The sequence below is a fragment of the Mesocricetus auratus genome, unplaced genomic scaffold (assembly GCF_017639785.1).
Source record: "Mesocricetus auratus isolate SY011 unplaced genomic scaffold, BCM_Maur_2.0 Super-Scaffold_6730, whole genome shotgun sequence".
NCBI lineage: Eukaryota > Metazoa > Chordata > Mammalia > Rodentia > Cricetidae > Mesocricetus > Mesocricetus auratus.
The window spans coordinates 86,113,120-86,185,208 of record NW_024429184.1 but is presented as its reverse complement, the minus strand read 5'-3'; the positions used below and the strand labels follow the sequence as shown (position 1 = coordinate 86,185,208).

Below are 72,089 nucleotides of genomic sequence, written 5' to 3'. Positions count from 1 at the left end.
TCTCAACAGCAGAGAGAGAGAAAAAAATGGGCCAGAGCTATGCATGGCCTGGACAACAGCTGACAACAAATCAGTGAGAGCAAACCAAAGAATAATTGTGGAAACACATTTGTAGGAAGCCATTGCTTGAGAGAACAACCCTATTTGTCCTTCTGCTCAACATCAGACTGCAGTCTATCATAGCTGGAGAGCTTTTCAGTTAGAACAGCACAAAATTGTTGATTACTACAAAAAGAATTCAAACCGTTTTCGTGCAGGTTCTCCACCAGTATGGGATGAGACTCCTCTGATGTCACCACGTGATTCACAAGGATGCTGATGTTGAGATTGGAACAGCTGTGTAAAATATTAAAGTCACCTTAGACATGCCTTCTACCTGAGAAAAGTAATTCGAATGCAAAGAACCAGAGCAACTGAATCCTACAAGCCTATCTCCCAAGGAGGTTCCTCTTAGATAGACAGGGCCTGCCCCAAGTGCTTCAGTGAAACTTAATTTCCTGCTAGCTGGGGAAAGAATGACAAACACCTCCTAATTTGATTAGGTGGGATTGGGAGCTGTTGGATCTCCTGCCAGTGTGGTACCTGATAAGATTTCAACCTAATAACGGCAGTCAGGGAATGGTCCCTGCTTGCATCCAGTGATGCTTTTGTGTTAGTATTCCCAGACTCTTGAAATCCTTCTCATTTGATCTGAATTAGAAGTACTTTGTTTGTTTGTTTGTTTTATCCCAGTACCATTCGCTTGGGATAGCCCTGTAGTCAATGAGTCTGATGTTTGCCCACTGAAAGCACCTCCAAATAGCCATTCTCCCCATCCACCCAATACTGAGAATATAATACCCACTATCAGAGTAGTAGACTCCATGTGTGCTGTCCTGACAGGCATTCTGCAAGGCTGTTTGGTATTTTGCCAAATGTTAAATTAAAATTGACTGACTCTATTAATACATATGAGTACAATACACATCATATTAATCAAATATTAACTCCACTTGCCTTGCATCCCTGAGTGTTTGCCAGGCTATGAAGGAGGAACTATAGGTGAGCCCTTCATTCAAGGGGTTGAGAAACTGCTAAGAATTTTGTTCTCATAAACTTTTGTTACTATATATTGTAATGTTTTTCTTGTGACAGTTTCACACAAGTATCTAAAGTACTTCTCATACTTTCCCCCAACCATCATCCCTACCTTTTCTCCAGGTGTTTTATTTTTTTCTTCAATTTTAACTGAAGATGAAATAACGTCAGATAGAAAAATTCACTGGAAAGAAGTAATATTAAATAATGCAACAGAAATACATTTTTAAGAGATTCTAACTGTGCTTTTTCCCACAACCTCCTTGGCTTCCTACTACCTACTTTCTCTCCCTTGTCATGCTTTAGTTTCATAATGAACTCTGATCTCCCTTCCCACATGCCCTCCGTACTGTGAAGATTTAGTCGCTCATCTCATAGTGTGTCTTCTCCGTTTTATTATTTGTTTTGTGTGCATACATACATGCAGTGTGCAGGACTGAATGTCTTGGGTCACACATGAGTACAGGTGGGTGTGGATGTATGTGTGTTTATGTGGCAACCAGAGTTCTTATGTGTGTCTTCGGGAACATTACTTTTTGAGAAAGGTCTCCTTCTACGACCTGCGTTTATCTTTTAGGATGGATCCTAATTAGGATGGATCCTCTTGTATCCACCACCTCCAGCATTGGAATTACAAGCAAGAACTATAGTGCTCAGCTTTTTATAGGGAGCCCAGGTCACCAGGCATGTGTAGCAAGCACTTTGCTGAGATATCTGAGACTGGGATCTCTCCCCAGCTCCAGTTCTGACTTCTTCTGTTGGCATTATCATCCTTTCTCATCTTCCTTCCCTAATGTCATCTCTTTTCTAGTATTAACCTAAGTGTAAAGTGGAAGCCAGGAGCAAGGTAGCTGTGCTTTACAGGTGTGAACATAAAGTGGCTCTTCTCTGGAATCTGCAGCTAATCTAAAATGAAACGACTAGTTCTTCATTACTGCTTGTCTGCTGCACTTGCCCAAAGCCACCCCCGCTTGTGTTGGAGCCTCACTGTGAACTAGCTGATACAGTCCAACGTTTGTTACACAATCCTTTAAACCTAACGTTCAATGCTTATGGGCATATATACTCCTTATTAAGACCCATCCCAAATGCCATTTTCATCTTGCAAATTGTTACTGTTCATCAGATATTTGTATTATACCTTCTGCATTGAACTGTCAGGTGGCACTTATTTCAGGGTATCTGTTTCTACAGCTGTCTGACACTTATTGCACTTAAATTTAAGCTCCTTGAGGACCCAGGCTAGCCTACTTACTTGGGGTATTTTCTACAATGCTCTGAATGGAGGCTTAAATGTAATCACTCCTTTATAAATATACACTTCTTTGAATATGATGTTACAAAGGGAAAATACAATGTTGTGTCATTTCAATAAAAGAGAGGACAGTTTGCAAGTCATTATGCTTCACAATAGCAGGAACATTCCCAAACAGAATTCAAAGGGAAATAGAATCACTCATTTTAGGTGGAAAATCTTAATGAATGTATATAATTTACTTGATGGAGAAATGAGCTTCTCACCCTTCAGAAATAAAGAGCATCACCATTATCTCCAAACATAAAATTATAGAAATTAAAGAGAGAAGACAACTATTGAGTCATCTTGGTTTGGGCTCTGTCAACTTAACTCAGGATCCTTTAGTTCACTCCACTCTGCACTGTGACCATAAGCAGAAGGCACCTGGGGACCATTTACTTGCCTTTTTACAAAGGGGTTCTAAATTGACTAAGTAATTTTTCTCTGATAGGCTGATTTCATCAAGCGATGGTTCGTTTTTCTTGTGGCTACCACCTTCCCCATGCCTCACAGCTCACTGGACTCAAAATGGAGGTTGCCATATCAATTCTATTCCCGTTGAGTAATTCAGTTATTATTGAGCTCCTGATCTTTTCTTCTAAGTCTGAGAGAATGTAAAATTCACAGGTCTTGTGCTCATCTTCAGAATGAAAAGGTTTATTTGCTTAACATATAAAATGGAGAAACATGTCAATTGTGCTACTGAGTACCCACTGGAATCCATTTCGGCAGTGACTGCTAAGGGCACCAGAGCTTAGCTTCATTGAGAACACTGGTTGGGTGACCATCTTGCTCTGGATTTTCTAGGATTTTCCCCAGTTTTGCTAATAGATGTCCAAAATGCCCATAAACCCATTAATCCTTGCAAACTAGCTTGGTGATTCTTCCCACTATACATCCTTTTGTGCTCAGAATATGGTATTGTACATATGGTATAAATTTTAATGTGTACAATTAAAAAATTGATGGAGAGCCAGGCGGAAGGGCCATACATCTTTTATCCCAGCATTCGGGAGGCAGAGGCAGGCAGATCTCTGTAAGTTGGAGGTCAGCCTGGTCTACAAGCTACACAGAGAAACCCTGTCTCAGAGAGAGAGGGGAGAGAGGAGAGAGAGACAGAGAGAGAGAGAGACAGAGAGAGAGCAAGAGAGAGACAGAGAGAGAGAGAGATGTGTATCACCAGATTCCTTCTTTAAATGTCCAGAAAGAAGACAATACTCTCTGGAGATCCCAGACATTTAGTGACTATGGATAAACCTAGAAGGAGGCTGGACATATACATGGACAGCAGTGTCTTTAGAGGAAGTTATGTGGTATGTACACATGTGTATCTTTACTACTCAATTATTTGTAGCATCTACTACCATAAAAAAGTGAGGCATTTAACTGCAATTTTTAAAAATCCGGTGCAGGAGTGGTACATCCATAGACATTCAGAGGTGAATGGGACCTTGGAGATCAACTCATCCAGTACCATTTGTTTACAAATGTGGAAGCTGCACTGCGCAGCTAGTTAATGGAATGTGTGCTCCATGAACGAATCTACCTCATGGTGCTAAGCTAATTACAGTACGGTTTGTACAGCTTTTATAGAATTGCGATTAAATCCTGTGGGGATATGTGATCATCAGTTGTTATCTATCTTCAATGGCATTAAGGAGTGACTCTTTCCTACCGCTTGATTTGTCAGTCAGAGTAGAGTTGCAAGGAGACATGTTTCCTAGATCTGGTTCTCCCACCAGCTAGCCAAGCTATCATGAGCAAGTCACTCTCTCTAGCCTTCACTGTCCTCATCTAGAAAATGAAAAGCCATCTGTGGCCCCTGTTCTGCATATGAGTTTGTGATCTTATAAACTATTAAAAGAATGCACCGTCACAGTTTATAGAAAATGGGGTCCTACCAAACTAGGCCCTTTGAATGTGGATGACAGTGTGTGGCTTGGGCAGTCTGTGGGACCACCAGCTGTGTTGAACTGGTTCTTTGGAGCCCATTCTCTTTGGAGGGATACCTTGCCCAGCCTAGATATAGGGGAAAGAACCTTGTCTTGCCTCAAAGTGATATGCCAGACTTTGTTGACTCCCCATGTGAATCTTATCCTCTCTGAGGAATGGATGAGAGGTGGTGTGGAGGGAAGGTGCGGGGAGCAGGAGGAGGGGAGGGAGTGGGAACTGGAGTTTGTATGTAAAATGAGAAAAGATTGTTTTTTAAAAATAATTTTTTAAAAAAGAAAGAAAATGGGCTCCTGGAGCTTTAAGGGAAGCCAGGATTACACAGTTAGTCAATGGCAATGTTACAATTGGAACCAAATTCCCTAGACTCCCTGCCTTTTTATCTACTTGATTCTTCCTTGGTATACATAATTAAGTATACAATGACTGTCATTTACCCCCAAGAAAGCATGGAACTATAGACTACACAACTATGGAAAACAAAAATAAAAGGCTATTTTAAAGTTCAAGGTAGGTGTGGGGAATTTCCTATCTTGTTATTTGTGTGTGAACACTGGCCATCATCTTTATTGCTATCATTTTATTAATGAAATATTTGAGAGATCTTAGGGCTGGCAATTAGTATTGTATATGGACTCTTTCTTAGGTCCACAGCTATACGCTGAAGCATTTACTATTACTGTGTCCATGGTGCTTACTATTCCAGTCAGTTATCAGTAATCCACATATGACTGCTTATGTTTCAATAAGCTAAAAAATTGATAGAATTTTAAATTCTGCTTCTTGAACACTCTGGCTACATTTCAAGTACTTGGCAGCCCTGGTATTGTGGCACAGGTCTGAGGCATGCCCACCATAGCAGGAAGTTCTAACAAAAAGTCGTGAATAACCCACAAGCACATGACCAACAATGGCAGAATCACAGTCTTGCTCTTTAGATCCCAAAACTAGTGGCATGGTCTTGGTGCATCTTCTTCTGCATCATTTCCCTTCCCATTCAATTGTTGTGCACTAATGAAAGGTGGGCCATTTAGCATCATCTAAAGGGTTGTGCAATGGGACTACATCATCCTAACTTATAGAATGTGAAGGCTATTTGGTGATAGAGCAGAAAAGTGAAATCTGAGTGTAGAGATGACTCTCAACACTTATCTGTATATTTCACACACATTTCCAAATACTGCCAGTGGCATAGTTCTACTTTTTAAAGACAATCAATGGGAATCCTTGACCAGTCAAAGACAAAAGGAGAACTGTAGTTCACAACACTTGCTAGAGATATACCACTCATGCTTAACATTGCACTTTTCTTAAAAATTGATAGTAACAGAGGCTGGGAAAATTATTTGGTGGGTAAAGGTACCTGCCCCAAAAGCTAACAGCCCAAGTTCAATCCCTGAAACCCTCATGAGACAGAGAGAGAGAGAGAGAGAGAGAGAGAGAGAGAGAGGACTTGCCAAGTTGATCTCTGACATTCACACACACACACACACACATGTGAGCGTGCACTCACACATATATCCTAACACAAATTAAATAAAATTTAGAAAAGAAATAGTAGTAGCATGCAGATAACATGGAGAAATCTGAAGATCACCTTTGGGAGGCACCAAACTGTTTTTTTCATAGTTGTTAGAGAAAAAAATTTCATTCATGCATGGCAAACTATTTAAAACAAAGATAATGCCCATATGTATGAAAGAGTCATAATAAAATCCATTATGTTGCAAGCTAAACTTAAAAAATTAATGAGAAGAAGGAAGTGCTAGTCGTTATCTCTTTCTCTATGCACACTTAATGCAAAACTGGAAGATGACATTACCTGAGTGCCACCAAACAGGCTCTGAAGTCTAGGACATGCCTTTCTTCACTCAGCCTACTTTTGAATAGACCCAAGGTTCCCTAAAACAGCATGGCTTGAGTGTCTGAGCTTCAACGCTGTGTTGAGTCTTAGAATCCTCATGGGCTCATAGTTTTGTGGCCTCAAGGGACTCTACACAGGTCTGTAGACTCAGCCTCTTTCTCATCTGGAAAGCAGATAAAGCAGCTTAAGGGACACCTCAAGGACAGAAGACAAAGCATGGGCAGCACCTATGCTTTCAGAACCCAGTGTCATGGTAGTCATCCCATGAGAACTTTTTCATGAACACACATAGTTAAGGTGACATAAGCTACAAATGCAGTTAGATAACAATGTGACCTGGTAATCTAGAATTTTCTTAGATCAAAGTTTCCACTATTTACAGTTGAATTTTTTTAACTGAAGACATAATAGGAGAGGTTCAATAGAACCTTGGAAAATAAATAATTTGCTAAGGGAAAACTATTATTCCTTCCAAGGACAACACTAGGATGTCATGTAGTTTAGCCACTACTATCATTCAGTTGAAAAAATTAAGGCATTCATAGGTAAATATTTTCACTTGAGAAAATTCTAGATTACCCACCAAACTGTCACCAACTACCATCATCCTCTCAGTTTCATTTAACCGTATTTTTTTGTAATAAGCCTTTCATGAATTGGGTAACAAGATTTTGGATCTCAGAAAGCTTGTTTTTGAATATCAATTATATAAGTAGATGTTTATGGATTTTACCCCAGGGAAAGAAATACAAGTGCTTGTCTTGTACCTATGATGTATAAGAACAGGTTCTATGGTTACTTCAAAATTCATTATTAGCAAAGGTTGTATTTAAGATTCCTGTGTCTACTGCTTAATAACACCCAAATTAGTCTCGATGGAATTAGCTGTAATTAAGGACATTGTGAAATATGGTGGAGCAAACAGAATTACGCTGTATTACTTTATTAATAATATTCTTTAACTACACTGTAAATTGCTATTAGGCCTGCATATTACTGCCTGGATATGGAAATAGTCTTTTGCTATGCTAATCTAACACAATTTTCTTTTAAATGTAAACAAATTATACTCTATTAATATGCTGTTCTACTTGCATAGTTAATTATTGTAACAGTAAGGAATAAAATTGTTCTGCTTTCTCTGTTTCTGATGGAAAAGGGGCTACATAAATAGTTTAATAGGGAACTAATTATGCAAAAAATTTAGATGCCTAAAATGTGTTTGTAATTACATTAAAATGGTCTTCTGTTCAAATATTGGAAAGCCTGCTAATTGGAGGCTAGCTGAAAATTTAAATATTGTGAATCAATGATTTTAATACAGTACATGTTTAGTTGTGTTTCTGTTCATATTTATCTTGAAAATGAAGAGAATATTTAACAGTGTTTAATAAGAGGAGTCTGAGTTTCATACCAATAAAGGTAGTCTGTAGCCGACTGGAATCTTAAGCACGCATTTTAGCGAATTCTTTTTTCATTTACTCAGGGGATATGGGCGAGTTTTGGCTCAGAAGCAAGAAAAACAAAAGTACCCTGCATGGAGAATAAGTTGAAGCAAAAAGAAAATCGGATGTAGACCGAATTAAAGAGTTCCGGAAAATGCCCCATGACAGGAGAACCAGACTTGATACGGTTGTAAATTGCTAAATTGTTTTAGATAAATAAACACATGTAGCAGATCACCTGCCTGTTCTCTGGGGATTGCCAAGTGTATCGTCTTCTCCAGTTGTAATTAAGAGTGTTAAAGATGCAAAGCCTTGTTCTAAACGATTCTTCGTGGCATCCGAGCTTTTATTTTGATGCGGAACCAAGGTTCTTAATCTGAGGAAAATGCAATGCTAAAATAAGCCACTCTTTTCAATTTCAACAACCTGTCCTGAATTTTAAACTATCGTAGAAAAAAAAAAGGTCAAACTGTTCATTATAATTTTTACGACAATACAAATGAGAGTACTGCATATGTAGCTGGGATTAACTGCATGGATAATTGGGAACCCAGAAATAACTTTATAACTTAAAATTCTTGCCTACTTAACAGAGTTGTTGTGAGGACAAGCAATACAATGTTTACTTGAGACCATGTTGAAGCCTCTATAGCTCAAGAGAAAGAAGACCAACAGTCAGGTTATGAAACAATGAGCTGTAATGTGGCCTGTGATGTAATCCCTGTCACTAGTTCCTTCCATTCCAATGTCTATGGTTGTCACTCATACCCTTATGGTGCAAGAGGTAACAGATGAGTGTATGGATATTGGTGTTACCTCTCACGGGTGCTTTATGATTCTCTGTGGGTCTATTTTAGGATTGAATACAGAGAATTGTCACCACCAGTGGGTTCACTGATTTCTTCTAAACAATTTCCACATTCTTAAATGAATATACATCTTTTGCTGATTTGGAAAGAGAAAAAAAATTCAGGTTAAGTTGTAAGTACTTTCAAAGTCATACAATGCGTTTACAGAGCCCACTATCTCAAAGGGGTACTAAAATTCTTCATGCTCTTACTGTGTTCTGCCTTCCTTTTGCATGGTCCGCTTGCTCTGCTGAGAGAAGGGGATCCATTTTTTCTTCCTAAATTCCGTGACTATCCCACAGTTGGGCCATTGCATCTGTCTTTCCCCTTATCTACGTTTCCTCCCTTTTCCTTTAAGATTCCTTGCAAACCTAACTAAAGTTCTCCCTTCTTTAAAGGCAGTCAGTGGCACATAGTTGTTCCCTTCCTTGTCCCTTTCTTTTGATACCCTAACTCATATCTGTGTCTTCCTCTTGACAGTTGGCATGTTATCATGCTTGCTATTCTGCTGGCATACTGTTGTGAGTACTGTAACTAATAGAGGCTAATGTTCCAAATACACCCTTGTCTTAGGGTATGAAGAGACACCATGACCATTGCAACTCTTATAAAGACAACATTTAATTGAGGGGGCTTGCTTAGAGTTTCAGAAGTTCAGTCCATTATGATCATGAAGGGGAGTATGGCAATGTGCAGAGAGATATGGTACTAGATTTGAGAGTCCTGTATCTTGCACGCAACAGGAAGTCAACTGTTATCACAATGAGGGAAGCATGAACAAAAAAGACCTCAAAGCTCACCCCCACAGTGACACACTTCTTCCAACAAGGCCACACCTCCTAATAGTGCCACTCCCCTTGGGGTCCATTTTCTTTCAAACCGTAACCCTTAACCATAGGTAGGCTTTGTATAAATTCTTGCTCTTCTACCAAACAGAAGCACACAGTGGTCAAAAAATCTGTGAGACTCTCCATAAAAAAATGTGTTACACTTATTTATTTATGGTAGCTGCACGTGTCATAGCATCTGTGTTAAGACCAGAGGATAAGTGATGAGAATCAGTTCCCTCCTTCCACCATTCCCCAGAATTGAACTCAAGTCATCAAACTTATTAAGCAGCAAGGACCTTTACTCAGAATCACTTTCCAACCCTGTGGGACCACCTCACAGATCAACCAGTTCACCGTTAACCACCCATTTAAGAAGACAGAAGCATCTAAGCCCACTGACCATCCCTGCTCTGTTACCATGGGATGGGCAGTACTGTTGTCTGAGAAAGAATCCTGGCATGGTTGTGTTATTAAGATATTGAGGAAGTTAGGGTAGTAGAGGGGGTGCTCAACATGACCATATTCCATTACATATATGTAAGAAATTCTCAAGAATAAAGAAAACAAGTTGAAGAAAGAAACTTGAACTATGATAAAACAGCTGAGATCATCTCAAGCAAGCATTTGGTGAAAAAGTGACCTGATTTATTTTGCCATTACCCTACAGCTACACATCCCTCTGCATGCACAGAGAACACACAGCATACTGGAGCCAGACATAAGACCCATGACAGAAAACTTCTCACCTTGTTACTTATTAGTCAAAATTTTTTCTCAAATCTATTTCCAAAATGCAAATTCAAGGTTTCATGATTACTATTTTCTGTAAGTCTTCTCTAAGATGTTTAATATGGCTCCTAGAAGTTCACTAATTACCTCCTTCTCTGATGATGAGGACTACAACAAACTAACTCTTGCCTCCCTTTGGTACATTAACCATCAGTATCATCCTGTCCAAAAAAGCCACGCAGTTTTTCATGACACTGAAAAGTTAAGTAATGACTGATACCCTCATCAATTAAAGGATTTCCTTTTTTCTTCTAACAATTATTAATGATCAATGAAAAGTCAACATGGTAGAAACAGAAGAAGAATGAATATCAGAGACACTGATCATTCAAAACTAAAATGAGCTACTCATGAATAATGGAGAGCTGCACACACACACACACACACACACACACACACACACACACACACACACAGAGCCAGAGAAGAGCTTTCTATTTTACTGTTCTATAATCCTTGGTCCTTGGTCTTCTATATTCTGTTCTAGGGGAGGGGGGTTTCCTAGAGTAGAGGGGACAAAACATGGGCATGGACAGGTGTGAAAGATGGTTAAATTCTCTTTACCATGTGGGATAGCCAACCTAGCAGGATACTTTCCCTAAATTAAAGTCCTCATTACCAAGAGGAGATACAGTCTTGTCCACCCACAACCTTCATTGTTGAGCATCTGCTTTGTTCCTGGCTGCAGAAATCGGGAAGAACACTGCTCAGTGTGTTATTACAGAGAGAACCCTTATCATGGAAGAATGTGGATCATGGGGAGAAACTGAGCTTAGTCATTTCCCTTCCTTTTTAGTTGAAATATATATTGTTCCTCCTTGATCCTTCACACCATGTTTGCACACCACACACACATGCACGCACACACACACACACACACACACACACACAATCACTGAAAAATGTCATTGGCTCTGACAGGTGATTTTCACTGTCTTCTGGTCTGTTAGCAAGTGACATACAGATGGAATATAAAATCCAGGCAGAATTTGTTCACATTGTCCCTGGTAAGTCATGCTAACCAGGTAACACTATATACTCCTGAATGCAGTATGTTCCATGCATAGGCAGGTATCCAGATGAAAAGACTGTCTTTGAAATTCTCATGCTTTGAATTTTAAGAAAAGTGTTTTCTGGAGTATGTCATTACAACCTCTGACCATTGACTCAGTGACTCTCCAGCTTCCTTCTTTCTGGTTTTACAGGAATTGTAAGGAAACTGAGTTATAACAAGTTCTCAGGAAAAAAGAGTGGGTATTTAATGAGAAATCCCAGCGAGGCAAAAACTGTGGACAGCAGTTCACTTGGAAATCATTATAGGTGTAGATGCAAGACCGGCAGAGGTTTTCCAAAGAAGCCTGGGTTTTTATGTCTATTTTCTAATCAAATAACATCCTCCATTGCTTCATGCTAATACATCAACATAAGAAGTAACATAATAGCCATAAAGATAGAGAGAAAGATCTCCAGAGTGATGTTTCCACAGCCTTCTCAATGTTAACAGCTCAGCATGTAGAGGATATGTTAGAGGAGGAGATGAATTCCTAGTTTACAGCCCAACAGAACAACACCCACTTACTCTATGAGAACCAGGTGTAACATGTTAACAAAAGATGAAGTTCCATTCTCATGAGACCATACAATGGTTAATACAGTCTTGATTGATCCAGTATGCAAAGAGTTACTATTCCAAACCTATAGGAAGAGGTCATAAAAGAAGAAGAGTTATAATTGTGAGAAAACATTAAAAAACAAACAAAAACAAAACTTTGATGAGGGCAGAGAAACATGAGTAACATGTTTCTCACACAAGAAGGAGGGTCTGAAGTCAGATCCATATCATCCATATATGTAAAAGCCAAGTGTGGTTCTACACATCAATAACCCCAGTTTGGAGAGACAGGAAGACCCCTGGAGCTCATTGACCAGCCAGTCTAACTGAATTGGTAAGGTCTGTGAGAGACTATTTGTTTATACGTACATATAGCAGAATGCAATTAAAGAAGATACCTGGTGTCAACCTCTAGCCTACACACACACACACACACACACACACACACACACACGCACGCACGCACGCACGCACGCACGCACGCACGCACGCTCGCACGCACTTCTTTGGTCAATATGTTAATAACAGTAGGAATAAAGCGGCATAACTAAAGACTTGAGGCCCTAACTCTAAGAGTAGTTTCTTGGTAAGTCCTGTTAATTGGAGTGTTCATTCAGTGCCAAGGAAAGTAGAGTGTTCCCTCAGTTTCTTCAAGGGACTGTCTACACATGCAGAACAAACTGTGCTTTGTGGACATTCTAGAAGATTCCTAAGAGTAGTTTTATATTGGTCTGTGCTTTCTTGTGAGAAACAAAATGGTTTTGTGCATTACAACAGCCATGCTTTACCAAAACCCTTCCCCCTTCCATCGGTTTTTTTTTTTTATTTAGGTTAGAAACAATCTTGTTTCACATGTCAATCCCAGCTCCCTCTCCCTCCCTTCCTCCCCCACCCTCCCCACCAGGTCCCCTAGTCCCCCACCCAATCTCCACTCTGATCCCCAAGGAGGGTGAGGCACTCCATGGTGGATCTTCAGTAACTGTCATTTTTCCAGGGCAGGGCCTAGACCTTCCCCCAAGAGTCCCGGCAGAGAGAGCCTTCCATATTGTGGCATGGGCACTCAAAGTCTGTTTGTACGCCAGGGATAAATACTATCCAAGGCCCCATAGATTACCTAGGCCTCCTCACTGACACCCACATTCAGGGGGTCTGGGTCAGTCCCATGCTTTCCACACAGCCATCAATGGCTCCCCCCTTGTTCAGGTCAGCTGTTTCTGTGGGTTAAACCAGCCCACTCTTAACTCCTTTGCCCATCAGTTCTCTTTCTGACTTCTTCCTCTTCCCCATATGCTCCCATTATTCCTGAAGTACAAAATACCATCCTCTAGCTTCTCTTCTATCTCCACATTCTCCTCCACGCACCCCAGCTTCTCTCTTCCCTTCTTGTGGTTCATAAACTTTTAAGCTAATATTTCCTCAAGGGATCATAGTTACCAGATCGCAAGTGCCCCAAAAACCTGCCATGCTAACCTTACACAATAACAGGAGTGAGGAAAGTTTGTGCCAGGCCAAGAATTTCCAAAAAGTCAAGTTACCTTAGCTGCAGTAATTCATGAAGCAGCATGTCTGCTAATAGTTTGATTCTATTTAATACCTCCTTTTTCCTTTAACTTTATCTGCTCTAACCTCAAGTATGGTAAGACAACACCTAGTAAATAAATTCATAATAAGAGAGAATATACAAAAAGAAAATAAGACAGATGTCAGAGTCCTAAGTTTGACTTGCTTCATTTCTATACACAGTGTTTTTTATCTCTGGGTTCTTAAATTCAACCTTTTAAAAAACGCATCTCTTTGTTTGTGGTAAGTATGTGAAAAAAGAAAGGCTTGTTTTGACTGACCATCAAAGAATCTGCAGATAATTGTAGTTACAAAAATTAAACAAAAACTGAAATTTGTGCATGACTTCCTTCTTCATGGAGGCTTCTCCTTTGCTCTGCTATATCAACAAACACATACATGCACTCCCTTGCATATGCGTACACACGCGTGCGCACACACACACACACAAATGAGAAGTGTGAATAACTGCAAGAAACAAGGGCCATTTGTTATTTGAGAGGTGAACTTAAACTAGGGTAGGAAATAGGCTATTGTGTAACAAATGCTGAGAGAAATACAAAGATACACCTTAGTATATAATGCAGACGTTTTTAAGATAAAACAAGATTTGTTGAATAGGAAAAGTATGGAGAAATTAATTGTGACTTGCTACTTAATGTAAAATAAGATGTGAGTAAAAGGAGGAAAAATACAAAGTTGCCCTAAGCATCTTGTAGAATTTCTATGGTGTCATTTTTCTTTCATTCTTAAGTTGCAATTCCATCATAGGACACTGAAAGAAAACCATGACATTCATACAAACATCTCTTACCACTCTTCTTTGTTTTAAAAGTCCTGAACAATCTGAAGGGTCTATCTTAAGATACTTTTATTCTGAAAAATCTTTTGAAAGTTTGGCAACTTGAAAAAGAAAACAATATAGTAAAAAGTAAACAATAGTGCTTGCTGGGAGATCACACAGGAGAGGCAGGTACATTGAGCAATACCCAGCTGGAAGCATCCAGTACCAGTGAGGAATTTTTGTAATAAGGCATCAGTTTGAGTATGGAGGGGCATTTAATCTTTTGGTGAAACTTCTTAGCCTTGTCAAAGTTGCTGGTGATGAAAGGGATGCTTCTCTATGGCTGTTAAAACTGATTTAAGTTTTAATGAGAATACATTGAAGTTGGAACAAACAAACTTTATAGACCAATGTCACTCTTTCCATTTCACCCATTCTTTCTTCTCTTTTGATCTGTCTTCTCTCTATGTCATTTGTCCTGTGTTGCCTGCTCTTTATTATCATGACATATTTTGTGGCACTAACCTAGTGGGTCCTTCCTGCACTGTGTTCTGTGATAGGCACCCAAGCTATGTGCTTTCCTTCCAGCATTCATTGAAACCATGTCATCTGATGGTTTCCCCAGTAAGCTGAGTTCCAAGAACAAAAAATCATCTGTTCATAACATTATCTTCAGAACACAGGACACAATATTAGTGCTTTTCAATTAAATGTCTGTTATACTAAACAAGAAACACTAGACCACTTAACTTAGGCCCAAAGTATTTGCAATTGATGGCTAGATGCAATTGAAATTAGATAGGGTTTACCAACTGAAAAAAAAACAAAACAACAAACATTGATGAAAATAACCATACAAAGTTGGAATTTTAAATTCATTCTCCATCTGAATAAGCATTAACTGTCATTGTCACCTCTTTTCAGTCTCCACATCCAAGATTCAACCAGCTAAAGTTGAAAAATATTTTGGAGACAACTGTGTCAGTATTAGACGTGTAGAGAACTTCTCAGCTAGTAACTCCATAAGCAATATAATACAATTATTTATAGAACATGTACATAATATTAGGCATGATATGTAATCTGAGATGATTTAAAGTATGTGAGAAAATATGCAGAGGGTCTATGCAAAAATTATGCCACTTCAGACAAGGGACTTGAGGGTCTGCAAATTTTAGCATCCATAAAGGATCCTGGATCCAGCCCAGTAGACACTGGGGTATGTTTATATTTGCATTTTCTCCTACTGTCTTCTTCTCTTCCTGCTCTTCCTTCTGGACCTCCATTTCCATAGCAGACATTGACCTCTTGATCCAAGCCACATCATGGAGTCAGATGTCCACAGTGTCAGCATCAGTTAGCACTGAAGTAACCACATTTCCTTATGACAGGGCCACAGCCTATCAACTTTTCTGTCCTTAGCTACAGATTTGATCCTCTTGAGTTAATTTACCTGAAATGAGATCATACTATTTTTTGTTAACTACAGAGAAAGTATCCAGGGGAATTACTGCTATATTTCAGGGGACCCAGAGCATTATTTACTTATTGAGCCCTCAGGAATTATGGGTTCCCATGAATCCACTGTCCATGTTACCATGTTAGGGCTAATACAGCCCCATCAAGTTATGCTCCAGATTCTCAGATGCTGTAAGAAAAATTTGCTCCATTTCAGAGCATCATTTTTTAAAGAAAGAGTAAGAAAAAGTTCTAGAACATAATTTTATTTAGTTTATAAATAATCATATTTAGCATATCAAGCCCAGTTCCCTCTCCCTCCCATCCTCCTATGCTCCCAACCAATAGCCCCCATCCAATACCAAAGGAGGGTGGGGCCTTCCATGGGGGGATCATCAAAGTCTGTCACATCATTTGGGGGGGGCCTAGGCCCTCCTCCATGTATCTGGGTTGATAGAGTATCCCTCTTTGGGGAATGGACTCCAAAAGTTCATTTGTGCACTAGGGATAAGGACTGGTTCCACAGTCAGAGGTCCCATAGAGTATCCAGGCCTCCTAACTGGCACTCACATTCACAGGGCTTGATTCCATCCAATGCTGGTTCTTCAGCTTTACGACTGGGGTCTGTGTGCTCTCTCTTGGTCGGGTCAGTTGTTTCTGTGGGTTTCTCCAGCATGGTCTTGAACCCTTTGCTCATCCCTCCTCCCTCTCTACAACTGGATTCCAGGAGTCTGGCTCAGTGCTTAGCTGCAGGTGTCTGCTTCTGCTTCCATTGGTTACTGGATGAAGGCTCTAGGATGGCGTATAAGGTAGTTATCAATCTCATTATAGGGGGAGGACATTTAAGGTAGCCTCTCCACTATTGCTTAGATTCTTAGTTGGGAAGGGGAGAAGAGGAGGAGGAAGAAAACATGTGGGATGAGGAAGACTAAGTCAGGGGAAGAATAGAGGAGAGCAAGAAAAGAGATGCCTTAATAGAGGGTGCCATTATAGGTTTAAAGAGAAATCTGTCACTAGCATAATTTTTTATTTTATGTATGTAAGCATATTGCCTGCATATATGTAAGTGCATCATGATCATGAAATGCCTGCAGAGGCAGAAGAGTGTGCTGGAAACCCTGGAACTGTAAATAGAGTCTGTTGTGAGGACCCTCCAGGTGAATGCTGGGAAATGAACCCTGGTCCTCTACAAAAGCAGAAAGTGCTCTTAACTGCCAAGCCATCTCTCCAGAACCCCCCCATAAGCATGAATTTTGAAATTCCAAGAGCCAACTGAAATATATACGTCATTGTTATATGATTCAATAATGACCCAAATTACCAACCAGAAACACAAGGAAGCAAATGACATTCTGAATGAGTATTCACCAGAGGTATGCTCTACCAAATAAATGACCAAAAATGTAGGATCTGAATTCTTTTTATTTTTAAACCAGAAATTGTGTGTCCCAGGACACATATGGAGGTCAGAGTGCCATTTTTATGAGTGAGTTTCTTCATTTTGTAGATCCTCAGGGTCAAGCTCAGATGCCCAGTCTTAGAGACAGGTGCCTTTACCTGCTAAGACGTCTCACAAGCTGGCTTGAAGTTTAACCTTTAGTGGAGATGAAATCTGCAAAAGCTACATATATTAGAAATACCAATAATGTATTGATTGACCAATAGGTTAAGTTCTTTGAGTGTTTTTAAGTAGTTAATTAACTCTAAAATATTGTTATGCCTACCATTACAATACTTGGAAAAGTGAGACAATTGGATTGTTGTAAATTTAAAGACAGATTGAGTTACACAATGAGTTAAAAAGCTAGTCAAAGCTATATAGTAAATCCCAGTCTTGAGGATATATATATATATATATACATATATATATATATATATATATATATATATATATATATATGCTCCTGATGACCTGAATTTGATTCCTAAAGCCTACTCACATGGTGGAAAATGAAAGTCAACTTCTAGAGATTGCTCTCTGACCTACACATACACCATGACACATATGTGAATGTACATTCATAAACTAAATGAATAAATAAAAACAACTTTGTTAAACCATGTGTCTGCCCATGTACATAATTCATACATTTGAAAGTACCAGTAAAATAAAAAAATAATTTGCATTATGAGAAAATAATATGATTAATAACTCATATCCACACAGTATATAAATGCTTCCTAAGTTTGATGTTGGAAAGAATACTAATTTTTAGAGGGGGGTTGAGACAGGTTTTCTCTGTGTAACTGCCCTAGCTGTCTTGGAACTCACTTTGTAGATCAGATTGGCCTCAGACTCACAGAGATCTGCCTGTCTTTGCCATACAAGTGCTGTCTTCCAGTTGCCTGAGCACTTCACCAAATAAGTCATCTGAGTCAGTCCTAGCGCTGCAACCCTTTAATACAGTTGTGGTCACTCCTTGTCTTAGTTAGGGTTTCTATTGCTGTGAAGAAACACCATGACCACAGTAACTCTTATAAAGGAAACACATTTAATTCGGGTGGCTTACGTTTTCAAAGGTTTAGTCCATTATCGTAGTTGTATGGCATGGTGGCATTCAGGCAGACATGGTAGCATTCAGAGTAGGAGCTGAGGCTCCTGTGTCTTGACATGCAGGTAACAGGAAGTAAAATGAGACTCTGCATGTATCTTGAGCATAGGAGACCTCAAAGTCTGCCCCAAAGTGACACGCTTCCTCCAACAATAACGTCACACCTCTTCCAGTGCCTGGGGACTGCTACAGAGCCTCCCCGCCTGGCAGAAGCCACGCACCCCATATACCTGGCCTTCTCTCCCACCAATGGGACCAGGGGACCAGTAAACCTGGCCCTGTATCCGGGCCTGCCATCCAGTGTTTGGGGACCACTACAAAGCCTCACCTCCAGGCAGGAGCCATGCACCCCAGATTCCTGGTTTTCTTTTCCACCAACGGGACCTGGTAAACCAGGCCCTGTAACCGGACCTGCCTTCCAGTGCCTGGGGACTTCCTGAGGACTGTTCTAGAACCTCCCCTGCCAGCAGGAGTCACACACCCCAGAGTCCTGGTCTTCTCTTCCACCAACAGGACCAGGGGACCAGTGCCTGCACACTGCCAGTGGGAGCCTACCTACCCAAGATTCCCAGTCTTCTTCTCCACCCACCAGACAAGGACTTGGGACCAGGAAGAGGAGAACTACAAGAGCATTGGACTTGCTTGCACCCACCGAAAGGAAACTCTGGTCCCCTAACCACCAGACCAGTAAGGGGCGCTTTCTGCACCCACTAGAAGAAGACATGGGAAAGAGACAATACAAAAACAAACTCAGCAACAGAAAAACAAATATGACACCGCAAGATTCTAGAGACTCCACACCAGCAAGACTCCAACATTCCAGTGCAAATGAAAAGGAGAATAACCTTAAAAACAATTTCATGAAAATGATAGAGGCCCTAAAGGAGGATATAGGAAAATCCCTCAAACAAATGGAAGGAAAAGCAAACAAAAAACTGCAAGAAATGGAAGAAAAAGCAAACCAAAAAAATTTTAAAAGGCATAAATGGGCGAAAAGACAAAGCAAAAAATGCAAGAAACTATTCAAACAGTGCAAGAGTTGAAAACTGAAATAGAGAAAAAAAAATTTTTAAAAACCCACAATCTGAAGGAAGGCTGGAAATAGAAAAGCTGGGCAAATGGTCAGGTACTACAGATGCAAGCATAAGCAACAGATTACAAGAGATGGAAGAGAGAATCCCAAGTGTTGAAGATACACTAGGAGAAATTGATTCATCAAGCAAAGAAAATCTTAAGTCCAACAAATCCATAACACAAAACATCCAGGAAATATGGGACACCGTGAAAAGACCAAACCTAAGAATAACAGGTATAGAAGAAGGTAAAGAAAACCACCTCAAAGAGGCAGAAACAATATTCAACAAAATCATAGAAGAAAACTTTCCCAACATAAAGAAAGACATGCAAATGAAGGTATAAGAAGCTTACAGAACAGCAAATAGAATGCACCACCAAAAAAAAGTCTCCTTGCCACATAACAATCAAGACCCCAAATATACAGAATAAAGAAAGACTATTAAGAGCAGCTAAGAAAAAAAAAGGTCAAGTAACATATAAAAGCAAACCTATCAGAATTACACCTGAATTCTCCATGGAAACTCTGAAAGCCAGAAGGTCCTGCATAGATATACTACCAACACTAGGACACCATGGGTGCCAGGCAGACTACTATACCCAGGAAAGCTTTCAATCACTATAGATGGAGAAAACATGATATTCCATGACAAAACTAGATTCAAGCAATATATATCCACTAACCCAGCCCTACAAAAAGTTTTGGAAGGAAAACTCCAACCCAAGGAAGTTAACTACAGTGAGAAAAACATAGGCATTAGATAATCCCACTTTGCCAACAGCCAAAAGAAAAATGGGTGGAATTCCATACATAATTCCACCAACAACCATTCCAAATCAAAGAACAATGAGCAATCAATGGTCATTAATATCCCTCAATGTTAATGGTCTTAACTCACCCATAAAAAGACACAGGCTAACAGAATGGATTCGAAGACAGAACCCATCCTTCTCCTGCATACAAGAAACACACCTCAGTCTCAAAGACAGACATTACCTCAGAGTTAAAGGTTGGGAAAAGATTTTTCCAATCAAATGGACCCAAGAAACAAGTGGGGGTAGCAATCCTAATATCTAACAAATTAGACTTTAAAATAAAATCAATCAAAAGAGATGAAGGAGGTCATTATATACTCATCATAGGAGAAATCCACCAAGATAAAGTTTCAATTCTGAACATCTATGCCCCAAATACAAATGCATCCACGTTCATAAAAGAAACATTACTTATAGTGGGACATTTCAACACCCCACTCTCACCACTAGACAGGAATACCAGACAGAAACTTAACAAAGAAGCAAAGGGGCTAATAGAAGTTATGACCCAATTGGGATTTACAAACATCTATAGAACATTCCATCCAAATAAAAAAGAATATACCTTCTTCTCAGCATGACATGGAACCTTCTCAAAATATTGGCCACATACTTGGCAACATATCAAACCTCAACAGATACAAAAAAATGGAATAACTCCATGCATCTTATCAGGCCACCATGCACTAAAATTAGAATTCAACAACAACACAAATTGCAGAAACCATACAAACTCATGGAAATTGAATAATGCACAATTGCACCCTTCCTGGATCAAAGAAGAGATAAAAAAGAAATTAAAGACTTCCTAGAATTCAATGAGAATGAAGACAAAACATACCCAAACCTATGGGACACTTTGAAAACAGTGCTACAAGGGAAGTTCATAGTACTAAGTGCCCACATGAAGAAACTGGAGAATAGTTATACTAGAGAATTAACAGCACAGCTGAAAGTTCTAGAGCACAAAGAAGCAAACTCCCCCAGGAGGAGCAGACGCCAGGAAATAATCAAATTGAGGGCTGAAATCAATAAAGCAGAAACTAGGAAAACAAGACAAAGAATCAATGCAACAAAGAGTGGGTTCTTTGAGAAAATCAGCAAGATAGACAAATGATTGTCCAAACTTACCAAATGGCAGAGTGTGAACATGAAAATTAACAAAATCAGAAAAGAAAAGGGGGCCATAACAACAGACTCTGAGTAAATTCAGAGAATCATCAGGTCATACTTTGAAAACCTGTACTCCACAAAATTTGAAAATTTAAAGGAAATGAACAATTTTCTGGATAGCTATCACTTGCCAAAATTAAATCAAGAACAGATAAGCAATTTAAATTGACCTATAAACCCTAAGGAAAAATAGAAAGTCATCAAAAGTCTGCCGACCAAAAAAAGGCCAGGTCCACATGGCCTCAGTGCAGAATTCTACAAGAAATTCAAAAAACAGCTTATACCAATTCTCCTCAAAGTATTCCATGCAATAGAAGCAGAAGGGTCTTTGCCAAACTCTTTCTACAAGGCTTCAATAACCTTGATACCCAAGCCACACAAAGACACAACTAAGAAAGACAACTTCAGACCAATATCCCTCATGAACATTGATGCAAAAAATAATTAGATCCAAGAACACATCAGAAAACTCATCCACCATTGTCATGCAGTGTTGGTTCAACATATAAAAATCCATCAATGCAATCCACCTTATAATGAAGCTGAGAAACAAAAATCACATGATCATCTCACTAGATGCAGAAAAAGCCTTTGACAAAATCCAAACACCCCTTCATGACAAAGGTCTTAGAGAAATCAGGACTAACAGGATCATAATAAAAGCTATATACAGCAAACCAACAGCCAACATCAAACTAAATGGAGAGAAACTCAACGTGATTCCTCTAAGATGAGGAACAAAACAAGGCTGTCCACTCTCTCCAAACCTTTTCAATGTTGTACTCAAAGTTCTCACTAGAGCCATACAACAACAAAAGCAGATACAAATTGGAAAGGAAGAGGTCAAACTTTCACTATTTGCAGATGATATGAGAGTTTTCATAAGTGATCCAAAAAATTCTACCAGGGAACTCCTACAGCTGATAAATACTTTCAGCAAAGTGGCAGGATACAAGATCAACTCATGAAAAACAGTAGCCCTACTATATACAGATGATAAAAGGGCTGAGAGAGAAATCAGAGAAACCACCATTTACAATAGCCAAAAACAACATAAAATACCTTGGGGTAATGCTAACTAAACAAGTGAAACACCTGTATCGCAGGAACTTTGAATCTTTAAAGAAAGAAATTAAAGAAGACATCAGAAAATGAAAAGATCTCCCATGCTCTTGGATAGGTAGGATCAATGTAGTAAAAATGGCAATCCTGCCAAAAGCAATCTACAGATTCGATGCAATTCCCATTAAAATACCAGCAAAATTCTTCACGGACCTTAAAAGAACAATAATCAGTTTTGTATGGGAAAACAAAGACCCAGAATAGCCAAAACAACCTTACTCAACAAAGCAACATCTGGAGGATCACCATTCCTGACTTCAAGCTCTATTATAGAGCTATGGTCCGGGAAACAACTTGGTATTGGCACAAAAATAGACAGGTAGACGAATGGAATCGAATTGAACACCCTGATATTAACCCATACATATATGATCATCTGATCTTCGACAAAGAAGCTAAAAATATACAATGGGAAAAAGAAAGCATCTTCAACAAATGGTGCTGGCATAACTCGATATTGGCATGTAGAAGAATGCAGATAGATCCATGTCTATCACCATGCACAAAACTTAAGTCCAAATGGATCAAAGACCTCAACATAAATCCAGCCACACTGAACCTTTTAGAAGAGAAAGTGGGTGGTACCCTTGAATGAATTGGTACAGGAGACCACTTCCTGAACATAACATCAGTAGCACAGACAGTGAGGTCAACAATTAATACATGGGTCCTCCTAAAACTGAAAAGTTTCTGTAAGGCAAAGGACACAGTCAACAAGACAAAAAGGCAGCCCACAGAATAGGAAAAGATATTCACTAACCCCATATCTGACAGAAGGGTGATCTACAAAATTTACAAAGAACTCAAGAAGCAAGTCTCTAAAACACCAAAGGATCCAATTAAAAACTGAGCCATGGAATTATATAGAAAATTCTCAATAGAGGAGTCTAAAATGGCTGAGAGGCACTTGAGAAAGTGCTCAACATCCCTAGCCATCAGGGAAATGCAAATCAAAACAACTCTGAGATACCATCTTACTCCTGTCAGAATGGCTAAAATCAAAAACACCAATGACAGTTTATGCTGGAGAGGTTGTGGAGAAAGGGGAACACTTCTACACTGCTGGTGAGAGTGCCAACTTACAGCCACTTTGGAAATCAGTATGGAGACATCTGTTCCACTATGCTCAAAGAAGCATTATTTGTAATAGCCAGAACTTGGAAGCAACCTAGATGCCCCTCAACCGAAGAGTGGATAGAGAAAATGTGGTACATTTACACAATGGAGTACTTATTCAACAGAAAACAATGGAATCCTGAAATTTGCAGGCAAATGGATGGCACTAGAAGAAACCATCCTGAGTGTGGTAACCCAGTCACAAAAAGAGAAACATGGTATGTACTCTCTCATTTATGGATTTTAGACATAGATCTGGGGAGTGCCAGCCTACAATCCCACGGCCAGAGAGTCTGGGAAACAGAACCTGCATTCAGTGGCTGATGGATGCAGAGGCAGACTCCCACAGCTAAACACTGAGCTGAACTGAAGAAATCCAGTGACAGAGAGGTTAGGAATGATGACCAAAGGGGTTAAGACTTGGCTGGTTTAACCCCCAGAAACAGCTGACCTGACAAGGGTTAGCTCTTGAATCCCAGACTGATGGCTGGGAATCCAGCATGGGACTGATCAAGACCCCTTGAACGTGGGCATCAGTGAGGAGGCCTAGGCAATCTACTGGGCCTTGGGTAGTAGATCAGTATTTATCCCTGGCATACAAATGGACTTTGGGTGCTCATCCCACAATGAGAGATGCACTCTCACCCTGGGCTCTTGGAGGAGTGTCTAGGCCCTACCCTGGATGAAATTACAGAACTATCGACATCCCATTGAGGGCCTCACCCTCCCTGGGGAAATGAGGGAGTATTAGGGAGGGGGTTAGTGGGAGGGTGTGGCAGGATGGGAGAGAAAGGGAGAGGGGCCTGGGATTGACATGTGAAGCAACCTTGTTTCTAATTTAAATTTAAATTAAAAAAAAAGAAAGTCACACCTCCTAATAGTACCACTCCCTATGAGCTTATGAAAGCCAATTACTCTCAAACCATAAAATCATTTCATTGCTTCTTCATAACTGTAATGTTGCTACTAATATGAATTGTAATGTAACTATCTGATATGCAGAATATCTAATATTCTACTCCCTGGGGTCAAGACCCACAGGTTGAGAACTGCTGCGTTAAAGTATCTTAAATCTTAAGGATGCCTTGAGAGCTACCCCTTACCTGACATTCACTGTTGAGTATGAATTGTTCCCATTAAAGAATCTCCCTGGCTAGGTGTGTAGCACATATCATTAATCCCAGCACTTGGGAAACAGAGGCAGGCGGATCTCTGTGGGTTTGAGGTCAGCCTGGCATACAAAGTGAATTATGAGACAGCCAGGGCTGTTACACAGAGAAACCCTGTTTTGGAAGGAAGAAGGGAGGGAGGGAGGGAGGGAGGGAGGGAGGGAGGGAGGGAGGGAGGGAGGGAGGGAGGGAGGGAGGGAGGGAGGGAGGGAGGAATAAATAAATGCAGACTTTCTCCTCCAAACAAACCTTCTTCACCATGTTTATGACAATGTTGATGGAGAAAATAGTAGACAGACAATGGAAAATAGCAACTCTTGAGTATGGGCTGGATATGCTCACACAGGTTTCGTGGTGCTGCAGGAACAGCATGAAGGTCAAGCTCCTTGAGGAAGAAGAAAATAGAGCATAAGTGAAGAAAACACACAGAAATGAGGGCATCTTTGGATGTGCTCTAAGACACAATGACCAGAACAAACAACAGTGTGTAGGGCACTGTCTTTTCATTTTATCATATACAGGGTTGTTGTTTTTTTTTTCAGAGTAGAATTGTAAATACTTGACCTTATTAGAAAATGAAAAGGCAAAATCATTTCTGAGTTAATTGAATGAATGAAACAAATTCTCTGTATGAAAACATATTAAAAGTATGTGTATGTTATAATGACTGAAGGCTAATGTTAAGATTCTCTTCCAAGAAAATGATCAGGGGGCTGGAGAGATGGCTCAGAGGTTAAGAGCACTGACTGCTCTTCCAGGGGTCCTGAGTTCAATTCCCAGCAACCACATGGTGGCTCACAACCATCTACAATTCAATCTGGTGTCCTCTTCTGGCATGTAGGCAGAATACTGTATATGTAATAAATAAATCTTTAAAAAAAATTAAAAAAAAAAGAAAATGATCAGATATGTGAATGTCTTTACATGTGCACTAAATGTTACAGTCTTATATATATTAAAATATTAAATGAGCTACGTGTTCATCTGGAGATCCACCATGGAGGTCCTCACTCTACCTGGGGATCAGAGTGGATTTTGGGTGGGGGAACTGGTGGGCCTGGTGGGGAGGGTGGGGGAGGAGAGGAGTGAGAGGGAGCTGGGATTGACAAGTGAAACAAGCTTGTCTCTAACTTAAATTTAATTTCTTTTAATTTTAGAATAAAAATGGGGGGGGATTCTCAGTGACTATGCTCTTCAGGAAAAGGTCCATGATATGTTCAAGGGAAATGGGAATATTACAAAAGCAGGACACAGAATGTCATCCAGACATTTAACATTTCTGTTGAAAACGACGAGCTTGCAAAATGTGCAAGTGATCATCGTGGGAGTGGGATCATGGCTGATTTCCTGTTTTGTGTGTCTTTCATCTTCATCTCAAAGAAAGAATAGACATTGAAGTCGGTGTTGGTCACTGGATCTAAGTGTGTAAAAATCAGAAACCCCTCAGCTCCATTCTTAGAATGTGGTAGGGATGCAATAACTATAGGAAATCATTTGTTTGGTTTGGGTTCTTTTCCTTCCTCCTGTAATGACTATGAGGTCATTTAAAGAGAGTGGCTGGAGGTGGCTGTCCTATATTGCCTTCAGACATAACATGTCACAGTCCATAAACTACCTTCTGACAAACCATTGGAAACTTCTGAAAATCCAGAGTAATTCTGGGGATTATTATTTTCTTTTCTGATAAGGAAATTGGAAGCAAGGAGAAGGAATGACACATTGACTGCCATAGGCCTTATGAAGTAATTCCAGCAATTACACTAAGTAAATGCCATATTTTACCAACTTCATGTAGTTAATCCTACTCTTTGATTACGGGAATACTATCACAAATCTTTGTGAATAACTGAGAAGTATTCCAGGATTGTGCTTAGGACAGAGATCACAACTAGTTAAAGTACAGAGAAGGAATGGCAGTGGAATTCTCCGCTACAAATGTGACTACTGTACTACACTCATAAATCCAAGACTTAAGGAACATCTCAGAGGAAGGGGCAGAAAGACAGCAAGAACCAAAGGATGGTAAAGAGTGGTGTAAAATACTATCTTCTAGACATGGCAGTGTCTATGGTCCCCTGTGCAAGATCAAGCCAGTCAACATTGCAGCATGAATAGAGGAGGAGTCTGGGGTAGGCAGTGGCAGTTGAGGGAGTGAGAATCTGTTTTCAGGACTGTGGCCACTGGTATGTCATGCATTGTATTCCAGTGGTGGTCCTCCCCTCCCCATCCAGTGTATATGAACAACACCAAATATGGTATCCCACTGGTGGTCCTACATCCCTGTGGATATGGACAACATTAAACATGCTATGTCAGTGTTAGCATGTGGTGACACCTTATTTGTACAAATAAAGTATGTCTGATGATCACAGGGTGAAGCTTGCCACTAGCTAACAAACAGACAGGAAGTGAGATGGCTTGGTGGAGAAAGGTTATAAACAGGAGGAAACAGGAACTATGTCTCTTTTCAGCTGGGAAGTTGTCGAGGTAAGGTGTGGCTGTGGCTTGCTCCTTTATCTCTCTGATCTTTCAGCTTTTGCCTTTGTGTCTGACTCCAGGCTTTTATTATTAAGACCTATTAGAAGCTTGCTACAGTGACTCTACACCCCAGTGTTCATAGACATTAACACTAAACATTGTATTTTATAGTGGTGGCCCTACACACACCTCTGGGTATGGGCAACACTAAACATTCTATTACAGTGGTGCTCCTACACCCTTATGGATAATGCTAAATGGACTCCATAAAAGAAAAAAGAAAAAAATTAAGGATATGAAGTCAGGAGGAGGATATAGGGAGCCACCCAGGGAAAGTTTTGCAGTAGGATGGGGAATGAGGGTAGATGCAATCTAAGCACATTTCATACATGTATGACGTTACCAAAGAATAAAATTTTGAAAATGAGTTACCCACAAGGAGACTCCTTGCAACTGCAGTCCCACTTTCTTCTAGATTTTTTAATTGCACCCATCAAACAGATGTAGAAAGAGAATATGGATTAGTAATGGCTGTGACTGCTGCTTGTGTACTCTGACCAGAACAAGTTGCATATGACCCCTGAGGTATGAGCCTTGTCGTAGTCTGTCAAACAATATGGAAATGCTACAGCCTAGTAAATGCAACCTCTGAGTCTCAAGAACATGTACTATAATTTCAGCCATTCAGGATGAGGCAGGAACATCCGAAGTTCAAGGTGAGCCTAGACCACATAGTTAGGTCCTATCTCAAAATATGATAAAAAAAAGAGACTAAGATGTAACCAGGTGGCAGATCATACATCTGATAGGTGTGAAGCTCTGGGGTCAAACACAAAAACAGACAAAAAAATTGCTTTGTTCTTACTACCATGGTATTCTGTCTCTACATCTATTTGTTCCTGGCCATCACGTGGGTCTGTGTCCCATTAGCATATGGCTCTAACACTGGGCAGTGTCAAAGAGGTACTGTCACTTTGAAAAGAGAAAAAACATGAACTCTCTGATGACAAGTAGGTTGAAGCCCTGACCTGACAAAAATCATGAAACCTCTCTGGACTGCCTTTCAGACTTGTCCATGAATGTTTCTGACTCTTACTATTTTTAAGAAGCCCTTATAGTAGGTGGTATATTGTAAAACCATACAGGATAAAATAATTAAATGGAGCGAGGCGGTGGTGGCACATGCCCAAGAGGCAGAGGCAGGTGGATCTCCGTGAGTTCGAGACTAGCCTGGTCTACAGAGCAAGTTCCAGGGCAGCCTCCAAAACAATACAGAGAAACCCTGTATCAGAAAATCAAAATAAAATAAAATAATTAAATGGAAAATGTTTTGTTTTGAAAATCATTTGTCCTGGATAGTCACTGTTTCCATCATTACACTGTTTGGAAATATTGGGGATCATTCCCATAAAGGGATCTTTTGACCTCCAATTACTAACCACAGGGTCCAGGGTTTCTGAGGACCCATCCAGTCACCTGCTGAAAATGTCTTTCATTTCTGTAATTGCAACAGGCAAATTCTAGTCACACACACACCCCTAAACCGAGTGTGCCTGGAAATACTGGTTTTCTCCTGCCCCTCTTGTCTGAATCCAGAAGTGTGCGTTTCACTGGAAGTGGCTGGAGGTGACAGGAAGGCGAGCGACATTCAGCAAGGAGCCGGCTCAGTCAGGAGCCTCATTGTACCCTCAACAGTCGTGCTTCTTCACCGATCCGCAGTCGGCACTCCACCTTAAGAATGTCACTGTTGCCTTCTCTTCTCCCACTTCCGCATGAACTATCGGACAGAAAATCAATGCAAGGCCCCCTCTAGCTGGTCAGACCTCAACAGTTTTCTGTGCGGCTTCGCAGTTTTAAGAAACGCAGTCTTTCAAACGTGGACCCTGCCTACATACTGGTCCTCTAGCTCATTTTGCCATATCCTTCTCCAGCAACAGCCACCGACCCACTGTGAGTAGCCTGAAACGCCTATCCCATCGCCTCTAGAAATACTCAGAAATGACATGCAGCACACCCTTTTGCATGGTGCCAACATTATCTGAAGGGTTGCACCTGTTAGGTATTAGACTATGTTTTTCCTTTCATTATTTAAAATGACTTTGAAACTATTGAGCATATAGCCCACTAGAGTATGTACAATCAAAGTTATGGTAACTTTTTGTATATGAGCAGCAAATTCTCAGTGGAAGATAGCAAGTGAGATGTACTGTGCACACAATTGCTTTGTGTAATCCTTGTGCATTTCTGGGATACAAGTATCTAGGATGTTTTGATATGGTATTCCTTCAACTTTGACTAGATAGTACCTTTTTTATTTTCTCTCAAAATGATTTCAACAAATCCTAAATGTTACTATCACCTCACACATTTGCCGGACTGTTTTACGTGTCTGGTTGGTTTAACTTGCATGTCAAGAATCATGAATTCTGAGTTTGATTGGTACAGTTTTTCTGTAGGTGTTGACCAGAAGGGCTATTTATTCAACAAACTGCTGACTATTTGTCATTGGGTGGTCTCTTTTAAATGATTTTTAGAACTTTGCTGCATATTCTAGGTAAAGTAATCCCACTATTTGCATTTTCTTGGTTGTTACTATACTTAGCTTTTGTTTCATTTGAATTTTTAATAAAGCCAAAGTCCCAAGTCAAAAGTTTTCTTAATGATTCATGCTTTGCGAGTTGTCATTGCTGTTCATCACTGAAGGAAGTCAAGACAGGAACTCCAAAAGTGCTGAAACCTGGTGGCAGGAGCTGATGCAGAGGCCATGGAGGGGTCCTGCTTACTGACTTGCTTCCCCTGACTAAACCAATCTGGTTTCTCATAGAACCCAGGGCCACCAGCCCAAAGATGGTACCACCCAGCATTGGCTGAACCCTCCCACACTGGTCACTAATTGAGAAAATATCTTCCAGCTGGATATCATGGAAGCATTTCCTCAATTGAGGCTCCCTCTTTTCTGATGACTCTAGCTTGTGTCAAGTTGATATGCAAAACCAGCCAGTACAGAGATTTTAAGAAAATAGTGACATCACAACAACAAATAATTTTCCCCCTGAAAATATTGCTTCATTCCTTACTATTTGGGTGTTTAATCTCCTCCCCCACAGCACATGGCCACATGTTAAACAATGATGCATTTAGGGACATAATCCTTTTTATTTAAATTAGAAACAATCTTATTTTATTTTCTATTATTATTTATTTTTAAGTTTAAGTTTAGATTAGAAACAAGGTTGCTTCACAAGTCAGTTCCAACAATCTTATTTTATATATCAATGCCAGTTCCCTCTCCCTCCCATGCTCCCATGCCACCCTTCGACCTCCATTCTCTCCCTCTTCTGCTCCATAGAAAGGGTGAGGCCTTCCATTGGGGATCATCAAAGTCTGTCACACCATTTGGGGCTAGGAACAAAATCTTATAGAAAACAAAAGACAATAGTTCCAATTTGTTTATAAACTAGTAGAGCTATTTCTCCCTGCTGTAGTTCACAGTTCACTAGTTTTCCTGACTCTTCATGTTCCAGAAATATTTGTGTGGGGTTGCATTTGATCGAAACTTTCAGCAATAAAGTTACTAATTATGGAGGTAAGGATTAATACCTTCGTAATAGTAATTTTCCTTTTCCAAGATCATGTTTTATCTTTCTATTCTAATTTTTGTTGTCATTTAGTTACATTTTTTAGGTTCTCTGCCAAGATCCTTACTACACATCTTTAATCAAGTGTATTTGTACTTGCCTCAGCATTTGTGACTATTTGAAACATCATCTAGTTAGCAGTTATATTAGGTTTGTTTATTTCATGTGAAGAGAAGCACTATTCAATTTTTGAGTATTAATGATCTAGGGTTTAGTTTTCTTATTTTCCAGCCTTTCTAAAATTTCCTGTTAGTTCTAATAACTATCTATAGAATATTGGGGCCTTTCCTTTTTTACAGAACAATTAATATTCTTTTATTGTAATTTTTATTTTTTCTCTGTAAATTTCATATCATGCACCCCAATCCTACTCATTTCTGTCTTCCGTATCTGGTCTCCACCCTTGTAATCTCCCCAAACAAAAAAAATAGAAAATAAGAATTAAAAACAAAAAGGTGTCACCACAGAAGCTGTGGTGTGTCACAATATACCCTTTTGTCCAACCAGCTTTACTTGCAAATGCTCATTTCAGTGAGTCATTGGTCTAGTTCAAGGCCTTTGGCTCCTGCTAGACCATCTATGCTGGACCCACACCAAGACTTCTCTCCAATATCCTGCTGTTTTCCTGAGTCATGGAGATCCTGCAGCTTCATGCACTCCAGCAGGTCATCCCTGGGGTAGACATTGGGGTGGACGGGTTCAAAGCTCTGGGTCTGGGCCTAAGTGGTAGCTGAGTTGGTCAGCCCTCAAGCTCTTCCCCACCCATGCCATTGGTCCAGCTCTCCCCAACCGGTGCCACCAGGGCCAGCTCTCCCGCACTGCCCAGCTGAGGAGTGGGACCAGCTCTCCCGAGTGCTTTCGCAAGCAAGAGCCTGGGGCAACTCTCCCATGCCCACATCATCCATCAGGCCAGCTCTCCCTTACCTATGCTTAGGCCCAGTTCACCCATACTGCCCAGGCGAGGGGAGGGGCCACCTGCATCGCATCACCACTGACACCATCATGTGGTGTCCTATTAGAGACCGGTCCAGTTCAGCGCAGTACTCAGATACCAACATGGCCTCAGATGAGCAGCCCAGACCAAGGAGGTCCACATGGTTTTTAGTGGTGACACAGGCCACAGATGTTAACACAGACCCTTGCTGCAGAAGGACCACAAAGCCAGACACTGCCCTCAGTGACAGCACCAGTCCAGATATCACCGTGGCCTCAGGTGGCAGTGAAGACCTCTCACATCAGGCTGTTCCTCAAGTTTCTCATCTCTTCATAGTGTACAAATTGCTGATTCTGTTTCTCTCCTCTCATCTCTCCACTACATACTTGCTCATCATATAGGTACCCACTCCCGCCCTCACCTCTGAAGTCTCTGGCTGTCTTCCGGCCCAGGTCTGCACCAGCGTGTTCCAGTTAATACTATTAAAAGAAGAGCGTGTTATCTGTTACTCTCTAATGTATCCCGTCTCCCTCTCCTCTTCCTCCCATTCCTCTTTTTCCTCTCCCTTCTTCAACATCACCCTCTCTTCCTTCTGTTCCCAATACCTTCTTCCTCTGCTTATTGCATGGTGCTGGCTAGGACTTGCATAAAATTCTGAAGCTTATTGACTGGACATCCCCATTTTTGTGCTTTTCCTAACTAACAAGGGCTGCTTCCAGAACTGGACAAGTACTCAATGTTTACTTGAGGCTTTTCATGCTCAGAAATATTTTCTTCTTTTCCTAACTTTCTTTGTTTTGCATTTGATTAATATTTTTAAATAACAAACTGCTATAGAAGTTTTACTCACTTATTCTCTAGCCCTTAAAACAATCATGTATAATCAGCTAATATGAATTACATTATCCTATTTCTGATGCTAAATTATCTTTATGTTCCTGATTTAAACTACTTGTTTGGGCTTTTAAAAATATGCCAGTGGGCAATAATTTGGGGTTGCTTTACTTAAGATGTGTGAGTATATTTCATAATTAATTTGTACTTATAAGTTGCTTTTAAAAAGTTTTGTATAAGAACATAGTTTGCCATCATATTACAACTTCTGGGAAAAAGAAAATATGATGTGATAGATGTGTTTTTAATGCTTTGGTACTAGGACCTGAATTGTTGTTTAGTTTTATCTAAAGTGTATTTAGATTTAGATATTTCTAGATATTACAACATTTGTTAAACAATTTTTGATAGAACTATCTTAAGTTTTACATATCTGTTGTCATTCTTTTGCTCTCATGACTGTGTTTTATTTTTTTAAGATTTACTCATTTTTACATATGTATTTCTCCACGTATATGTATGTGCACCAGGTATCCAAAGATGCCAGAAGAGGACATCAGATGCCCTAGATCTAAAGATAATGTGGAAACTAGGAACTATATCCAGGTCCTCAACAAGAGTATATAGTGCCTTTAACCTCTGAGCCGTCTTTCCAACTTCACATTTTTCCCTTAAATAAAAAAACAATCTTTTTGTTGATGTCTTTTGGTCGTCTAAGCATCTTCACTTTAGTCTTCCTTCTCCTCCTCCATTTTCTTTTTCTTCTTCTCTATACTGCTAAGTTAATTCTTATTCTGGTTATTGATTTTAATCATTTTGTTCAACATAAGATTTCCTTTCGCATTTTCTTTTTGTTGTTTTCTTGCTTTATTTCTATTTTTTTAACCTCCCTTTCCCTTTTTATTTAACAGCCTAGGCCTGTTCTTTAGTCTTTAGATGCTGAGAGTGACATCCAGACAACACTCGGGCCATCTTAGGATGCATTCTTCCTCCTGCTCTATCACGATTTGAGAGACAGACAAGCAAATCCAATCATCAGAAGGCTTGGCTTGGTTCCTTGTGAGGAAGTGTTTTTATCAGCTCATCTGCCAGTGCCTGCAGAACCCCATAAAACTAAGACTTTTAACAGTGAGTCATCAATGGCACTTTCCCTTGCCTCTTCCACAGCGATGGGCTTACCTCAGTTCCTGACTTCCAACTGTGAGCTTGGCCAGGTATGCCCCTATGTGGGTGATACACATGCTGACAATGCTTCCTGAGTTAGAATCGGGTGGCTCTGTGCATTCAACCTGAACGACACTTTGTGTCCCATTGTGCAGGCTTGTATACACCTCTATCCTTTGTGTTGTTTCATTTTCTCATTGTATCTGTAGCTGCCAAACGTTTGAGATAGAGTTCTGTGAAAGAGTCAATTCACTTTGCAATTGTATTCAACTCCTGCAAAACTACTTCTTAAACATTTCTTTCCTGTCTTTTCTAATGCCTGGTCACAACTATGCATGCTCCCTGTTTCTCATATTAACAAATGGAGGAAAGAAAAGAGATAGTCTGGACAATTAAAAGAGAAAGAAAACTATTGAATACTATTTCAAAACGTTTGAAATAATTAAAACAATCAATAACCACATTGCTCAAAGTTCACAAGTAGTGTAGGCTTGAGCAAGGACTTACAAAGACTGAAGCCCTCTTTGCCTGTGATTCTCTTAGCTTAACCTTTCTCTGACCCAGTGTTGCAGGAAACCTAGTCATAATGGAAATACTTGTGTCTTAATTCAATTTAGTGAAAAGGAGTGACCTCCTATCCTTAAAAACCTCCAACCACCCTGTAAGAGGACTCTTTCAACAAAATCACATTATATATTTAGTCCTAAATTAAGGAGCAGCATGGAAGCCGGGATTCTCCATAAATCAACCTGCCCTGTCCTTTAAGCTAAAATCAGTCTCCCTAACCCCTCTGGAGCTAGAAAGTGTAGAATGGATACTGAAGAGTCAACCCCAGTGCTGGTCCAACAAGTAATTGACCAATCTTTTAATGTCAGCACATTAAGTAATTTAATTGATATGGAAGAGATTATAAATCTAAGTTCAACAGCATTATTCAGGTTAGGTTTAAGAAATATGTGTGCTTAAAAGTTTGTTCTGTGTGTAAATAAGATAGGAAATGTTGCTTAAAACAAATAAAATCATTCACTTAATATATTCAACCCATGTGGTTGGTTTGTAATGACCTTTTCTTCCATTTCAAGGTCTTAAATAACCCTAATGTAATACTGCTGGCAGCATCATTATTGCTAGTTTCATTGTACAAATGAGCACTGAGCTTATCGATGACCAGATGCCAACTAGATATAGTTGTGGAGAACGAGGACAGTGAGATAGTTGGCAAATCTGCTCTTTCTTCACACTTGATTGGAGGAGATAAGCCTTGGCTTGCTCAAGCACCAAGAGGCAGGCAAGAAGGGGACAGAGATTTGAAACTGAGTTGTATAATTTGGCTTTTCTGTGTTTCTTCTATCAAATATGAACATAGTGTTACCAGAGTGGAGATATACAGATACCAGAAATACAATAATAACAAGGAGCTGACAGGACCTAAGCTAGAGCTTGGGGTCAACTGCAGTTGAGCCTAGTCGGATATGAAGAATGTATATAATTTGACCAAGTTTAGGTTGATGAATAGGAAGAAATAAGTGCTGCTTTAGGCCAATGGCTTTGCATATTGTTTTGCTGTACAGCATTTTTGGTGCACAGCTAACTGATACAGATAGAAAATAGAATGTTAAGAGATTATTAAAAACTTAAATAAAAAAATAACCACTGAAATGGCTCAGTGGTTAGGAGCATTACCTGCTCTTTTAGAAGACCCAGATTCAACTCCCAACACCCATATGGTGGCTCACAACCAACTATAACTACAGTACCAAGGAATCTGGCAGCGTCTGTTGGCATCACATGCCCATGGTACACATGCAATCATGAAAGCAAAAAACCATACACATAAAATAAAAAAATAAGTAAGTAAGTAAATTGGAAGAGTGAATTTAATTACTCAAGATCACTTGGAAATTTTGTTGGGTCAAAAGTCACACTGAATTCTTCTGCCTCAGAGGGTTAGTTTTTCTAAGACATGCATGAGCAGGCCACCATGGTGGACATGCGGCAGGCAGTTTCACCATTTATCTGTGATAACAGTGTTTCAACAAGCAATCTTTCCAGCCAGAGTATCACATAGACAGAGATGATTCTCTCCATTACATTGAGTTTACCAATGAGAAGCAAAAAGATGGTTGTTGAAAATGAGAATATTAGGAAATAACTCATTGCACTGCACTTTCAAATCTTTTGTCCTATCACACATAAACTGCACATTTACTATGGGGCTGCTTTACTCAATGAGGCCTTGGTAATCATGTGACTAATTACATTTACATTTTTTGGAACTTAAAACTCGCTTCCCCAATCAGAGTAGATGCCTTACCCGCACTCAGCCACCATGTGCTGCCAGCAGATGCCACACAGGGTTGCACCAAAGCAGAGTGTTTCCATCATTTCAGACATTTCCTCTGGAAAGCATCCTTGTACACAATACGCAAAATAGTTCCATCTTTTCAATCGATTCTAACAGCCCATTTGCAGAGCTTTAGGATACTCCCAGCATGCTGTGCTTCACCAGGTATCCCTTGTGAAACGGGTCTCTCTTGAATTTGAACATGTGCAGTCCTAAGAATCTGTCAGCAAAGCTGGATGGTGATGCTAAAGAAATGTGTATGGGTAGTCCTGAACCTGGCCTCCTGGTTCAGCTGGAGCTCTGGGGATGAAAGAGCTGCCACCTAGGTCCACAGCATCTGGAAACAGGCACAGCAGCCATGCAGCTGTGCTTACCTCCAACTCACTGCCAAGCTCAGAAGAGAACAAAAAAATCAATTAAAGTGAGAGATCACTGTGTTTACCAAGGATGGAATCCCCAGACTTATGGCACTGAGAAGAGGGAGCTGATAATTCAGAAACACAGGCGTTGAGAAAATGACGATATATGCTCCTGACCAGTTCAGTCTAGAGAAGACCTTTTTGAGCTCTTGGTTTTGTGTGTCTGTTTGTAACATAAAATAAGCACATTGCCATTTGCCGTAATGCAGAATGTCTAGAATGTTCCGTCTACAAAAGGTGCCCCTTTCCATCCATGTTCTCTGACAGCGCCAATTGGGGACAGGTGATCAGACAACATTCAATTGCCTTATGTGGAATTCTGACATTAGACAAGGATGGAACACCTGCAGAAGGAGTTATAAAAATAAGAGTCTGCATATCAAAACATGTGGGCGCTCATGTCTTGAGAATGGACTCCTCAACCCCAAATTCAGATTCCTAGCCTTAGAAAAAAATAAACCTTTTAGTGTTTAAGGTGCTAGAATTGCAACAGCAGTTCTTAAACTGCATGAAATATAAAAATGAATGCATGTCTGGGGGTGCGCTGTTTGAAAGTTTCTCTCCCAAATGAAAGAGAACCCCTGTTTCTTTTCATTGAGTAGCTTGGTTCATACTTTAATTTTTACAGTCCAGACACCCGGCAAAGTTAAGTTCAAGCCTAGTTTTGTTCTTTACAAAGGGAGTTTGTTTAAAGAGAAAAAAAATGGTTAATAAGAAAATAAATAAATAACAAGCGTTTTTCTAACTTTTTCTGCAAGGTAGATTATTGCAAGAGAAGGAGGTAATGACTTATTCAACAGGTATTTTCCTCCACCTGAGTTTCCAAACTTAAATAAAACTAGCAACACTAAGGGTATTATTATGTGTAATATAGAGAACATTCAGTAGCAGACTGTCTTAAAAGGAAACAAAGGTTCAAAATATCTTTCAGAAAACTAGACATTTCCCCTTACTAATCAATGTGTTTAAGGCATGAAAACAATGAGAGAGTCCTCCCTGGATTCTGCCATCCTCCTTGGATTCTGCCCACCATTCGATGTTTCATCAACTTGAAGCACAGTATTAGCTGGTGATTGTTAGCCAGTGTTTTCTGAAGTTATTTATTCGTGTATTTATCCTTAGGGACACACTTCTCATTAAGATATATTATAATACACCCGAATGGTGTGCTTTAAGTCTTCCGAAGGTGATTAGTAACAATGCAGAAAGGCATGTGGGATGACACCAGATGCAAATAGACACATCTACGATAGTGCAGGTTCCTATTTACAAAGAAAGGAGATTTGACAGTGCAGCGAGACAGACATATGCAAAGATATGAACGGGAGCAGTATCTCCCACAGGTGGGTTCAGAGAATTGAGCTTAGCAGAGGAAGGGGCTTAGAAAATGTGTCTCTGGAGCTGAACCTGGGCCAGTAAGAGTTCTCTGGAAGGCAGAGAGTCCAGGCCACACAGGGGGTGTGCGGTGTTGTTGTCAGGATAAGCAGAAGTTAGTCTTAAAACTAAACAAGGCATGTGGTAGCGGTAGGAGGAAAGGAAGCTAGAGCTGCCTGGGAAGCACAGAATAACTTCAAGGATTTAGTCTTGACCATCAAATGTCTCCTTGTGAATTACCAAAAATTTCCAAATGGGGAGTTAGCATGATCTTACCTGCATTTTGGGAGGTTCGTTGCCAGAGGAACACCCAAGATCGACTTATTGGAGAAGGAGCTTACACTCGGTGGTTTTATTAGATCATAAAAAATATATCACCACACCAGCCCATGAAGGATCCTAGCGATGAAACCTTCCTGTGGTATCTCAGTCATAAGGAGGTCCAAGGGGAAAGCTTTTGCTTTTTCCCAGTGCCTCCCCATATCTCTGTCGAGTTTATCTAGCCTGTTCATACGTTCATTTACTTTGCTGCTACTGTTGCTGTCCTTGTCCATAGTTAGAAGCAGCTTCCTCCAGCAGGAGTCCTCCAGCCTTTAGATCTGAATTGAGACTGCTGGGGGGGGGGCATCCAGTCTCCTGGACTGGGGAGCTACCAGATTTTCAATCTCTCTGCTGTGATGCAGGTATTATTGCACAACCCTGGCTGTATCGGATGGCCATCTAATAAATCCTCTTTTAACATATACTCATTCCATCAGTTGTTCCTCTAGAGAACCCTGACTAATACAGATGGATACAGTTAGAATCCCATATCTTTTAGTGGAGTGGATTGTTGTACATGACTAATGTGGGGCAAGAAAGGCCTGGGGCAGATATGTACTACCTGACCAACATATCACCCTGGAAATGCTTTCAACAAGGCAGACCTGGTGTTTCTATCCTTGATAAATGAGGGGAGGATGACCTACAAAGGCAATCCAATTTTTCTTCTGGTGTACTTTTCCTTGAAATGTTATTTACCCTTTGATGTACTAAGATCTCCCAGGGATACGGAGAATCTACGTTAATATATTGTCTGTCATACTGGCATTTACCTATTGCCAGGCCCTAATAGAGTTTCCACTAATAGTTATTGTTCACTCATTCACTTATGTCCTAAATGAATACTTACTATACACCTCGTTCATGTGTCAATCATAAGGAAGATACACAGAGTGACAACAGTTGCAAGAAAAATGTTTCCAATACTCATTGGGGAGCCATTTCTATACAGGAGATCAGCAAAGCATTTTAGAGGTACTGGTATTTTAATGGGAAGGATATGGAGAAGATAGCTTGAGTGAAAAGATATAGAGGTAGATAGGCCAAGTGTGACCGAGAAAGAAAATCTGGGCTACCTCCCAAACAGGATCATACATAAAGTAACACTGGAAAAGTTGAGACGGACAGGCTTCCGAGCACTTTCACTGTACTCCTAAATGTTAAGGGCTTTTTGCCACGGCTTGACATGCTTAAAATAGCATCAAATGTTTTTTGCATACTCTAGAAAGTGTGTGTTTTTATTATGAGTTTTGAAGCTACTATAAAATAAAGGAAATTTTTTCTCTTATTTGAATAATGAGCTAGCACGTGGGGATTGACTTGTTTGGGATGCCCTACATCACAGATCTCATCTCTGCCTCAGAAGTGTCATCAAGTTATTAAAGATACAAGGCAAAAGTGACTCTACCACCAAGAAATTCACTAACGTCCTATTGCACCCACGGAATGGCCACATTTTATTTAACAAAGAAAACCTTCTCAATTCTCACTATTAATTTGTTTCCAACCATCCAGAACACATAAAGGCTCTCTTTTAATTTAAAGAAAGTAAATAAGAAAAGTATCTGGTTTGGGAGGCGAGCACTAGAAATTCATAAATGATCCTGTCTAGAATTTGTTATGGCTAAACAATAAATCCCTAGAAAATGATGCTTATATTCATAATAGAAATGCCAGTAGAGCCTTAAAGGCTGCAGCTCAACCTGTTCCCATTACCACACAGCAAAGTCACATGCATAATTGAATTTTCCCTTGCCCTTCCAACAGTGCTTGTCAGGTTAAGTACCTCGAGATAGCAGTTCTTAAATTTCAAAACTCTATTTTCATCTAATATGATTAATCTGTGAATCAGTTAAGATCATTGCTGCCACTTGTACGTTTTATATGACTATCAATTCCCTTCAAGGATGTATGTGAGTAAATAGTGGGTTTCACTAGTGGTGAGAATAATTCTTGGAACCCTTCAATGACGAAAGATAAAGAAATTCCCAAGTCACATTCTTTTTGCTTGTACAGAACTGGACTTCTGATTTAGGACACTGGCAGGCATTCTACAGTGACTACAGAAGCTTTGTGCCAACAAGCTTTATCAAACGTGGTCTCTGTTATACTATAAAAGAGTCACAGAGTGTAAGCAAGCTTAATGACATTTAGCATCTAGCCTTCCCAAACTAGTTCACTGTGTCTTGTTGGTGATGTGGGAACAGCAGCACGGCTTGTCTATGCATAGCACAAAGATGACGATACAATGGTATTGATCCAAAGTTTCAAAACCTAATTTCCAAGTGGCTTTTGGAGATACTACCACATGGGGGTACAAGAGAGGTATATTTAACCCATGAGCTGGCAGTCAATGGCAGGAACACTGCCGGTCATAAAAAATAATAATCAGGGGTCCATGAACCCCTCTTTTTAAATGGTTACATTCAAACCCAGACACCTGTAGTTTTACTAGTTGTGAAAATGGCTTGTAATCACCCGTGCATAAGACAGATGTTAACCAGAACTGTAGTAACTAGTTTCCATTATACAAACACAGGTGAATGGTGGGTAAAGGAAGAATGGAGAACTGAGATCTGAACGTATTAAGATCCAGCATCAGAGATGTACATAAACACTGGAAAGCACATCTTATTAAATATATATTAGACTGCCTTTCTGCTGCTTTTATATCATGGTTTTTTATATCTCCCAGCATGATCTGCTTACATTCGGACAAGATAACATGACTAACTCCATCCCCTAAGATATATATTCTTCAAAACACTAGTCTTCCTGAATAAGTGACAGTGCTTTGAAGAAACCTTTCAACAGACTCGAGTATATAAGGACTTTTGTAGAACTGCTCTGTGTTTTTTCAAGTAAAACAACAAAGTTTAAGACTCTTATAAAAACAATCAACATTAAAGTATGTTTCCAGACCTTGAGTCTCTCAAGAAAGCATGAACGAGAGCCTCACTTCTAGCATCCTGCAGTTGAGTTGTTATAAAATTTACAATATGATGTATCATTTCACTGGGGACTGAGTCACATAGGCCAGGATGCACTTCATTGAGGAAGTCACATGAACTATTGCACAAGTACATTTTTGTGAATGTTTGGTTTGCTCATGGGGTGAACATCATGGGGATTGAATTTTAACTCCAATGTTCCAAAACTGTGGCTTGCAACATCTGGGATGTGGAGAGTGGATCTCTCATTCTGGAATTCTTTAGGAAGGAAAAATGAAATGCAGACTATTCTCACAGACAAGGGCTGTCATCTTTCCAGAGACCCACATCACACCTGGGATGGGACCTTCAAGCCAATGATTCCTTTCAGAGGCTTTAGCTCAGGGAGTGCAGACAGAATGAATAAGCTGGAGCAAACAGGCGTCTATGTGAAAATCTATCTGAATTGAGAAGGAAAACAGGATATGTGTCCATGCTCCCATAACTCATCAGGAAAACTCATTCCAAGCCATTCCCAGGGATGACCTACACCCCCAGAGGACCTTATCACTCCACATTTTTTCCCATTTTAAAAACAGACTTTTAAAAAAATGAAAGTTGTTCTTGGAATGAACTGCAGCCTCATGTGGTTTGTGAATGAAAGACACTGTAACCTGAAGGTTCACACGGTGTTTTTTAAATGGCCACGTGACTGTTCACTCTGTAGCCCCAACCTTTCTCGGAACTCCAGTAAGTCCTCAGGGACAGACACACCGTTGAAGATGAGGAGGGGCAGTACTGCTAGCCCTGGCCAAGTCTAGAAACCGAGACCAGAAAGAAAGTAGCAAATGGAACTAACAGGGCAAAGCTGTTTAGACATATTGCAGAGTCATTTTGGATATTCCCACAATATCTGTTAAATATTCATGTCTATTCTGACAACTACGCCCTTGCTCCAAAGCTTGAAATTATTGGGTCTTTAAGTTATTCTCAGAGTATAAACTGAGCACTCCTAAAAGCATATTAATTCTCTCCAACTAATGGCACAACATTTACTTCACGGGTGTTCCAAGCTCAACTGGGGAACCAGCACCACAGAATTCACACTGCACATGTCTTAAAGGCTGTGTATATGTCTGGTCCATGAGACAACATTGTGTGGTAGTTTTGAGTCTGCATATGCATTGGAATGACTGATAGAGCTTTATTACAATGAAGATGTCTGGGTGCTGCTCCTAGATTTTAATTCAGTTGTCCTAAGGCTCCTACATCTGCATATGTTCTAAAACACAAACCCACAGACAATTTTTAATTTGCTGTCCAAATTAAAAAAATAAAGCCAATATAGAGGGTTGTCAGTGAAAAACCTCCTCATGCCATGAACTCTTGCCAAGTTAAACTTACAGATGAAGGAAAATGCAGGGTGGTTAATCTTACTATAGCTAGGTAGTCTTGTGTATTACAGATGTGAGAGTCATCTATGATAATGGCTCTTTTCCTGTAAGGGAAGTAAGACTGTGCCCACCAGTAGTTACCACATCTGTGATGACAGCAGATGCTGAGGCATGTTCCTGGGAGGGTCTCCCTTTAATGATGTGGATCTCACTCTCAATGTCCCTCTCAGTGACTGACTGATAGCCCTAAACAAACAAACGTGGACATCTCTAGCATTGGCAGAACTGTTGACAAGCTATGACCCTATTGGCTTCATTTTCCTACTTACAAAACCAAGGTCATCCAAAGGATGGATAGATAGATAGACAGACAGACAGATCAGTTTATATTCGCTTCAAATCCATGTCAAAGTTCAAAAGAAACCCTAAGTACCTATCTTCATGAATTAAAGTTTAATACATCCTCATAAAACATCTCTTGAGTAAGAGAGAGGCTCTGAAGTACTGCCAGACAAACCAGTAATTTGAGACAGGAGACTGTCATCTATAAGATTCACCCTCTAGAACTGCTCTGTTGAGTTAAAAGGCAATACAAAAACAAAACTGAAAAGCAACTTATGTTTTAAATAAGTTTATGACATTGTTCTAGGCAATGTTCACAGTTGTCCTCAGCCACATGTATCCTCAGGCCAATGGTTGGACAAGTCTACAAGTCAGTCCTTGTCTCATTGGGAATTGTGTCTTCAATTCATACTGTTAATAGTAAGAAATCTGGAAGCATTTGTCTTGTATTCTAAACTTTTGAGGAAGAGACCCTTCCCAGCTCCATAGCAGGAAGAAGGGGGAGGGGAGGAGGAAGGGGAAAAAGGAGGGAGGGGGGAAGAAGGAAAGAAAGAAAGAAAGAAAGAAAGAAAGACAGGAAGAACGAAAGAAAGAAAGACAGGAAGAACGAAAGAAAGAAAGACAGGAAGAACGAAAGAAAGAACGAGAGAAAGAAAGAGATTCATCTATATCTATACCAGGAACCACAGGTTTCACAAAGCCAAGAAAGCCAGTCCTTGGAGATCTGGACACCCTCATTATATCCTGACATGTTTTGTATCTTTTCCTCTTCAAATATTCTGACAGTTAAACACACAAACAAAAGTCATGTTTATGGCCTTAGTGAAATCACCTAATCATGACTCCTTCATTCATATTTTTCTTTGTAACAGAGCAGGAACATGTAGAATGGATCTTGAGAATCGAAGCTTCTAAGTCCAAATTTTTTTCATTAAAATATAAAATGGAAAATTTGTGCTTTTAATTTATACCTTTATTTTTATTAGTACAAAATTGTTGCCTCCAAATTAGATTATCTTAGAAGTCATTTGCTTGCATAATGAAAACATTTTGAGAACTGCAATCTAACAGTCTCAAGCTGTTGATAAATTGCAGGTAAGGGCTGCTGTTGTGGGTGTCTATCTGGCTCTTCCTAGAAGTACACTCATTTCTTGTATTATGGCTTCTCACTGCTTCTGGGGAACTTGATCTTGCTAAAGCACCTGACTTCATTCAGGAGTTGCTATGAAGTCTATCTTCTGTAAACTGTATAAATGTAAGGAAAAATAAATGAAAAAAATCTCCTTATTGACTATTACTTTCTCATTGAGACACATCTCGACTTCGTGCACAAGCCAACTATACATAGCTGCTTCGCTGTTATTGTCTCACCCTGAACTCATATTTAAAAAACAATTTCCATAATAATTTAAGACTATTAGGACTTCCTCTTTATATCATCATCATTAATGAAGTGTTATAACACAGACAAGCCCAGCAGCCCTTTCTCTTCCTCCCTGTGTGACCAACCCATGTCCTCCAGCTTCTGCCAGCTTCCATCCCTTGTGTCCCTTCAAGAGACTCGCCTACTGCCTGAAGTTCATTCCTAAGTTATTAGTGCAACTCAGAAGGGCTGCATAGGCAGTTCCCCATGATCTACACAGTCCAAAGGGAAGCTGTTCCTCCCCATTCCCCAGAGAGGCAGCTTGGCCATAATTCTACTCTTCCATTTACTGTTGAATAGTGTATACAAGAACCATGATGTTATTTCTGATTTCAAATCTCACTCCCCTCAACAATTTGAAATAGCTGTTCCACAAGTGTTTTTCTTTCCTCCGAATCTGTGGAGGGAAAAATTTAAGGTTTTAAAAGAAAAAAAATAGTCACAGACAAAAACAGATTAAGACTTAGAGTCATAGTATCTACCTTATAAGCCATTTTATAAGAAAAAAGGTGCTTTGGAAAAGGCCAGAGAATCGCATACACACACACACACACACACACACACACACATATCCAGCATAGGCTCTCACACTTCACCCTTTCTCCCATATCTCAGAGAAGTAAACAGCTTTAAAGTTCATAACCACTTCTGTGGTTTTTCAGTTCTTCTAGTAGATTCCCACTCAAGAGGGCTTAATTACTTTTAAAAAAAACTGGGTAGGGGAATATTTTTCCCTTTTTAATACAAAAAAAGTTCTTTGAATAAATAAAGTTCTTTAAAAGGTCAGTGTTAAAAATATTTTTTCTTTAGAAAACTTTATTAATCTTGCAGTGACTTGAAAATTTGCAATCAGGCTGACACTCTTTTAATGTGAAGACTTCTCTTTAATTTTAGTATGAGATTTGATTGAATACTCGAAAGTGTTAGCAAGAGGGAATTTATTATTTAGGAAGTCTTTCTCAATGAGCCGAAAGTCCACATACTCCACAATGAATTCTGCTGCAGAATATATTAAAGAATTTTAGGCTCTGAAATGAGGCTGTTCTTGGAATTATCTTTTCCGGTGAAAGCCTGTCCAAAAATTGTGTCATGTTTTAATCAAAAAGCATTTAGATAAACGACATAAGGTAAACGTCTTGGTAGCAGCCAAAACATTATCTTAATTCTTGATTTAAGAAATATTAATGTCATTTTTGTGGCAGGAAACTCTTTTCCCCCTCTTTAAGCATCTCTTTAGAGAAAGAATGTCAGAAAACAGAAAACGTTAACCACGCTGTACGTGTTTTTAAAGGAGAATACCAGCCACATTTTGGGATTTCTGTTTCTTCAATAAGTCAGACCCCAGCCTGGCTTACTGACTCACACATGTAATCCCAATACTTAGAAAACTGAGGCAGGAGAATTGATAGGAGGTCAGTGCCAGCCTTGTCTATGTAGTGAGTTTTAGGCCATCCTGGCCTACAGGGTAAGGTTCTGTATAAAAAGATAGTAAGTAAAAGTAAAAAATAAGTCTGACCAAGATGAAGAAGGGGATTGCTAAGGCGTGGGGATCTGTAGAGCAAGCTACCGCTCTTCTCTGCCATTCTTTCCTCTGTGGCATTAACTCCAAGTTCACGAAGAACACAAAAGAAGAGAGAAAGAAAGGAACTTAGATGTCTGGGAGAAGGAGTGTAGTGTTGATGTCATCACAGACACCTGTACTTAGTAAACCTCACTTTATGTTAATGTGGCTGCTTCACTTTGAGGCAGAGGACAGGTGTAACCATCAGAGGAGGGTCAGGTAACAAGGACTTGGTAGGGATTTCGTGTTCCCTTCTACCATTTCTCTCATGGGAAGAGGAGAGGAAACTAGTGGATTACTTAAAAGCACCTTCCTAAGGTTTGTCGATATTTACCTGCAAATGCATTTGTTTTTAAAAACACTTCCAAGGAGACAAATAAAGGCGCACACAGATATTTTTCAAGTACTTTCAAACTCTTAAGAAGAAATTGCTTGGCACCCCTGCCCCCTACGCCACAGTAGCATGGCTAGCCTGTATCACATTGCACTCAGAAGGGACCTTTTCCAGTTAAATGGAAAGGAGGCTCCCCAGGGCTCCCATGACTTACCAGCATCAAGCGTATGATGGTCCATGGCAAGAGCCTAGGACCAAATTATCAAGATTACATTTTATTTTTATATTCCTCAACCTGGCTTCCATTCCTGATGTCAACTTACCGGAACTCAGTAATAATTTTTGAACACACTGTTGGACAAAAACAAGTGTGTGTCTGTCTGTTACACACACACACACACACACACACACACACATATATGTACCCACAGCTTGTGGATATGGCAGTGCTTGAATGTTGCATGCATTTCATTGAAACAGTAATGCCCCTGGCATAGGACATTTCCTAGGGTTTGCAAACTGGCTAATAGCAAATGATGGGCTTTGCATCATTAATTCCAGGATATTGTTGTTCTCCACAATATTCCCTTCCCCAAGAGTTTCACAACAAAAATGTAAAACACAAGTTCTTCAAGCCCGGTGGGCATGGATTCATTTTGTGAGAATTACAATTTTAACTGTGGTCTGTCCACCCTCTGGATGTCTTTCCCCAAAGAAACAGCATTTATTCCCTCTCTGGAGATGAATCAACTTGTACTTATTCGTACTACATATTTTTAAATGTATATGAAATATCCTACTCCACAAGGCCTTACATGCAAAAAAAAAATCCTCTTTTGGTGTTCTTCCTCAATTTCCAAAGGCAAAGGAGTGTCTTCTGAATGGAAAAATAGATATCCCCATGCTGTAGGTTTACTGGGTTTGGGGTTTTTTCTTCTTTTGTTTTAAATCGCCATATAGGCAGAACAGGTGCCGAAATGTGAAACTCTTTGGAGGAATTTTCCAGGGTTGAACAAACCACTGCTGTCATTACCCTCAAGTGAAGCCGGCTTTATGCAGTCTACAAAGCGGTGGCTCTAGACCGATATTCATAGATGATGATTTAAAAAAAAAAGTATACTGTCACTTTAAGAAAAAATAAACTAAAATATGAACTACAAAAAACCCTGCCATTTCCAGCCTGGGCTTGATTAATGATTTTTCTATCTAATAAAAGGTTCACAAACCATCTGTTTTTCTCCCTAATGCCTTGCCCAAAGGTTTTTCGTTCCTATTTCAGGCTCGGGGCCAACTGACATTCCACTCTTTTTTTTTCCCCAGCCTTGTAAACAAACCCTTCTCTCTTTTTAATCTTCCAGCGCTGTTTCCTACCCATCGTTATGCATATTCATTGCGAGTAAACATTTTTAGTGTCTACACTTAATCTCTTCCACTGGCAATTACTGTTCTATGCTGTTTTGTAATGCAGGAGGGCCAGCGCTTTCCGTTCTAATAACAGCTGGGCCGCAGATGGAGCCTGCAGTCATTGTAGAAAATAAAAATTTACAAGATGCCAGTGGAATTTATTTCAGTTTTATAGAGTCACAGGAGGGACCTTTCTGTATCCGCCTTCAGTGAAATCTGCAGGCACAAGGCAAGCTTTTGACATTTAATCAAAGGGGGGTTCAGGTAGGGTCTGAAGCAACGCGGGGAAGAAAGCAGGTGGGTCGTATTAGGCAGTGCCATGGTTAATTTATTTAGAAGTGATTGGCTTAGATGTACGCAGCCAATATTTGACATCATGTATATATCTTGTTTAGCACTCTGCCTCTAAATTGTTACCACTGGAGAGACAGTGAGCTGTCACTGCGGACCCAACCAGGTGTTTGGTAAGGCTGCTACTTAGAGGTGCTGGTGGCGATGGCTCTGTACTCGCCAAAGACAAGTGTTTTGTGCAGGTTCTAGAGCCTGATCCCTTTTCACCCTGCCGCCTTGCTCTGCACCACTGTTTGCTCTGCCTTCAGCAGGACCCTGGAGCGTGCGAACGAGCTTTTGAATACGGGGCTGCAGCCTTTAATTTAACAATGTGGTTTAACTGGAATTTTTCTGTTATATGACTCTACTACGTGAAAATGGATTCATTTGAAAGGCTTAAATTCCCGATGTGCGCTGTAACCCTGATCCAGGGTAGGATTAGAGCGGTGCTATAACATATTGAGCAGCCCACGTGCAGTGGTTAAGACCTAACTACCACCACCAAAATGAAAAATAAATTGCCGCATGCACACACTGTAAAACTACAATTCAATTCAAACGCAAGGCTGTTGCTGGAAGTTCGCCCTGTGGCTCTTAGACCTGGGAGACTAGACCTCTAACCTTTTGCACCCCTACCCCATCCCCACCGACCTTTCCCCCCAAATGTAGCAAAGGAACCCACAAAAGCCACCAAAGACAGCCTACATTTAATTCGATAAACAAGCATGGGTTTGTGGATCAGGTGAGCTATCCATGTCAAAGGTGCTTGTATTTTTGCATTGGGCCCTTCTTCTATGCCACACACCTTCAGCTTGTTGCCTAGCAACCAGGAGAGACCCACTGAGCATGCTCACTGAGAAGCCTAATTGCTATCACAATTTACTTTGTTTTTTGTTTTTGTTGTTTATTGTTTTTTATGTCTGTTTTTTTAACCTTATTACCCAAAACGAAAATTTTATTTTTGAAGGCACAAGTAAGGTATGCATAAATTTGAAAAGCAAGAGAATATATTTTGATACCAAAAGAAGTCAGCAAATGCCAATATCAGGCATGTAGGCAGGGGCATAAAAACATCAAAATTGAATAAAAGGTATAAAAAACATCAAAATTGAATAGTCTGACATTAAATAAAGTTTAATTCCCCATTTATTCAGGCTTTTATAGACTCGTTTCTTTTATTCCCTTATCTTTTCTGATGGTGGGCTTTTTTCTTTTTTTCTGAGTCATCAAGGAGGAGGGAAGTCGAATTTTAGGTCATGTGATTGAGAATATTAGTAAGCTTTGCTACAGGATTTAAAATATTTATACAAAAAGAAAGCTATTGATCTCCCCTCCTTCCTTTCCTCTCTATTTCATTTTATTTTCTTTATGACTCCAAATGAAAAACTAAGATTCAGCTCCCTTCATCTTTCCATAAAGGACAAGAAATAATCTTGGGCATCTCAGAAAAAAAAGTCAGTTTTGTTCCAAACTTGTAGACAAGACACATTTTATGCCAGTTTACTAATATATGTACTTACTGAGATATCATAATTGTGTACTTTCTCCTGGTGCTTAGATTTGGATATATAATAAAATATTCTTAGAACATTAGTTATTGAACTAGCTTTATGACTAAAAACAATGTCTTTTAGATTCAATTTTATGTAGAATTTCCAGCTACATTTCCAGGAAACCCTCCCTCATTTCTTCATTTCAAAATTTAACTTTTCCTTTTTAGCCATATTTATTTCATCCTTGTCTTTGCATGAATATTCTAATTTTCTCTACTTCCAGGAAAACATTTCATGCCCTCTGAATGTATGAAACCAAATATGAAATATCTGTTTATACCAAATTGCTTTGTCAAAAATTCTAGTGTAAAGCTGTCCTTTTCTCCTTCAGGAACACAGTGGATATCAGCAAGAAACAGAGAAGATCTAGGCTCATGAGGAGGTTGCAATGTGTCTAAACCTTAGCAGTACCATTCCTACCCACCCTTCCAACCATAAAGCTCTTTTTCCTGCAGTAGCCAAGGCACCCTGGTTAGGAAGCATGCTGGTCTCACTACATCATTATCCCCAGCAATGGCAGAGGGTGGCTGGATGGAAATGCACTAGCACTAAGTGTGTGTGTGTGTGTGTGTGTGTGTGTGTTACCAATATACAATACTAATAGTTCTTGCTTATGTACAAACCAGTAATTTTGCCATTCCCACAGAGGCAACAGCAGAGGGAGCAAACTTTAACAGATGAACCATATTACCTGATGTCCTGGTGTTGGTAAGAATTCCAGAGCCATCCTCGATAAGAAATTAATAAAATCAAATATTTTATTTCATTATGATTAACCTTATTATGCATAGAAGCAGGTCAACCAGCATGGGTAATGAAGAACTAAGCAAGGGTAATTGGCGTAGGCAGGAGAGTTGGGAGGGGCTGTGAATCCAACCGAATAACTGGTAAAATGGCACTTGATTCCTTTTCCCTTCCATTCCAAAAGAACTACTAACACAAAGAAAATCTAAGCGCATACACATATATACACAATATGTGTGTGTTTTTAGTTCCATGGCTGGCAGTACTCAACTTCCATTTATATAGCTTCACATATGTTCTTTAATATGTGAAATATATGTTCCTTAGAGAAACTTTCCTTCAGTTTCATTCATACTGACAAACCTTTTTTTCCTCTCTTCCTGTCTTCTGTCTCATTAATCCCTCTCTCACAGACACATATGAAGGGACACATGCATATTCACAAATGCAGACACATGGACTCTGCAATAACATTAGTCCTTGTTGCCATAACCTACAATGCTATAAAAGTAAAATACCTTTTAGTTTCTGTTTCCTCCTAAACCCAACAGGCTACTGGCCTAACGTGACTGTTAAGCAAGCCCCTGCTTATTATAGCCTGCTCACCACAGTCTACCTAAAACTCTCCATTGAAAACCAATACAAACACTTAGTAGGAGAAAGCAGTGAAGACTTTTGTGAACAGAAAAAAAAAATGAAGCAATTGTGTGGCAGTTTGCTCTCTCCCATCAAAGAAAGATGAGAATCTATCATTTCCTCTCATATGGTTATTTTGCTACTTTGGTGCATCAGTGATATCTGGGCCCATGTCATTTTCAAGTTTTCTCAACCTTAATCTGGAGACATCCTGTAAAGTGTGGCAAGTTAGAATTCCATTCCAGTCAACATGTCTTTGCATTTCCATTCACTTAATTCAATCCATTCATTTGAATGTAAGGCCCTTCTGCATCTTCACTCAAAGGTAGAGAATTTTTTTCACTCTCTGTTTCCTTCTTTTCTCCCTTGCTTCTCACTGATTCTTCTGCTGTATTTCAAGCACTTACTTATGCTCTGTACTATTTAAGAAAATCAATTGATTACGGGGGACTTTATTGTTGTTGTTAAAATTGTTATTGTTTTATTTTGTTTTTCTATTATGCACCCATCCTCTCTTCTGTAGAAAATTTAGTATTTGGAATTTTGATGCATCAAAATAGTGAGCTAATTTGGCACTTAGAAGCCAAAGATCTAAAGAAAAGTTATTAGATTGTAACATACAATACAAATATCTTTTATTACAAAAGATCTATTTTCTTTTGCAGTTGTATACAAAATGACGGAAACGGTGCAAATGACACAAAGTGATCAAATTTCGGAGCATGTATATTTTTCAGAATGTAGGAAAGCAAATTAAAAATTAAATGTCTTTAACAATGGCAAAGAGCATTTGAGCCTTTCCTAAGGCTGAAGAACCCTTATACACAGAAGCCAAAATAACTCCAAAATGTGGTAAATGTTCCTATTAGAAAAGAGAGGCATATATGCATGCATGACCATTTCTTACAATTGAAATTCCTTTAGGATATGGTGTATATGTAACAAATGTGATCCTACATTTATCAGATGCAAGGAGAGAAGAATCTTCTACTAACTCGATGGATGGAACAGATTTTTCAAAGATTTGGGTGAAAACTGTGTATATTTTTCTCCTATAAAAAGTATCCATATGCAAATTTTATTAAGATAAACAAAGAAGTGTCTAAACTGGGAAAGACAGACTCGGGTGTTTTGTTTTGTTTTTTAATTATTATCAGTTTGAATGCTGTAGAAATGGCTGCTGGATGGAGTTGTGGTAGTTTTTAGTAGAAAATTACATGAAATACTTTAATAACGCATACCTAACATTTATTTCCTTATTAGTAATTGTTAGGAAATTGGCACGCTTTTCCAGCCTATCTGACTGCACCTGTTACTACATATTTCCAGGAGACTCACACACCAATTTTGTCTCAGTGCACTGGGTGTATTTCCCATTGTTTTGATTGTACAGTGAGGGCACAGGCTGTCTGCATTTAAATAAGAAGGCACATTTTATTCAAAGAGGAAAGTGATGTCCTTGGAACTTCAGCCTTAATGAAACACTTTTAAAAGGACACACTGATTGGAATGGGAAGAGGTCCAAATCGAGGAGCTTCCAAAGACAGGCGGGTGGCTGCGTGGTCGACAAGGAAGGAAAATTGATTTGATCTGCGAACTAGAACTATGGTATTCCAAGCAACTTTGGAGAAATCTGTTTGAAGTCATCAGGGACATACAGAGCGATTGTATGGAATAGAGCAACAGACTACAAGAAAACAGCTATTCCGAAAGCTGAGTTACGAGGGATTCTGACTACTCTGTCTAGTTTTAGGAGTTTGCAGTCTCAATTTGCTTAAGTGAGTCATTGAAGTTCCCTTGACTAATTTTGGCAGAATTAACATTTCTAGCTGGTTGATTTGGGTATCCAGTGTCTTCGGACATCTGTACTATAGAGACACCCTTATGCTGAAGCCCAACTCCAGAACTACCCTTACCAAAATAGCACATTTCCGCTTATGCAGAGCAGAGATTAGATGTTCCCAACACAACTCATACTTCTTAAAAGGCGCGTCAGAATTTTAAAGTGCATTAAATAAAGGGCATTGGCACATTAATACAGCTCTCTTTGAGGAAAGATGTCGCACAATTTCCGATGAACCATTGCACAGACCTTCAATAAAGAAATTACTCAGAGGGGGTTAAAAAAAAAATACACACGTGATGTCCTTGGGAACTAAGTAACTTCATGTTTACAGAAAACTGAGCCTGGGAGATATATTGTTGCGCAGCCTTAGAGAGGCATAGAAGGCCCCAAGGGACTGTTGTTTTGTTAACTTATTTTAAATATTGTGTTTTTCTGCAGCTGTCTACTATGTGGCGGGGACTACACAGGATATTCTAATGTGTGGTAATTTATTTTTCTTTTTAGATAGTTTTTCTTCTCTATCAAAACAGGATGTACAAGAAACTAATGGCTTTTTGTTTTTATAGAGCGATGGTGCTAGAAACAGGCTGGAAGAGTTACAGACAGAGTGCAATAGGTGGAGTAGCTTACTCTTAGCTTCTCTTCCGCCAGCTTGACTCTAGCCTGCTCCTGTCTGGAAGCACTGCAGGCACAGTTTCTGTCAAACAAGATAAGGGCTACAGGTAGAGTATGGACATCATGCTAAGCACCGTGTTTGAAGTTCTACATATAATCGTCATGCCTATTAAAAGTTCAAAATGTACCAGATGGAATGGACAAATGTCCTTTTTGTGTGCAAAATGTACAAAATAGGATGATATACAAAAATCCAACCCCTGATAGGACTGTTTCTCAAGACCAGAAGAGACTGAACTGAATGACTGTAATGTCATCAATGGCAGCTGAAAGGACCTATAAGGAGGACATTCTCCAAACATAGTCCAAAGTTTAAATTCTTCGAAAAAGAAAACAGAGAAGATAGAAAAAAATTCTGTGAAGAAAAATCATCACAGACAAACACATTGTTTGAATTAGAAATACCTGTTTTCATCTGACATCTTTTGTCTATTTACTAAGCCTATGTCAGTCATACTTAAACTGTAAGTTTGGAACAGGTAAAGAACAAAGTGAAAACAATGAGAAAGAATTTTGCCATGGGCATCATTCATAGTAGTACCGGCCTTCTAAATGGTGACTGTACTCCAAGAGCAAAGACCAGGCAGCTAAGACGCGTGATTCAGCTGGGAGAGTTACCGGAGTTCAGAGCTGGAGTAATAGCTTTCACCTGTGGGCTTCCAGACACAGTCAATTCACAAAAGTGCCCAATGGGATGCAAGTAAGCCCCCTTTAAACCGCAGGAGGTAACTTCATGCCTGGGACTGGTGGGTCTTTTTGTTTTTTCAAGTGTGCCAGATACTTTCACTGGTTTCATCCTCTTAAAGAGTACCACTTGGGCTTTCCTTTTTTTTTTTAATTCAGTATCATTTGTCTACTATAACTGATCCAGATCTCCCCTACTTTAGTAATAACCTACCCAGAACTGGGCCAATTGGGATAGTGTGAGAATAGGCATGGTAACATATATATTTACTTGGCATTAATGGCTTCCAGTCCTGGGTGAAGGAGACAGATAGTAAGAAAAAAATTCTGGGTAAAATGCAGGCATCAAAGATGCAAACTGTTCCGTACTAGGAGAGGTGGCATCACCTCTGTTCCTGAGGCACATAGCTAAAGCAACATGGAAAAGCTTTTCTTGTCCTGAAAAGATGACAATTTCTGAATAAACAGGCGGTATTGATTCCTCATGTGCTGAAGTGATGCTCGGAATTTGATCAACAAAATTACAAAGAGGCTGCTGTGGGCATTTTTAGTGTGCTCTGATGTCATGGACATATTTTGAGAAATAAAACATGAGACTGAAACACACTCACCACCAGCACTAGGTTCTCCTGTGCCCTGTGGGATGTCAAGGGCAAAGGCTCCGTTTTCCTTCCGAGAAAATGAATTACGCATTTATCTCAAGGGACAGATTACAGATTTTATAATTTGAGTAGAACAACCTAGCACGGCTTCAGTCTCCCACAAGGGTGTATGTTACAGTGGGGGGAGTGAGATGCAGGCCCCATTAATAATAGCAGTTGCATGCTTAATTTCATGTGCACTGCACTGAAAAATTACTTCTTACGATCTAGCTAAAATAAGATTCAGGAAGAGCTTGGGAAGTCAGGAGCGATTCCAACTTACCTTCTTAGGGAGCGAGCTTGCTGAGATGTACATCATTTAACAAACCAAACAAAAGGCACTGAGAATGTGCCCCCTTAAAGGCACATTTGTTGTGAACGACCCCAAGATCAAGGATCTGCTCCCCACAAAGAAGTGTTAACAAAACACCCCAACTCTTTTTACACCCAAATAAGAGTATTCTAGTAATTTTACATAAATTTCTAACTGCAAAATATGCAACAGATTAAAGGGAAGATTCGACCTGTATCAAAAGACATCAGTTGAGAACCGGGTAATGATGAATGGAGGCAGGCACCTTCCCTGTGCAACCTCCGAAATGTTTTCACCCTTCTGACCATCCTTGGCCATTGCAAATACAGTGCTTTCAGACTCACTGTGCTCAGCACAGAACTGCAGAGCTAAATGGTGCTTCAGAGACACTTGTCCAACCCTCAGGTTTTACAAGTGTAAATCAATCTTAATTAGCCCCCATAAAAATGAAAGAGAAAAAACTTGATATTCTTCTAGAGAAACTAATTCTTCTCAGAATCTTGAGGACTTTTCATGATTTTAACTTTTACTTTTTAGGAAAGCTGTTGGTTCCAGATTAATGAGTGTATCCTTTCTACTGGCTGCATGGCCCATTGTCTGAAGATCCTACATCACAAAGTCGTGTTGGCCACCTCACTCCCATATCCAATTCAAACACCCCAAGGGTGTTGCCGGCATCTTTTTCTTTCAGCTCCCTGTTTCTCCTTTCTGGCCCTCTCTCTCATCAGTTCCTAGTCTTCCCACAGGCCTTTGGAAATGACTTTTTCACCATATTTAAACCTTGCCATTCTGTGACTCAATGTGATAACACTGAGGCTGAATTGATTTGCTCAAAATTACATCCCCAGTCAACATGCAACTACCAGTAACTGAATGAGGGAAGACAACATTATTATTTTTTTGGAAAGCAACTTTTAAAATGCAAATTTCCTCAGGCATTCCTATTCAACTTTCTTTCTTGACTCAATTCAGCCTGGAAAGATGCTTTGTTTATTACTTATCTCATATTAAATGGTGGGTACTTGAGTGGGGTCAGGACCAGATCCAAGTGTACCTTCTCCACAGCTCCTGAGATGTCTAATTTTGTTTAAAGCCACTGTGCTCCCAGGAGCTCATCCACACACCTCTCTACACATGGTTAAGTCAGAAGAGCCCTCAGAAGCTTGCCCTCCCTGGTACTCAGTAGCGACAATCGTGTGCTTTTTATTCATTTAAACTATTAGCAGTTCTTTGGGACCTTGGTACCTCTTTTGATCATACTCATCCCTCGTCCTCTAATTCTTCCCCAATGCACGCACTTCACTCTCAACCCACTTTTGTTTCCTGTTTTGTAAAATCTATCAGGACCAATTTGCAGTGCCCACCTATTCTCAGAAGTGTGGTCCTCTCCACTAAAGCATGGTTGGTTTACTAGGGACCACACTCTTTCAAGAAAACTGTCTCTCCCTCTACATGCAATTGCCAACAGCTCCAGGGTGTGGCTGAGATTTCTCTTCCAATGCCCATCTCCATGCTAGAATTTGGTCAGGCTTGGACTTCACATGTTTTGGGCCTGCTGTTACAACCATTATGTATTCATAATGGTGTCTGTCCTGATGTGTCCAGAAGAAATGATTTCCTTGTAGTCAACCAACAGCTCAGGCTCTTACACCCTTTTGACCCCCTCTTCCGTGATGATCGGAGCCTTGGGAGTGTGCCATGCTGCCTATAGGGCTGAGCATTCTCTGGTCTCCTAGCCTCTACATTTCAGTCAGTTGTGAGTCTCTGCTAATCACCATCATCTGCAAATAGAAACTTTTCAGACGAGTTTGAGAGATGCATTGATCTAAGGGTAGCATGGTAAGCCCCTGGGAGTCAGTTTAATGACATGTCCATTTAGGAAGGTAAATAGTAGAAGGTTCTCCCCTGGAGCATTGTTTTTATGCTGTCACACACTGTAGTTACATGAGATATTACATCTTTGATTGTAATGACTAAGATGGGCCATCCAGTGGTAGAGGCCAGGGTGCAGTTCTTATCTTACAGTGCATAGGACAATTATCCCAACAGGGATATATCAGTTCAAAATAGCAATGGTACCAAAATAAGATGCTGTTCTTTCAAATGAGGTGGTTGGTCCATGTGAGCCTTCTAGTTGGTCTAGATGAGGAGACCAGGGGAGCCTTCTCATTCCTTTCAGCTTAAAACTTTCCCATGTCTCTGATTTCCCTGATGTATTATAAGGATCATGACTCAGTCTGCTCAATTGAGTATGTTTATAACCATGTTTAAGCTCGGCTTTTCCTCCTGAATGTCAACAAAGTGATTGTTTAAGATAATATTAGTCCCTTCCCTATTCAGCTCACTTTTCATTGCTTCATCCTTTCTGTTTTGCTCTAAGGTCTTGGTCCACTGCTACACTTCGGATCTAAGCTCAGACGGTGACAATATCTCCAAGTACTCTGGCAGTGCCTTAGGAAGCATGAGAGATGGTTTGGTTTCTGTATTCATTCCTCACTCTTAACCATGTTAAGAGGGCTACTGTGTGCAGGAAGTCATCAGATGTGCAACTGCTGTGAGGCTGCCAGGATCAGGGTCCCTGGTCCTTCTGCCTTCTATTTGGTCGTTCTCAGCATTTTACCTTCATCTCCAACCCCAAGTTGAGACATCACTGGTGTCCTTATGCCTGTTTATGCAACAGGGAAGGGAAAGGAGGACCCAGACCTTTCTCAGGAATATGTCCCAGAAGGTACCAACAGGAATTCCACTCTTACCACAGCACCAGAGAACTTTATTCTGTGTATTCATACGACCAGGAGGGATGGAGGAGGAAGCTCCTTACCAGGAAAGACTCAAAGAATGTGGGCAGTATGATCCTGTTCTATACTAGCAACATGTTATTGAATTCATAGTTCATATTCAAACATATCAGGAGAGCCTGGAAGACGGCACAGTCAGTACAGTGCTTGCCTTTCAAGCAAGAGGAACTCAATTCAATCCCCAAAAGTCATATAAAAAGCCAAGAGCAGTGGTGTATGCTTGTCATCCAAGCTCTGGGGATGCAGAGTGTATTGACAAATGGACTAGTAAGATGGCATGGTTAGTCAGAGCACTTACCACACAAGCCTGACAATTGGAATTGCAAACCCTGAGAACAGGTAAAGATGGAAGCAGGTGACAGACTCCACAAAACTGCATTCTGTTGACTGCACATGCATCATGGCATGTGCATGCTGTTACTACACACATGTTACACACAGAAGGGGGGAGAGAGATACACACATGCATACTAATAATAGATACATTTGAAAAAGAGTGTAGGTGGACATATTCGTTACTTTGCTTCACTGTGATGAAATCATCCATAGAAACAACAGAAAAGAGGAAAAATCTATCTTGACTCAAAGCCATGATGGGGAAGGCAGGGCATAGCAGCTCCTTCCCTAGAAGAGGTTCCATGAGGCCACAGTTGTTAACATAGTGGCAGACCAGAAAGCACGAATGTTATTGAAACCATAGCAGTAATGCGATCCACATGGATTGGACAGTCTTGAGTCCTACCCCAACCCCTTCCCTTCCTGCCTATTCCCCTGGCCATCCCAACTCTGGGCTCGCTACTACAGCTGCACTAACAGTGCCTCCTTTCCTCCCCACTTCCTAAACTACAAAAACTAGTCCTGGCCCCTTCTCTAAGCTGTGAGTGATGGAAGATGAATCTGCTGGTGGCCATCTTGGCTAAGATAGGGTGAGAAGGCACATAGGATAAATCCAACAGATGTCAGAGAGGAAGTAAACATGCCTGAGCCTGGGAAGCATGACCTACCTCCCCAACCCACAGCAGCTCCCTGAGTGTCAGTCCCTTCCCATCTCACCTGAGCCAGTAAACTCCCCCTTTCCTCCATTTTGGTTGCATTTTTGTTGGAAGCCTGCAGGACTTGCCTCACTGATGGCAACATCCAGAAATTCTCATCCCAGTGGAGGCAAAGACCAAGTTATTAAACCTCACCTGGTTCCACACAATTCTGGACCTACATATTTGTAAGTAATAACAGTGACATATCTGTAGCTTTCTAGAAAAAAAACAACAGAATTCATGCATTTTCAGAAAAACCAAGCGTTTACCTGTGTGTCACCTATCTAGGAGAGATGCTACTATTGGTGGCATAGATTACAGCGTTGGTGTCTGTCTCTTCATAGGCCTTTCTTAATAGCTTTAAAAGTCTGTAAAATAAACATTAAAGAAATCTTCAAGGCAGTGCTATTGTTCCAATGATGATTAAATTCAAAGCAAAAATATTTTCCTTGCAGCTAATATACAAAAGAGCCTCGTTGGTTCCATTCTTTTGTGTCCTTGAATCTTCAGAGGCTGCCATACACTGCAACGTTTGTGTGTCTGAGGCCCTTGTCACTACCTCATCGAGGGCTTCCTCTTCATTGCCAAGGGCAGACTTCCATAGCCTTGGGCTCTTCCTCAAGAAAATCTTCTTTTCAGGGTGAGCCAAGTGCAAGTTGGGTGCCTTAAGTAGACTCCACTAAAAGCAGACGATCTGCTTCCACCCTAGATCCAGGGCAACTCAAGGCCTAGTTTGCACTTCAAGATGGATTTGGTGCTAAGCCTTTAGTTTGAAAGGGACTATGGGAAACAATGAGGTGAAGTCTGGAAAATGTACAGTTGCTAAATTTTGGGCCTGCAATCACCAAGATTGACTTGGCTGGTGGAAAAGCATCTAGCTTTCTTGCCAATTCCAAAACCCTCCAGGTCAGTCCCAGAACCCCAGGCTGGCAAGAATATCCCTGGCTGTCCTTGCCTGCTGGCCACTGCTGATCAGTGAGTGCCCTGGTGGTAATGTTCAGCTGTGAACCTGAGGCAGCCTGCTGGGCCTGGCACAAGCCAAAGCTTACATAAACATTGTCCCCAGCCAGATGTGAACAGCATGCTCAGCTACTGATGGTGTTGCTCCTCCAAGTTGGAACTTGGGTGTTCTTCTGCAGAGTTTGGTCAACTTTTTCCTTCTTTGGCCATCTATCATGACCTCCACTCCCCACCATACACACCAGATCTCTTCAGACTTAAGCCCCACCCCCAACCCTACATTTCCCTTTGTCAACTCTTCAGCCACCTGCCAGGAACATGAAGGCAGTGCTTTGACTGTGTTCCCTGCCAGGACAAGATTCTGCATAGATGGAGTCAAGGGCTCCCCGTGAGATGTGTTCTCAAGAACATGCAAACATGCTATACTCAGGAAACTGTCATTGTCACTCAACTGTGTCTGGCGACTTCATGAATAATAACACTGACTTACACAGTCATTTACTACACACCTGACTCTGGGCTAGGAGCTACGTGTACTAAGCCATTCAATTCTTTCATGGGAAAATTAGAAAAGAAGTGTAAAGTGGTGAGATGTTTCACAGGAATTGTCCTGGCTGAAATTCATTCTGAAGTGGTTATGGTCACTGCAGATCTGGTCCCAAAATACTTCATGAATGTATAGGAGAGATGAAGACAGAACTCCTCGGGAAAGACATTAGGTGTCACAGTGGGTAGACAATGGCTGAGAAATGGCTGTGCCCTGAAATATACCCTGCCTCATTCTAGTACTGATCCCCCTCCTTTACCTTCTCAATCAAGCATTGCTCAATATTTTATCCAGTAGTATTAGAATCTGCCTCTGTGTCCTCACCTCACACTTCCGGAAGAGCTCTCCATGAGTCTGAAAAAGAAATCAAACATCCATAAACCTGCAGCAGCCTGGGCATGACTTGTCCTCCATGTCCCTGAAAGTCATATCTCCTGTTCTACACTTCTCTGGCCTATCTCATTGCAACACAGTAATAAGAAATAGTTTTGGACGGTAAGCCTGGTCGTCGGTGCCTGTTCTAAAGTTCACCGAAAATAACACTGTATAAGCAGAAGATGTGAGGGTATGTAACCTTTCTACCTAAGACAAATATTAGCTGGAGATCACACTCCTGTCTTCAGAATGCTTTGTGGGGATTAATTACATGATGTCTACAAAGCAGTCTGTGAACTCGGGGAAGCTGCTTTATAAATATAAGGTATGATTATTTTTAGGAGTTTCTACGATTGACATTCAGCATAGCATGAAAGAATGAAAAATTATCTCCATGTTCCCCGTCGTGGTAACAACTTCAGCTTAGAGTTTGGAAAACCCATTTATAGAAAGTGCTAAAATTAAAAAATGCATTCCTTACATGAACTCATCTGCGGAACTTAATCTATGGAAGAAGAGACATTTCGAAGCACAAACTTATGAAAAACATGACGACTTTCGAAGCCAAAGTAAGAAATTAAGAAATATTTTCAAGGAAATACTGAGGCCCCTGGCTGCAGTCCAACTCCCTGTCTTTAAAAGGTAGTTGGATGGACACTGCCCACCGTCGCTCTGAAGCTCTCCAAGGCGACAGTCCTCAAACAGTTTCTCCTTCTACTTCTGTTTCACAGCCCCAATGTCTAGAAGTTCCTGCCATGCTTTTCCCTCAATTATTTGCATAGAAATGTCCCAGTTTTGCCCCCGATTTATTGCCAATAACCCAAATCTCAGCCCAACAATGTCTGCTCCAAACAGTTAGAAAATGAAAACTCCATGTTCCAACTCATGATGTATCCTGGAAATCCCAATATGCTCTTCTACTTTGGGAAAAGTTGATTCTGTTCCTAAAGCCACTTTATCCCAAAGCCATTCATCAGCACCACTTCCTTTATGAAAAAGCTCCAGGGACCGAGGTCTTCATTCCTGTCTCATCTAATACATGAGACAGAGCTTGAACAGTGTGTGTAGCAGGGGTTCTCAACCTTCCTAATGCTACCAGACTTTAATACAGTTTCTCATGTTGTGGTAACCCCAACCATGAAATTATTTTCGTTGCTACTTCACAACTGTAATCTTGATGGGGTCAGAAATCATAATGTAAATATCTGATATGCAGGGTGTCTGATATATGACCCCCAAAGAAGTCTCCACCCACATTTGAGAACCACTGGGACAACTGGATCCAAGTATCATCATGATAATCCCAGGTCTTGGGAGTTAGTAACACTCTTGTGTAAAATGAGGTCTAGCTATAGCACCAAATGAGATGGGGGCAGGGGAATCTAGAGTTCAGTATCAACTCAGCTACATAGTGAGTTTGAAGCCTGTCTACATTGCATGAGACCTTATCTAAATGAATGAACAAACAAATAGTTCTGGCTCAAAGTTGATGTTTGAGCACTCACATGTCCCTGGTGGACTTTCTATTTCTTGGTATCTCACCTTGGAGCACAAACATACTTAAATGGTACCTCGTTCTTAAACATGGAGTGTTTTGAACTCTCACAATCATTTTTAAATTTTAAATAATTTGCCAAAATTTCAAAGTGAAAATTTTTTACATAGTCTATGCATTTCCACTTTCTGTAAAATTAATTATACCTACTAGCTAGAAGGTTTCATCGCACAAGGGTAGCCTGGAGATGAGTAGAAGGCTGTCCTTTGGGGGAAGAGACTCCAGCTCTCCCCACGCTCCAACACCCACTAAGCTTTGCTGTATTCGTATGCCATACTCAGTCCATCTTCAGCAGGTGGATGTGGAGAGAAGCCTTCTGAGGCATAAGTATCAACAAAAATGTCCACTGCTTATCCCAGGATGAGTTCATTTAGATGAGCCATTTAGTCCTCATAACTGTTCTGAAACTGAGAAATGATCATCACTATCATTATGATCACCATCACCATCATCATTACCATCATAATCATCACCACCATCACAATCACTAACCATCATCTCCACCACCATCACTATTATCCCAATCACCATCATTGTCATCATCATCACCACTATCACCACCACCGCCATCATCCTCATTATTCTGTTTTTATCTCTGTTGCTGTGATAAAACACTCTAACTAAAATCAAATTAAGAAGGAAAGAACTTATTTCAGTTTTATAAACTGAAGTCCAATGGGAAGCCAGAGCAGGACCTTAAACAGGAACTTGAAGCAAAAATCATGGCGGAATGCTGCTTCCTGTTTGTTGGCTCATTTATATTCAGCTATCTTTCTCATTCATGGTAGGCCCATTGGTCCTGGAAAATAGTGATCTGGACCTTTCTATATCAAGATAATCTTCCTATAAACATGACCACAGGCCAAGTTAGGAGTCCCTTCTAAGGTAACTCTAGGTTTTGTCTAGTTGGCAATTAAAGCTAAGTAGGAAAACCATCACTATTATCACCAACGTCACCGCTATTGCCACCCCCATCATTATCACCATCACCATCATTATCATTGTTACCTTATCACCATAACTATTTGCTGCATCACCATCAACCTCATCCATACCATCATTACCATCATCATCACATCCAATGATTACATAGAATTAATAAATCTTTATTATCAGGACAAAATTACCAGAGATAAAAACAAGGACTGAACAAGGTCTACAGGAGCATGATGGTATCTTTAGAATAACTGTGTGTGAACACACACATGCTGTGTGTTCACATGTACGTGATTCCCTTTTGTTATTGATACAGAATAGCAAATGCAAGGTACAAGAGTGCCTCCAATAGCAATCTTCACCACTCATCTCTGCCCCAAGCATTGTTAAACCAATTGTTGCCCTTCTGTCTGCAAAGCTCAAACATGGCTTCATAATCCTACTTAACTCTCTACTCCAGACAAGCAAACAAAGTAATCAGCGCTGGCAGGTGTTGGCATCCTTTTAAAAGAGAGTGTCTAGTTAGCAATGGAAGACAGCATATTCCAGTTCTCATCTCAACCATATTTTTAGAAATTAAGTCACTTCCCCTGTTTGCCTCTCATGCTTCTCCTACATAAAGTAGGCCTAATTATTTTTTTTTCATTCCTTGGTAAGGTTTGGGTAAAATGAGAACAAAGGAGTTAATGAGCTCCTGGGGAGTTAAACACGCTCAACAACTGTAAAGGATTATTTTTATGGTACAGGCACTTAATGAACATAAAAGTATAAGACATAAAATGGAAGAAGCTACAAAATGAAGACTACCCTGAAATAAACAAGCAACTCCTCCGGGTGTTTCCTGCGATGAATGCTGTCTGTAGAATGCAACTGTAAGAAAAAATACAAAATAAAAATGTGATTTCTTAGGTTTAAACCAATGGTGTAATTGAGGCATTGGGTAAAGATGATGCCGTTGATGGAGTTGAATTGGTCTTCTTATAGTTTGCACAACAATTATTTATGCAACACCTACCACTGGGAAGGCCCATGGTGTTGGTGTTTTTAAACATAAAATATATAACAATGTGTGTAATGGAATTGGCCTTCCTTTCTGATCCGTTTAGAAATGCAGTGGTACAATGTGGTGACTTTCAATCTGGGATCCACCTTTGGATATCAACTGTAATCCATCGGATTAAACAAAGAAGTGGTTGTTTACGCCCTGTAACTAAAAATCTCTGTTGATGATTGCTGATGTTAGTATAGCAACTGCTTCAACATGACAGCATCCACAGCCCCCCATTCTCTTGGCCTTACTCTCAAGCAACTACTGAAGCTCCACACAGAATAGTCACTATCAGGCAAGAAGTTAAAAGCAAGAAGCTAGAAGAAGAAGGAAGACAAGGAATAAGAAAAGAGGAGATGGGGAGGTAGAAGAAAGAGACATAAAAAGGAAGAGGAGGAGGAAGAAATATGATGGGGAGGAAGATAAGAAAATCTTATTTTGCCATGACTGTCATTTTTAAAGAAGGCTGAGGCATTAAGTACTTTTCTTAATTATTTTCAGTTGGATTTGTGGCAACCCAACAATATTCATTATTGAGCATGAAGGATATAATGGATATTCAGTAGCATTTGGCAGTGTCTACTAAAGTATAAACGGAGTAACATACAACATAAGTTACCATGAGAAATGGATTTCTTCTTCAAAAAGCTGCACCCCAATAGCGGAAACTGGTTGTGTACCCAGTATAGATGAAATCACAAGAGAAAGTCGTTCATCACCTAGACAGCAGATGCAGAACTACAGCATATATACATGTCACATCAAAATGTCTTTACTTCTTTTTATTTAGAGAAAGATGGAGACTAACTTTGACTCTGTTCTTTTTGGTGTTTGTGCTTCTAAAAGTCCTACTGCGCATGCCCACAGAGGCAGAGCATGAATGTGCTGTGAAAAGCCATCCCATAAGGGTTTTTTTTCCTCCCTCATTTATGATTTTATTTCCTTGTTCTATCTCTGACTTATGGGGAAAGGTGCAGGTGTAATCAAATGTAATGAGGTTTTTAACCATGAACCAAATGAACCCAAATTTTCAGAAAACAGGTGAGAGAATGAACTATGGTAGTTCTCTGCATCCAAAATATATAGACTCATAGAATACTGGGTGAGCTAAGTAAAGCCATGACACTCTGGGCTGTCATTTGTGATTCTGAGTCCAACTCATTTCTCATTTTTTAAAGAAAGGCATTAGTGGAAGACTGCTGGGAAATGCTTAACAGAAAAATAAGGTGGAGATCTGGCACATAGAGCCACCTGAGCTTTGTGGTTCCAATGATCTGGGCACCGGTGGCTCCCCAGGGTCTGCTGACATCTGTGGTAAACAGTTACCTCACATAACAACTTTTAATGCCTCAGTTAAGCCTGTCAAAATCCTTAATTTCTACCAACTCCTATGATAGATATTAAGGTATTCTTAAACTTACTGCTACTTTTGAAATATACAATGAACAATAAAAATATGTCTGGGTACTAAGGTATTCCAAGAACCTCTAAAGAGCCTAGCTTCCTCATTTCTCTTCCTTTCCAAAGTGATTTTTCTTCACCCTCTGATATTTCCTTCTCTTTTGACATAACATTCATAAATCCTGCATCCTCAGAGTTCTTGTTCTAATAAGCTATCTAACATTATCCTCCTGGTGTTACATAAAGAGAAGCAGGTGCCCAGATGCCTGCTGCCTTCTGATAGCTCTATCAGCTCCATCATGCAGGAACTGCCCTGCTCATTTCTGGGGAACCTGGTGTCTGATGACCTAGAGGCAATGCCCACTGTAGACAGTACTTTTCCGGCAACTACTGTAATCCAGAGACTGATGAAGTGTTGCACGTACAGCAATGAAAAGATAGACAAGGGTCTGTCCCAGAAAAGACAGATTATAAACACAGAATCAAATGAGTGGATAATTCTGGGAATGGAATGTTTCATAAGGAAGATAAAATAGAATAGGGTGGTTGGATGGGGAGTTCCAAATGTTAGACTCAGAGCTTAGGCTAGGATAGTGGAAGAAGGCCTCTAAAAGAGAGGCATCTATCCAGAGCTGCATGGTGAGAAACATATAGCAGGTTCCCAAATATCTGAGTGGAAGGACCAGAAAATACAAAGGTCTTTAGGTGGGGTCCTGGTTTGGGTTACCTGAGGTTTGTATTTGGACCAGAAGAAAGGAGGTAGTGTGTACTCTTGATGTTACATCAGTGAGGGATGGGTGTCCCTTATGTGTGGTTATTAGCTACATCGAAGCAGCTCAATTTTACTACATGCTCTAGAAGGAAAACTGAGTCAACTTGCAGATGGTCAAGAATACCAAAAGGCTTAGGGAGGCAGAATGCCACAGCCTAGTTTTCTCTTTAGAACCCACTCTAGGGAGTGGACAGCAAGAAGGAAGGAGTGGACCAAGAGATAGGTGAGTAGTAGGAGCAATGACCTGATTTCCATACCCTCATCGCACAAAAAGCCAACAAGTGGTTCTCTGTAAGTTTTCCTCTTATCTCCACTCATATGCTTTATCTGTCACTCTCTCTCTCTCTCTCTCTCTCTCTCTCACACACACACACACACACACACACACACACACACACACAAAGAAAGCAGGTGAGCAGGGAGCCAGAGTGATACAGTAACAAGACCAGAATCTGGAGGACTTGAGCTAGCAAACTGTCCTAGGACACTGGAGAATCGCCTTGGAACATAGTATGAAAATTCAGATTCACCGGTTGTGGTGGTGAACGCCGGTAGGATTTGCTGAAGGAGGCAGAGGCAAAGGATCACGAATTCGAGGCCAGCCTGGGCTACGCATTATGGACTGGAGAGATGGCTCAGCAGTTAAGATCACTGACTGTTCTTCCAGAGATCCTGAGTTCAATTCCCAGCAACCACATGGTTGCTCACAACCACCTTGAATGAGATCTTGTACCCTCTGCTGGCCCGCAGGCAAAAGGCTGTATACACAATAAATAAATAAAATATTTTAAAAATTCAGATTCCTATTGCAGGGTTTATTGGTTTTGAAACAAAGAAGTGGGAAGAGAATAGCAAGGACAATCCTGTTTGTGGTATGATTCTACTAGTAAAGCATCTGCCTAACATGCCTGAGCTTTTGGCTTCAATACCCAGAACTGCATGAATTCGGTGTTGTTTTGTACTACTGTAATTTCAGAACTCTGAAGCTGGAAACAGGAAGATCAAGAGTTCAAGATGAGCTTCAACTACATTATGAGTTCAGGACCATCCTGAACTACAAGACTCTGTCTCAAAAAAGAAAAAAAAAGGAATAAAGTTTCTAATGTTGGATCATAAACATTTGATTAGTTTCAATTCCATTTATACAGGGGGTTGGAGGTGATGTTTTTCACAGTGGTGCAACTGATGTTACCATTTGAGATCTCTCTAGATGACACCCAACTAGAAGTCAAGGGACCAGCTACATGAGCTCAGAGTAAGGGCTTGGGTTAAAGATCCAATCCAACCTCTGTGGGCATTCCTCAGACAGAAACTCCTTTAGATGTGTTTTGCAGTGCTTTTTCCCCCTGCTGTTATTATTTAATCTAGGTTATCTGATAGACAATGGTACTTGAACTTGGCACTATAAATCTTCATTGCGATTTCTAAGAAAGATTTGGGATACACTGGTTATCTAAAAGAAATGGTCTTGTTGTTTATTTGTTTGTTTGTTTGGTTGGTTGGTCAGTTGGTTGTTTGGTTGTTGTGTTTTCTTTTTTCAGAAATCATGCCAGAGATAACTGGGTGCTACAGAGACACATTGAGAGGAATTATTCAAAGAGGAGTCATTATACTCCAAAATAATATTATCATTATCTGTAGAATATATAGATCATCTCTCTAGGTAGACTAAGTATTGAGAGACTTGAGCAAGTAAAATATACTATACATACAAGATCTTCAATAGTAATGTTAAAAATTATCCAAGGAAGAAATTCAGTGACTTTTTTATTTTTATTCTTTTTTTGTTTTTTCAAGACATGGTTTCTCTGTTTTCTCTGTGTAACAGCCCTGATTGTCCTAGAACTTGCTTTGCAGACCAGATCAGTCTCAAACTCATGGAGATCTGCTTGTCTCTGCCTCCTGAGCGTTGAGATTAAAGGCATGCTCCACCACTGACCAGTCACTTTCAGTGACTATTACAAGTAGATAGCACACCAAGTTCAACAGTATAAATAGACTTTTGTTTTATAAAAATGATTTATTGCACAAATTCTATATCTTCCCCAAGTTTTAATCATTCCACGAATATGGTATAGATTTTCAATCAGCTTTCTTGAGAGTATACTAACAATAAAAATACCATGACTGGCAAAATAATTTTTCTCTGCCTAGAAATTCTTGGTTCTTTTTGGAGCCATTTATGGAAGGGAGTCATCTGTAAACTACGACCCAGGGGTCTAATCTGGCTAGCCATGGGTTTTTGTAAATAAAGTTTTATTGGCCAGCAATCATGCTCATTCATGTATGGATTGTCAGTGGCTGTTTCCGTGATTTTATTGTTATTACAGTGAAAACCCAAGAGCAAAGTCCAAGCTTCACAACAGCTATGGCACAGCTGGCAAAGCCTAAGTTATTTCCTATCTGACCCTCTGCAGAAAAAGTTTGCCAAGCCTGGATCTCAGGGAAGGTGTTCCAGGGACACTGCCGACTGCTAAGTGGAGTCGATCAAGGTGAGGAAGGGGAAAATGGGTCAGTTCTAGTTTATATGTGACAGATTGCCCTTTCACTTTATGGGGGAGGGACAGACTTTCTGTGCCATTTTCTTGCTCCTCTGCCCCAGGCAGTCATGCTCCTGCTGAGCAGGGTTCACAGAGGACTATGTTAATGTTACATCCTCCATGACAGAAAATTGGCAACAGGGAAACGATGGATAGGACTCGGTGCCCTGAGACACTGGCTCCACCTGACCAGTGGGTGGCTTTGCTGCGGCCTGCATCTTCCGTGCCACCTCCTACCGACCCGGCTTTAGCTCGGAAACCCATGGGATGGCCCAATCCCTCAAGCTCTCTGCTTAAATGAGGACCAATGATTTGAGGTAAGCAAGCAGGTCTTTTATTGTTATTAGGAAGAAAGCCATCAACAGGCAGCAGTTTGAGGAAAACATGAGGGGATGACTTTCCGAGAATTTGGGGGGATTGCCTTAACCCTCAGCCTCTTTCCACACTAAGCATAACAGATACATCTCAGCTCAACTTTTCCAGCATTTCTTCATGCTTTTCTACTGTCTGTAAGTTGAGGATGCAGAAAACAGTCTTCAATTACCACAGAGAATTTCCCATAAATCTCCTTGCATGGTAACACAACTAGGAGAAGAGTGAGTTTTCATTTTGAGGACTCCACAGATTATCCAGAGGGAAATGGCCAAAGGCTGTCTTGCCTGGCTCACAGTTGAAAAATGCATGCCGATCTTGCCTCTAGGGGCACTGCAGCTGGCTTCCAGTCTACACAGACTTGAACTCCTTTCATGATCCCCAGAAAATAGTTCAGCATTATAAACCATTTCCTTCTCACTACAAATGTCTGTGCTGGAGGTGTCCCAAGTGTGGTTTGGTGCAGTCATGGTTTATTCTGATAATCTCTCTCCTGGGGGTGGGAAAGGTGCCCATCTGGAGAGTTGTGGTTGTTGTCTGTGGTAGGGACGGGTGGACTGTGATGCAGCTCCTTGGCTTGGGCTGCATGTTTTCCAGAATGACAAACCAAGGTTGAACATCTCCAGATGAAGCTAAGGAGATGTACACTTTCTATAGGGACTCTACTCTGCAGAAACACTTTGTACAAATGAATCGATCCATCTAACTCATGTTCACTGGTTGCCTCACACTAGTGGTTAAGAGTTAAACTAGCTAAAGGTCTGTGCTGCTTGAGTGCATTCTTCATCTGTTAAACCAGTGGAGTGGTAATCAAGAGTAGCTGTCTCCAGATGATTTTGAGGGTTGAAAAGAGATGACACTCAAAAAGGTATGAGTGGCATTGTGCTGATTAACCTTGGTCATCAGCTTGATTGCATCTGAGATCAACTACAAGACATACCTCCAGGAAGGCCCATGAGGCTATTTCCTTGAAGGAGTAACATAAAGGGAAAACCCCTCCCCCAGAGAGGACAGGGACTTCCTAAGGTGGCCCAGATAATCATAAGAGGGTAGGCTTTGCCTGCCTTCTTTCCTCCTTGTTGGGAAGAACATCTACTCTGTCACTCCTGCTGCTGCTGTTTTCACCATTCTTCCCCACATTGGGAACCAGAGTCTTAAGCCTTCCAATATAGACTAAAGACCAGTGGCTCTCCAGAAATCATACAGGACTTCAGCACCAGCTTGTTGGACTGAGTTTTGTTCTTAGTCTCTCCAAGCATGTAGACATAGATGCATAGATGGTCATTGTTGAGGGATGGCCATTATTGTGCTATCTAGCTGTAATCATGTAAGGCATTCTTCTAAAGTCTCCTTTGTTGGCCGGGCAGTGGTGGCACAGGCCTTTAATCCCAGCACTCGGGAGGCAGAGGCAGGCAGATCTCTATGAGTCTGAGGCCGGGCTGCCTTTAATCCCAGCACTCGGGAGGCAGAGGCAGGCAGATCTCTATGAGTTTGAGGCCGGGCTGGACTGACAGCCTCCAAAACAATACAGAGAAACCCTGTCTTGTAAAACCAAAAAAAAAGTCTCCTTTGTCATGTTGTCTAATTAATTCTTTTCTTCTAGTGTCTGGAGAATCCTTTACAGGTAGGTACATAGGAGGTCACATAAATCATTGATTTTCTTAACTTCTAGGGGTCAGATGAACAATATTAAAATGAAACAATATCAAACCAACAGAAGCAGAGCAGCAAAGAGTGTGACATTATCACAAACCAGAGGACATCAGTGACATGATAATAAAATGTGATGGGTAGCCTGTGCTGGGTCCTGAAGCAGAAAAAGGACATGAGTGGGAAGATTCCTGAAATGTGAATGAAGGCTGACATTTTGATAGTAGTAAATGTACCAGGGTTGACTTCCTACTTTTAACAATACAAAATGTCAATGTTCTGCATTATGTTTGCAATTTGGCTGTTTTTCTATAAACCTAAAATGATTCCAAAATAAAAGTTTATTTTCAACCTCCCAAAAAAATTAACTCCAAAAAAAACTGAATTTAATTGAATACAAGCAAAATTATTTTTACAATTCTTTTTCTTTGTTTGTTTATGTGAGGGGAACTTGTGGAAATGAGAGGACAATCTGTGGGAGCCAGTTCTCTCCTTTTACCCTACAGGTCTTTGGTGTTGAATTCAGGTTGTCAGGTTGGGTGGTAAGTACCTTCTAAGCCATGTTGCTGGCTCCATTTTGTTTTTTGCAATTATATACCACACAAAATAACTGTAACAAAGCCATGAATGCAATCAGATAGATGATCCACTGAGCCTACAGACTGCAAATGTGTTTTCCAAATTGTATTCATGAAGCAGAAAAGGACAGAGGACATTCAAAGCAGTGGAGCCATTTGCAAAGGCGTCTGGGTCTGTTTGAGGAAACTGACAGTCAGGGTGTGTGGTGCATAAAGGGAGAGGCTGGACCTGGGACTGGAAGAGAATGAGAAGGTAAGGGAACACCACAATTTCTTAAAAGCTCACAGCAGACTGTGTGCACGTATTCTTAAGGTATATGATGAGTTCGACGTTGCCAGGTGAAAGCACCCATGAAGCCACCACCACAAATGAAAACAAGAGTGTGTCTGCCACCCCTCTGAAGCTTTCTCACACTTCTACCACTCACCAGCTCCAATGCCCAGGTGACTATGGGGATTTCTGTCACCGTCGATCTGCTTGCATTTTCTCGAATCTTAGATGAGCGGAACCACCATGTTACACGATAAACTGTATCTCCCTAAATGTCATGAGCTGATGCTAATCCACAATACTTCAGAGAGTGACACTGCATGAAGATGGGATCATCTATCAAGTAATAAAATAAAAATGAGGGCTTTGGAGCAGGCTCCAAGCTGACTGGGATCCTTCT

General features: G+C 40.3%; 3 long non-coding RNA genes across 4 annotated transcripts in view; 1 reads left to right on the top strand and 2 right to left on the bottom strand.

Annotated features, from left to right (window-relative positions):
• The window catches only part of LOC121138985, a 9,369-nt gene extending 3,045 nt beyond the window's left edge, over window positions 1-6,324 (bottom strand). Inside the window, exons 1-2 of the long non-coding RNA XR_005875859.1 lie at window positions 6,147-6,324; window positions 245-336 (exon numbers count right to left, since the gene is read on the bottom strand). This is a non-coding gene — a long non-coding RNA (uncharacterized LOC121138985). The remainder of the gene's footprint in view (window positions 1-244; window positions 337-6,146) is intronic.
• A 37,390-nt stretch (window positions 6,325-43,714) lies between these two features.
• On the bottom strand, window positions 43,715-62,509 carry LOC121138984. Of its 2 annotated transcripts, none has more exons than XR_005875858.1 (4): window positions 62,272-62,509; window positions 60,451-60,545; window positions 58,954-59,052; window positions 43,715-43,953 (listed from the first exon to the last, which is right to left on the bottom strand). It is a non-coding gene; the product is annotated as an uncharacterized LOC121138984 (long non-coding RNA). The 2 variants fall into 2 exon arrangements; XR_005875857.1 differs by having other exon boundaries at window positions 60,516-60,545.
• Window positions 62,510-68,634: 6,125 nt separating this feature from the next.
• On the top strand, window positions 68,635-71,204 carry LOC121138983. The gene is made up of 3 exons (XR_005875856.1): window positions 68,635-68,770; window positions 68,946-69,135; window positions 70,863-71,204. It is a non-coding gene; the product is annotated as an uncharacterized LOC121138983 (long non-coding RNA).
• The last annotated feature ends 885 nt before the right edge of the window (window positions 71,205-72,089 follow it).